At 44.2% G+C, this 61935-nt stretch overlaps 1 protein-coding gene across 1 annotated transcript; it reads right to left on the bottom strand.

Annotated features, from left to right (window-relative positions):
* Positions 1-9263: 9263 nt before the first annotated feature.
* Positions 9264-50144, bottom strand: LOC130514173 (serine/threonine-protein kinase H1-like). The gene is made up of 4 exons (XM_057013603.1): positions 49537-50144; positions 17921-18196; positions 16807-17506; positions 9264-9750 (listed from the first exon to the last, which is right to left on the bottom strand). Exons 2-4 carry the CDS (start codon positions 18178-18180, stop codon positions 9436-9438), a joined length of 1275 nt encoding a protein of 424 aa, XP_056869583.1. The 5' UTR covers positions 18181-18196; positions 49537-50144; the 3' UTR covers positions 9264-9435.
* Between the last annotated feature and the right edge of the window lie 11791 nt (positions 50145-61935).

Here is a 61935-nt window from a genome sequence, read left to right as displayed (position 1 = left end):
AGGAGCTTCCGGGTCGCTTCCCTCCCCCTACCTCTTGGCATAACTCTTGCTGCACAGCATCTGGCCGTGCTGCTTAAACTGATGCTGTGATGTTTGCACATTTGTTTTTTATGATCGCACGCCCCTGAAAGGGAAGGCAGCATCGTAGAAGCATATGGACTCCTAATGACTATATACTGGTGGAGCACTGGTATATAATCCTCCTCCCCCATCTGGGAAAGATGCAGGCGCACCTGCCCTGATTCTTCAGCAGTGCAGGAGGACTGTGATTAATATTGTTTTTGCTTACCTCTAAGGTCATCTGCAGCCATCTGCAGGCATTGAAAACCCCACGACATCCATTTAGATATGAAAAAGCTTTTGTTTTTCCGCGCTCACAATGGCGGAGTGGAAGAGTGCCTGGCACGGTTGTTCCTGCAGAGCTAGCATGCGGGGTTTAAATAACAAATCCCAAAAGTGCTCACAATAATCTGTGCTTACTGACTTGTGAAATGCAAACAGTGAAGCTGCGCCGTTTCCATCGGGGTGGCACATTCTCCTGTTCTCATCTAGAGGGCAGTGAAGCCCCGTGCAAATACAATAAACCCAAACCGGCTCGCCTGGGATTGCAACACGAAATGAGGAATTTTACTCAACTCACCCTAGTTTTGCCCCCCCCCTCCGAGACCCAAATTACACAACCGAGTCACCCGTCAGCATATCTGGGAGACTTCCTTGCGTACGCCTCACAAAATACGCAACTACCCATTTTTGTGGGTTTTAAAGATGTATTCCATGAAAAAAAAACATGAACTTGCACAAGACGTTCTAAGTTTAGAAACCAAACACAATGCGCACGGGGATAAAGAGGAATGTTTTTATAAGTCCAAGGCTGAGTATCACAGTCAGACGACAACCTTGGTTTATCATTTTCCAACATAACCCACACACAGCGGCACATCAAGGCACCGTTTGCTGTTCCTCTTTAACGATTAGGATTGGGAAAATCAGAATTCAGCAAAAATAAATTATTTTCCGTCCCGTTTCGTCTGCTTCCAGATCCAGGTTGTTGGACAGCACGTTGGTAAATGGCAGTTTTAACACGCTTTATAAATAAATCATGAACAAGGATCAATAGTCAAGTTCCAGTCGGTGCAAACAAGCGTTTAGACTTGCTAAAAAGTTGACATTGATGACTTTCGAAAGGCAGAATCGGCTCAGCCTTCACCACCAGGACTCAGCCGGGCCTCTGTGCAGACTGTTGATGCAACTGTGACACGTGCACAGACATTAATTCTCTCATTTTAGGGACAACCTTTGAAAAACTCTTCAGTTCTCCACGCGTTGCTTCCTCCGCATCAACACTCTGTCGTTTCACCGCGCAGGTTGTCAAAAAGTCCCCGCAGCAGAGCCGCCGAGACAAATTCCGACACTTATCTTCCAGCCTGTGAATGACAGCTATACTGACAGAAAGGTTTGTTTGAGTTCTGGCATCACTGCTCGCTCTCTCTCTCTCTTTCTTGCTGTCTCTCTCCCCTTTCCTCATTCTCTCTCTGGATCTTTCGATGATCTTGCAAGATGGTGTGCAGTTTCCATAGCAGCGAGGAAACCGCGCCCAACATCACAGAGGCTTGATGGCGTCTCGATAATCAGCATCACGTTGGACCTGCTGGCCGTCCTCAAGAGGAGGCGCCGATTCAGTGATGCTGTCAGAAGGAGCTACGTGTTTTGGACCCGATTAAGCATTACGAAATAGATGAATCGTTGTGACTATCCAACACTGGGAATGATACTGCTGCCGACTAAGAATGGGACTGAAGTCCTCATTTTGCTCAGGTGAGAACAGGAAGTGGGCTCTCCCGCCTGCCTCATCGATGTGATAATGCCAGGTGGCTACAGACGTGCCTGTTGGTAATAAACGTGTCTAAATCCATGCATGAATTACTTCACAAAGTGCAGTTCGCCTGCAGCGCCACCAACTGCCCTGACTCAAAATAGTGTAAGAGAAAGACACAAGATGTCCCATCGCTAAGAGGATGGACAATCGTCATGTTTAAAACAAGGTCAAGGACATTTCATGAAACACCCCAAAGGGAGCGAAACCCCTTGAAATGCTTGTTAAAAACCCATTATTCCAGAATTGGAAAGAAAACAAAAGCACCAAAATAAAAACTTTTTCACCAGGAAGGTACCTCTGCACCAGCATGGGGCACACTCTGGACTGCAGTTTCCATGGTTACCTGAAGGACCACATCCTCAAGAAACAAGTGTTCACATATAGGGCTCAGCAGGACCCCAACCTCCCTGCCTTGAGTCTTAAAACAACAGGTGAAAAATAGGAGAAAAAAAAGAAAGAACTGACACAGAGAGAAGCTGTGGTGCTTAGCTAGCCAGGCCTGGAGAAGAGGGAAGAGTTCCTTTGGCTAAATTATAATGCGCTGCCTCTGAGGTAATCACCATTAACCTTCACAGCCACACTCTAACAACAGCAATCGCAGCCACATACAGAATCAAGCGACTTGAGCCTTGTCGCTACATCGCTTTGGTTGGCCTCAGCGTCCTTACAGTGTGAAATATAGGGGACCCGGCGGCCCCCGCGGCTGCTTGCTGTTCACCGCAACCTCTGAGGTCAACACTTGCAGTCAATAGAGCAGTTAACCCTTAAAGACGAGGGGGTGTCAGCCAGCTGTACACACACCGAGCTAATGACCTTTGAGGGAAGGGATTTTCTGCATCGCTTACGCTGCAGCTTCCACCATCCTTGGATGTGGTGGGAGTTATTGGAAAGTGGTTCACGTGCACATTGCGGGAGGACAGTGGTCACGCCCGGCAGCAACGCGACAAATGAACGGAAACGTGATTATTGACAAGTTGCCGGTAATTCATTTGCCACTCTCTCTAGCAAAACCTTTCTGGGAAAATGATAGTGGAATTAAAGCCGGGGCCCAGAATGCAATATTCAGCTCTGTAAAAAAACCAAAATGAACCCCCGATATGACCATTCATACCAGGATTTAATGAGGTTATTTTGATATAACTGTAATACAAATGACAGCTCCATCTGCAATTTATAGAGTGGCATCATACAAATATTGATTAGAGAAAGCAAGAATATGTTCTCTGTAGTAGCCCAGCATGTCTAAAGAGATTAAAATATCAACTTTCGTCTTTCCTCATGTTACTTTTGAGCTCTGTCATTTATTAAACGGGAACCTGGAATTTAAATTCCACGTTTAACAACCAGCCTCTGGACGGCGGAGCCACCTTTAAAGAAGATTTATGCACCCACAAAGAAGAATTGACCAATTATTGTTGGTCTTGGCTAACATTTATGAATGATCATGTGATTTAAGGGTGTCTCTTGGCTCAGGCTTAGCGCTGTTTTAACTCTTATTAGTTCAGTAATTCCTGAGAGCACGCCAGAGTTTTACATTGATTTGTGTTTCCTTTGTTATAATCCCATTAAAAATGTATTAGCGTTTATCTCCACAGCTACACTGGGAATGTTAGCCCTGTAACCGCTCTTCTGATTCCATCAGACTTGGGAGGTAAAAACCAAAATGCGGAGCGGATGACAGATATGCCTGACGAGATGAGGATCCAAAACACACCGCCCAATAGAGAATATTAAACATTTGTCTAATCAACAACTGAGTGCGCTCTGCCTCCTGCCATCCCCCCCCCCCCCGCTCAATAGCTTTATCACTCATTTCACTCACTTGACCTGACGGACTTTCCATTTCCACTAAATAGATACAGTAAACACTTTTCAGAGCTGGAGAAAAACTCTGCATCTCCCACATCAATATCCCAGCCTGGTGTCGTCATTTATCCTGGCAGAAACAGATTCAATCCACTCCACCTGACAAGTGCCCAGACTGGGGTGAGGTCAACACACATTCACTCATGAAACTAATGAGAGCCATGGACAGTGACAAAGACGCACACCCAGCACGAAATAAACGGGCAGATAGCCGCAGCAGCTGTGAAGCTTTACCCAAGCACAGTCAAATGAAGACAGGACAGTGATGCTTCCGAGGATTCCGCAAACACTGTTTCCCATCAGGATGTGTCTGTCAGCCTCTTCTTTACCAAGAGGGACTCTTGCTGTTGATTCTGACCTTTAAATCACTGTCTCTGACTTCTGTCCACACCGACCCGGGAGTCCATTTCACTGCTGGGACTGCAGACAGGAAACAATTCAACGTACACGTCTGCGAGTGGCGGCGTCCGCGAGCGGCTGCGCGGCGGCAGCTTATTCTGTCAGAAATGCACATTTCACATATGTGTTGAATGTAGGCGTGTATTTATTTTCCGCCACTTTTGCACATTGATTATTGCACACGGCTGCGCGACCGGAGGAACTCTGGGGTCCAACCAGGAAGAACAGAGTGGGAGATGATGTGCTCGCTCGTCCCTTGTCTTCTCTCTCCTGCAGACCAAAACAACTTTTGCACATAATTACAAGTATTTACTGAACTATAATCTCACATCAATATGGCTGCCCTCCAGTAAATAGACAATATTTAAAAAGAGCTTTTCTGGTCATCTTTGACCACTCAAGTCCACATTCGCTCTTTCACCTCCGACTGAAGGCAAAGAAACCAACCAGGATTTAGGAATAACCACTAATGCACACTCAAACACCCTCAGCGGGTATTTTGGAGGTCAGCGTCTTGCCCAAGGTAGAATGCAGGTGTCTGGTGTCCAGCCAGAGTCCCGATGATACTTAACATAGAATATTAGAATCCTCATTTGCCTTGATTTGCAAACTAGAGCTCAAATGCTGCAGGCATTGGATCAACTCCAGTAGATGCCTATTATTGCCGGGACTCTCCATTTTCCCTTATTCAGAGTGAGTAAAAAACCCCAAAAGCATTCACTTCTGATGTTAAAGTAATTTTTCTGCCGCTGAAAGTTCTTGTTTAAGTTACCGAGCAAACGAAACGGGGCAAAATCGAACAAAAACCGAACGCTCGAGTCAATTTTACCGAGACAGTTCCTTGTGAGAGAGTTCCGAATTACCTGCGGCGTACGCCACTTTGTGCAAATAACACTTTCCAACATGAGGACCAGACTGTAGCTCAGCAAAGTGGAAGCCAGAAGAGAAGACCAATCATATTCCATTTCCTCCTGCCAATCCAATCCCTTCAATGAACATCTACCCGCCATTGAAACATTAACTGGGAGTGAAAAGACCTCCACGTCTGATTTGAGTATCTCTGACAGGCCGTGGAAAGAGAATTACCTTTCTGCTTTTGTACTTAATCAAATGACGGCGGATGAGTAAGGCTTTATTCCTTCATGCTCTTCAGAGTTTAAATCGGTTGGACCAGGCAGTCTGAAGCCGGAGCCCCGTTTAAAACCTTCACAACAGTGACTGGTGCGGTTCCCAGACAGAGACATTCTCGGCATTGTAATCTTCCACTCTGCTGGGTGTCTACCCGCACACACGCCGAGTGGGTTTGAGTAAAGAGCTGAGAAGCTTGGCGTCTTTACAAAAAAACAAATGAACACGGGGTTTCTGGTGCGCTGCCTTGTCCCTGAATGGAGGATCAAAAGAAGGGAACTCAGCAGCCGAATCAAGGTTCGAAAAGATTAATCACGAATGTCCTTCATCCTCTCTGAAGGTAAATGCTGCCCTTGACTGACGCGCTTAATTCCCAGCCGTTCCAGTGGTGCTGCTCAGTGGCCAGTCGCACGATTATGATCGTAGTGGGGCGTCTCCCAAGTGTGGAGCTCTATGAATGTGCCTCTGGGGTGTGCCATAAAAAGGTACACGAAGTTATTAAAAGACGACTGATGTTACCCTTCATTTCAAGTGTGAAATAATAAATATGGAGCCCCAATGACAGCTCCCCACTTTTGTATGAAGAAATCTAGGTGATGCAGATCTACGAGGCGGTCCTGCTTTTTGGAATTGTCCAGTTTCCCCCACCCTAACCTGACGTGTAGGGTCCAACGTGAACATTCCTCCTTATATTTACATCTGCTTGAGAACTGTGGATGACATGACAGCATCCCACACTAGTCTCGTGAGCCCGACCTGATGAAACTGGACATTGGGTTTAACTCCGCCCATACTGATCCCAGATCCCAGCCCAGCAAATTAATACTTGATTGCTTGGTCACACCTCTGATGATGAATTGTTTTGCCTCTAATCTCTGTACATTTGATTTTAAAAGAAGCAGTTAAATGTGCAGTGTTTTCTTTCCTTTGGTTTGATTAAGATCTGCGGTTCCAGTCTGCTGTCGCCACATCTGAATCATTGGACTCAGTACTGTGGGGGTGACGAGTGCAAATTTTAGGCGGCTAACGCTATTGGAATGCAGGCTCAGATCTAGATAAAATTTTCTCCGGTGCTAGAGTAATGAGACGATTCACTTTTATTGCATTCTCAATGAGAAAAGTATTGACCCACCTCGTGTTCCTGTGGCGTGGTGTCTACCACACAATAACATGAAAAGCAGGCTCATCCAGAAAAGCAATTTACCGACTACAATTTAGTACCAGCAATTCCCCGCAAATCATAAAAGGGGAGTGGATCTGTAATTTGTGTTTACACATGAATAATCCCTACGCCGAGCAGCCTAGAAACGGATGCGGTGCTTGATCTATTGCGCGTTTGTTTCTTCTAATAGAAGCACTTACCTTGAACGATTCACCTGCAGGAGGACAAACATGTCTTCTGGGAGAGAGACCAGATGGTTTCTTTATAATCCCCCCAACAACACCGTTGTGCCCAAACTGTTTTGGAGCAGAAGTAAAGATATCGATAGAGTCATTCATGCAAAAGCTAGTTGCAAAACAGACTGAAAGTATCAGATTGTTTTATTAGAACAACTTATTTAAGAAGGGAAGCATGTCTAGAGTGAGATGATAGCTGATATGAAAGGAAATGGATGGATGGGTTGATGCATTACTACCGTACTGAGAAGCAGTATGAACAGAAAAATAAAGAGGCTTCTTCTCCTGCACAGTAACTTAAGTTCTTAGATTCTGCAACTGAGCTGTGAGAGTCCCCCCTAATCTCTTCTTCTCTTCTTTGTAGCAGCCACAAGAGCAAACTCTGCCAGCTTTTGTTTCAGGGGTTTTGGGCAGCAAATCATCCCTTCAAGTAGGGCCAAAGATGAAGAGAAAAAGTCTGTGATTTTTGCTGAGGAAAGCGTCGTCTGAACCGCGCGGGGCCGGGACCAAAGAGCAAACACTATCTCCTCAGCTTGGCTTTCATACTTGTTTGGCCTCATTGACCGCCAGACCAAACCAAAACCTCCGTGGAAAAACTGACCCATCTCCACACACGCTGAATGAGATTTAGGGATTTTCCCCCCTTATCTGCTCTTAATCCAACCTACCCATGCAGAAATTTGGAGTCTTCCCAAGAGCTTGTGTTCTTCTTTGGACAGAGCCGGTGCCCCACAGGTCAAGGTAGAGGAGTTAAGCGATGCAAAAACTGATCCACAGATAATGGAAGATTTGTTTGCATCCACCTATTGGGAATGCAGTTTATCCCACTCAGGAACTCCTGGGGCTGCGTGGAAACCACGCAATCACACAGCCTTGCACAAGAGAATAATGGCAGGATTATCCTCAACACTGGAAGCATATGATGTGTTTCTTCGACATCAAAAACATCTCGCCGCCCACGCACGCTGAAAAAGCAGGAGACAATGGGATTAGTGTTTGCATAAATGCAACAGATGTTTATGGAAATCCATTTTGAAGATGATGGCACAATATATGTCATAGTTGCAGAACAGTTCAGGTTTACTGCCCACCAGGCCAAACGCTTCTTAGCAGTGGACAAAATGAGGAGAAAAAGGCAGATATGCTGTTGACCTGAGCGATTTATGCAGATTTGCACCTTGTCTGCTAGCATCACCGCAACATTTTCCATCTGAGCTGTAGTATTTCTGCTGGCTGACACATTTAGTCTGAAATGCACCAGCAGTCGTGTCTCCTTCCCACAGGGACATAGATCACAGGTCAGCGCATACAGGCAGTCACTAAAAACACCCACAATTCCCTGCTGAACACCCCCAAAAATGCTCGATTCTCCTCAAAATGACAGACATGTTCACAGTTTAGCAAAGTGCTAAGAACCTTGTGTAAATGTTGTAAACGGTGACTCTGAATTATTGAACAGCCATCAATAATTACTTTTACAAAATGTAAAAATATGAAATCAACCTGCAAAAAGATGGTTTATAGTTTAAAGGACTGAACTCACCTTGTTCTCCTTTGTTTAACTTGCTGTCTTCATTAGTATGCAAGCTAACGCTGCCCTAAGTGAAGTACGATCTGAGGGCTGTGAAAATGTTTGAGTCACGCTGAAAGAGCAAGTTTGTAGAACAAACCCATCTTTGTGTTTTATTCAATTAAAATTTATATATATAGAAAAACACACACAAGTGACTGAAAAATGAAACTCTCAGCAATATAACAGAATCCATCTTGAACCTATTATTTATCTTACTGCATTGTGATTAACCATATTGTGAAAGCCTTTCTGAATAAATGTTAATAAAATAAAGGTGAAACAATACGCTTATTATCAAAGAATAAATATTTATTGGTTTCTTTGCAATTACATCTGATAATCTGTTAATGTGTTGTCATTTCTTTTCTTTTTCTAACAGCTGAATGTGCTAAAGTGTTTTGAATGTTAATTTTATGTCACAGTCATTGTGTGAGGACCTCCATTTATGTTGGATTCCTTTCTAGTTTAGATGTATTCACAACATCTTCTTTCTCACTGCAAATGCGACGCATGGCAGTGGAATCTGTGACTCCTCATTTGTGTCCAACACATTAATCATTTGTGACTACAATAAAATGTGAATGATTTCCCAGTATATACTGACTGCAATCCAGCGATAATTGTGTTTTCACCTTTAAAAAAACCCTCCTTACTGGGATAAATGATTGAACACCTACATCATGTTCAGAGGAGAAGGATTCATTCTGTCATCAAATACCACGATTGTGCTTTCAACAGGATGATTGGTGCTGTGAGGTAGGAGGCTGACAACACAGCAAAATGCGACACATTCTTTTTATTCCTTTCTCAGTGTGATGAAAGCTGCAAATCCTTTGGGGCAACTCATCCAGGGGTATATGCTGCCTTCGCCCATATGCAGCTGGCTCCAGCCCCCTCCCCATGAGCCCGGAAGGGATAAAGTGGTCAAGAAACAAAAAAAGATGACAAAAGTTTGCAATTTTGAAGGCAAATTTGCATTTGGAAAGAGTTCATTAAAAAAAAATCAAACCAAATGCAACTTAGTTGTGTTAAAAAGTTTTCTTTATTTAGGTTTCCCACACCTATCACTAATGGAGGTGCCCAACATTCACAATGGGATCATTCACTCGTGCTCTGAAGTATGTGGCTGTATTCGCCTCTGAGGGGTTGAACATTCCCTCAGGACTCTTCTGAGGTGTTAGTGGGAGAAATTAAGCTACATTTTTTGCTGATGAGACTCCAGATGCTCTCCGGTGACGCTCGAGGGCGGGCGCATTAGTCCGTTCGAAACTGAGCTGCTGCGGTCAGCAGAACTCCTGGTTCTGCTTGGACACTGCGTGGAGCTGCGTGACCTCTGCTTCCTGAGGTTTTGGGATATGGATCGATGGAGGTTCCTCATGGAGGAGCTGGCAGCCATAGTTGCCACCCAGGGGTGGTGGACAGCCTGGTCAGCTGTCAGGCGGGTAGCCGGGTCCAAAAACAGCAGGCGCTGAATAAAGTCCTTGGCGAGGTTGGAAACTGAGGGCCAAGGCTGAGGAAAAGAATAAAGAGAAGCATAAAAACTAAATAAAGGAGTCAGAGCTTTTGCAACGCTGAAATACGTCATCGTAAAATCACCAGCTTTACTTTTTTTTTTTACCCTCTTACGCATTTTAGAAACCATCGATTTATAACTTGCGTGTATTCATCATATGAAGATGATGCAGTGTTCCAGTCGAAACAGCTGACAGATGGCGAGTGATGTTCAGCAGTTCAGGAGAGACCGGTAGAGGGGAAATATTGAGTGTCTGAGGGAAATCAAGGGAATGCAGCCTTACTTCCAGTAAGATAAGCAGTTCTTGGCTAATGTCAGTGGAAATGAAAAATTGCTCTATTATTATTTGCCCCACGTTCGCAGTGATTGTGTGATAAATGTGACAAATGTAACACTAAGCCCCTTTTATTTATCATTGCATATATTTTTAAAGCACCAGTAAGTGGAACGTTTCGAAATAAGCCTGGAAAAAGACGGAGAAAAGATGTAAAGACCCGCGCGTTCGCCTGCTGTAGGCCCGTAAATGGCGACTGGTCCACAGACGCCCACTTCAACGTTTGAGTGCATTCATGTCTCCCACAGACCACGCTTGCCTGCGCAAGAATCTGGCCTGGGGCCACCTCCGGCACCTGCGTCAGTGTGCTCCAAAATATCGGCATTGCAGAAGTCAACGTTGACTGGCACCGTGTCCGCTTGACGATGCCAGTCGAGTCTGCTGGCTCGTCCGAGGCCATTTTGATGAGGCTTCGGCACAGCTTTGGAAGCACGTGCAGAAGAAAAACAGAGGATTTTGTTCTAAACCTGTGATTCCAGAGTCAACCAGCAGAAATAATCTCCAAAGAAATGCTAAATGTCAGTGGGCAAAGGCAGCAGCAGGGTAGAAGAATAGGAAGCTGGGGAGGTAAAGGATGGCCTGGTGGTGTGTGTGGGATTTAGGCTCACATTTTCTTTGGGTCCTGCATTAAATTCATGATAAAGACGCCACAGATTAGCCCCGCATGGATCTTCTTGCTCTTTTGTTAATTTAAATAGCAAATAATTTGCCCTGCCACAGCCCGAGCTGACATTTAAAGATGCTTTGAAATCTGCCATGCCATCTTTCCAAAGGAAGAGAAGACATGAGAGACATTATCATGATTCAGAATCACTAAATTATTCACGATGGCTTTTTTTCCCCCCACATGGACGACATTGTTGGAGCCTGCCACGGGAAATTGATGACCTTTGTATGTTGTATTTTACATTAAGATATCACCGATACAGACACTGAGCGAGAGTGATGCTGAATAGCTGACAGGAAATAAGTGGGTTCGGAGACGGGGCCATAATCATTATCGGCGGCAGACAGCGAGACATGTCTTTTTCAGCTTCGCCTTTAGTTGTTAGAATACACAGTCAGGTTTCGCAATCAAAGGCCAATTAGCTTAAATCTCCTCTACCATGACTGGCTGAGGAGAATAAAAGTTAAATACAGTCAAATATATGAATTCAAAACTCAGTCAAGCACACACAGGCTAAAGCTCGCTCCGTTCAGCGTTCTATTTTAATCCTGAAATGCATTTCTTTCATTTTTGTCTATCACCGAGTAATGACAATTAATCAAGCATGAAATTGACAATCGGTGAGACGGCAGCTGGTGAGAGGAATCCAAAGGCGCGACACTGACTCATTGGTGCCTGTGTGCTGACTGGAGTGATGCATGTAGTGTTTAACAAGTCAGGAAAAGGTTTGTCAGTCAAAGAGTTCCAGTCCTCCTGTTCCCATCTCTCACCTGAGGAGCAGCATGATGCGTGCTGACACCCGGGACTGAGGAAATAAGCGTGAGACGAGATGTTGTGGAGCTTTCCAGGAAAACACTCTAACAGCAGTTATCAATCGGCTTGTGTCCCTGAGCGTTTTGAACCTGATTTCTGCGCTCGAGCTTGTATGAGAGTAATTAGAGTGATCCTTTTTAAAAATATGATTTATTATTACAAAAGGAAACCAATTATTAAAGTAGCAGGTTTAAAAGAATTCCCTTGTAAATATCTAAATACAGTAACAGGCCACAAGATCTGAAAAGCAACCCAGAAAATAACCTTTGTGAAATTCTTTCTATTGTATCTTAGAATAGATATAATAAAGGGAAAGGACTTTCACCTCAAACAGTAGTGGGCACTCTAAAGGGCACTTTACCACGTTCTACCTACCGCAGGGTAACTTCCCCAGTGTTATTTTTTATCTTGGAAAGACTCCACTGATCTCTTTTTGTCTTGTCAGATCACTAAAAATGCAAGTTGGACTTTACTGTTTGGGTCCAACAGATGTGGACTCAGAGGGCACTTTGAGACAGGCACTAAGTGGGCACTTTATTGGATTAAACCAACCAAGTGTTCATTCACACTTTAGAGCGCTCTCCCCAGATGGGCATTCTAGATGATGTTTATCACGAGTCTCTGTGGGCATTTTATGACTTTAAGGACACCTAGAGGACATCTTGTCACTGTGTGTGTCTCTGTGTGTCTCTGTGTTAAAAGGGAATCTTTCTTTGAAAAAATAAAAAATAAATTAAAAAGAAAACTTTGGGTGCCAGGATCAATGATGGTGTTACTTCTCAATCATCCAGGTCATAGAAGCTTTGTTCCGATCCAGAGCAACTGGACTTTGAAGAAGCCCTTTGGAGAAGGGACCAAAAAGAAAGTAATAAAAGTCCATCTTGGGACTGAGGCGCTAAGCCAAGAGTCAGGATCCTGGAGCTCGTCACAATCAAAAACTAATGCCAGTTTGAAGGTGGACCTATTCTGGGGCTGGTAAAGTTTGTTTCTTCTGCTGTCAACAACTACCCAAGATGTGGCAGAACCGCCAAAGCTTTCAATCCATACACCTCTTGGATGGAAGATGAAGGGAAAGTGAGCTGCATGTATAGCGTGTAAAGTAGAAAGCACCTTACTAGATTGAAAAAGAAGCTTTGGTTCAGGCCCAACAAACCATGACAAAGTAGTAACTGCAACAAATGAAGAGAGTACATGAAGGCTGGATGATGCTTATATGATAGTGGGTAATGCACAGGTGAGTAATAAACTGCACCACAGTCTGCCTCACATACAGTGACATACAGTCAAGTTTAAATATGTGTAAGAACTCCTATGTAAGGGGGGTGGTCTCTTGCTAATAGTCACACTAAAGAGATCAAAATATCAATCCTGGGATGCAGGAGGGATGGTGCCATCATGCACAAACCTTTGAGCCAAAGGAGAGGCTGGAGTTGTTCTCTTGTTGTTCTTTAGGGGGCAGGCTTGTGCCAGTTGTTACTCTGACTGCCCTGTTGCCAATGCAGATGTTTGGGCTGGGTCGAGGGAAACGTGTGTGCAGGAACACAGCGGCAGAATGCAGAGGAAGCTGTGGCGGCGTGCTGAACTGAACAGATTTGTGCTTTACATACAAAAGGCCACCGAGACACACGGAGCACAATTCTATCCAGACTTTCCTCAGATGAGATGCCCTGATTCGGTGGAAGGGAAGTGCTTCTGCCCTTTGCGTGGCAAAAGGATTGTGTGATAAGCGATAAGGTGCGAAAAGCCCCAGAGGCCACCTCCCCCCGTCTCTCCTCTCCCTTCGATTTCCTCAATATTTCCTTCCCACCCAACCTCTGCCCACCTGTCACCTCTGCTGTTGGGTAAACACGGTGTGTCTGCTCTACAGGGCCACAGGCTGTTGCACCTGTCGTGCCAGTGGCGGCGGTGCTGGGGAGGGATGTTATGCACGGTGTGTTTGTGTGGTGCTAAGGGGGGGGTGTTGCAGAGACCTGGTATGTGGGCAGGTGCTGGAGGCCATTTGCATTTCTCAGTGAGTTTCACACCTCTGTCTTACTGCTGAAATCCTCTTCCCCAACACACTCTTGCCCCCTTCCCTCTCTGACACACACCCACAAAATATCACGCCGACAAACACAGAAAGGTTATGATACTTTGGCATTTCCATTGTCACCCCTGAGTCTTTGTTTACGTCTGTAAAGAACATTTCAACATGTCTCTTCTTTAAAAAGGAAAAGGATGTTGTTTCAATCACAACAGTCCTCATTCCCCCTTTAATTAACACAAAACAACACAAACCCATGACCTGTCCTTTTGCATAGAGCAATTACAAGTTCCGGATTACAGGAACCAGCCACTACTCCTCGGAGACATTCTTGTAGCTGCATTTAAACCCCCGCTGGTATCTGTATTTTGTTACATATTATGCAGCTGCATTCGGCAGCCGGTTGCCTAACAAAATCCACCATCTATGCAGAGAAGCAGCACATTTTATAGTTTGCTCGCTGCCTTCTTTAATAGAATAAGGTTTTTTTCACATAATATTGCTCCTATTATTTTCAATTTCCATGCTCACTCGGGACCGTGAGTCTTAAAAATGGTGGGTTCTGGTTGAACGGACGTGCCTGGTCGTTCCAGTGGTAGCGATTTAGGCCGGCCGATGATAAATGAGCTACATTAGTCTTCCCAAAATGAGGTCCGAATGCAGGGCGGCAAATTGCTACTTCAACAACGAGAGACTGGACTCCAAGGAAGTCCTGGGTTAGCACCAGTGGTAATATAGCACCTTTCTAACTGTGTCGAGATGTCTCTCTCTGCAATTTGCAGGTTAAGACCACAAGTGAGCAGGAAGTGTCACCCAAAGCTGAGCTGTCAATCAATTCTAAAATGGCACTGAAGCTGATTAGGGCACATGAGAGGCGTTGGTGAGACTTTTTAACTGTGTAGATCCACAGAACAGGATGGGGAGGATTCTTGCACCATTTCCTGTGAGAAGCACTTGTCTGTTATACTTTTCCACAATTTCTTGTTCCAGGAAAAGGTAAAAATGAGTTATTATCACGTATTCTGTGCCCTGCTGGCAGAGCAGAACCGCCGGCATGTCAGGGTGCTAGATTTTTTTTGATTCAGTGGTTGGCAGTTATCTCAGGGCAGAAAGGTCTTTCGTTTGTGTCCAGCAGCTGGTTAGGGTTTTTCCCCCCTACAGAAGGCATTTTTGCTATTTTCCACACTTTTACAAAAGGACACAGGTTGGAGGTCCGTTCCCAGAAGCATTAGGTCCATTACCCATGGTCGGAAATAATCAGATAAATGTTGCAGAAGAATACAGTTTGCATGGGCAGCATTTAATTGCCATTTTGTTGTGGAACTACAGCTCACAATCCTGACCTGCCTCCGAATTAATGCAGCAATAGTCACTTTCTGCAATTTTTGCCGTGAGAAATGTCATTTTAGTTTGGGTCCCATGCATTTTTCTTGACTGCAGAGCTATCAAGCTGACACTTTTCTTAACTGACAATTAAAATGCTGTGTCAAAGGCCTGTTCTTTAGAAAGGAAACAACAGCCCCGTTAGTAAAGAGACAATCTCCATGAAGACACAGCAAAGTGACACCAATCAATGTGTTTTCTATCAAGGACATGAAGAGAACCAAACTAATTGATTCTCAATCATAGTGTGAGGTAAAATATAACCTCGACAGGTCCTGATATGCCAGTGGTGCTACAGTGTCTATATTAAAACATGGTTCAATATTTGAGCCTTGTTTCGTTGTTACACCTGTATTTTTCCCTTTAGCGTCAACAGATAACTGGTTGCATGTGCTTCACTCCGTAATTTGCTGGCCTCTGTGATTGAATGGCAGATTATTTCAAACAAAGCTCATCAAGTCGAGACACAACGTGTGCTGGGACAAATGTGAGCACATGTTAAGCATGTGTGAGCCTGTCTTTTACAGAGCGGGCCTATTTTCACACTGCAACGTCTCTTGTCAAAATTGGAAATGTGATTGACGGCGGATCCATCGAGCCCTCGACGGTGGATGATATCTTCATATGCCCATCATCGAGATGCATAGATCAATGTCTTTGCTGTGGACTGCGGGGGCTGGGAGGCCTTCTCCCAGGGTTCAGCCACATATGAGATGCGAAACATTAATGTTCCAGCGTGAAATCCACAGGAGTTTATGCAGTATTGCAGTGTCAGGTCAGCTCAGTGATGAAAAGAGTCTCGGCACTAACTAAAGAAGTCTCTTCTATACCAGACTAAAATGTCAGAGTCATCCTGGAAAATAAGACCAGGCTTTGAACACCGTGAGTAATCCAGCATTGGGTATAATCAGCGTGAACGAACAAGGCCAACATCACCACTGTGCTTGACAGAGTCGGCTGGTAAAAATATTTACTTTGGTTATATGACGGTAGAAATAGGGAGCGCTGCGCAATTCCTCTAAGAGCTGTAGTGAGAAGAATCTCAACACAACTTTCCAGATACCTGAGCTGAGGTAGGCGCTCCGCTGCATGGCTAAAGCATTCTGGGTAAAGATGGAGGACTGTAACTATTTCTGATACTTCCAACAGCATAATAATTAAGGTGTGAATCACTCTTTTTAAGTGAGAAAAACACATATGTACGTCAACATGATGCCACAGTTGGATGATTGCGCACAGCATGCAAACATCACATAAGACACCAGCTTGTGTTGTAGGGAAAATGGAGAACGTTAAAATGGAAACAGCAGATGGTGGGTTTTTTATTTGAAGCTGTTGTTTGTGTTGCGAAGCTGTGAAGAATGGCAAGCACGGCCAGTTTGCTCTTTAGGTCCCGCCGCTTTCAGCTTCTCTTCTCGAACACCTCGTCCTGAGCTTCCCAATGCGTTGGCATTCGACCGCATGTGACAGGTGTGGAAGCAAATACAAAAGGCTCGAAACACTGTCAAAACAGCAGTGAAATGAGACGCGGGGATTCATTCTATGAAAATGGGAGCATTAGCGTGATGATAGCCACCACCGCCAAGGTGGAGACAATCCAGATCAAACTAGATTTTCACCTGATTTAATGGTACTATAAATACAGAGTACTTGCCTTTTTATTGTTATTGTATTAGTAATTTGCACATATTGGAAATAAATTCTTTTTTTTGTGTCTGTCTGTATTGGTGCCTTGTTGTTTTGCATCATAAATGTCATGTTAATTTGACAAGAGACATGAGACGCTGTCCGTGTGTTAGGGCGTAATTAAATATGCATTAAAAATACACTCACCTCTCCGTGGAATCTGTACTTCCCCCTCATGATGGATCTGTACAGCCGTGTGCGACTGTCGTCCTCAAAAGGCAGGGATCCACTCAGCACAACGTAGGCGATCGCTCCCAGCGCCCACATGTCCACCGAAGATGAATAAGGTTTCCTTAGCAACACCTCAGGGGCCATGTACTCAAGAGTCCCACAGGTGGTCCTGAGAGGCCAACCACTGTCCGATTCTTTATCCCCAGGTCCAATTCCCGCTGTCACGCCCCCAAAAGTGGCCAATCCAAAGTCGGTAACGAGCAGTCTGGAATCTGCTCCAGGATGGTAGTACAAGAGGTTGTCAGGCTTCAGGTCTCTGTGTGTGATCCCCAAGCTGTGCAGGTACCCCACCCCCGCCAAAACCATCCGTAGGGCCCGAGTGGCGTCCCTCTCAGTGAAGTGGCCCCTACTGATGACACGATCCAGAAGCTCCCCACCTGTGGCCAGTTCCAGCACCATGTAAACCCTCTGTGGGAACTGGAAGACCTCAATCATCTGAATCACATTTGAGTGGTTCACCCGCTGCAGCACGGCAAGCTCAGATGCACACACCTCACGGGCCTCTGGAGCCAGTACCTCCATCATTTTTATGGCAAAAGGCCGGCGTGTTGCTCGGTGCTCCACACGTACGACTCGGCTAAAGCTCCCACGGCCGACCAGAGCTTTGATGTCGTATCTGGCAGGAAAGATGTGGCGACAGACAACATCAGTATTTGTGTTACACCATTGCAAAGCATTTCCCGTCATGCTCCACAGCTGTGGGATGTACGGGCAGATATAAACCACACGACAGAAGAAGAATTCACCCAGGAATAGAAAGCTAGTTTTCACATTAAAAGTCTTGTATTAGAAAAAATAAATTGCTGTGCAAGAATTTAGCAGAAAGCTCTTGGAATTAAAAAGCTCCATGAATGTATTTAATAAGCAATTTCTCCATGTGTCACGTTCCAAATTATCCGAGAGAGACTAAATAGCAGTTTTCAGTGGTGTGATGATATCACCTGTGTTACTCAGTGGTTCCATTATTCCCTCTCTCAACAGTAAAATAGCTTAAATTAAAACACCTTTCACATGACCAAATTTTTCTTACCTTGCTGTCACGCGTGAGTCAAACCTGTCCTTGTACCGGTCAGATTTGACCCGATGTCGTCCATCTCTCACCGGTCGCTCCCTGCCGTTTGATTCCAGCTGCAGAGCGGTACGAAACCAGCAGCCGCTCTGCACCTCTGGATGCTTCCTCGGCTCATTGTCATCACTGCGCGCTTTGGTAAAGGCCACAAGCGACTGCACCACGCTCACGTAGCCCTTCATGGAAACTTCCGACTGCACCTTACTGCTCCCGCAGCCCATTCCTCAGCATAGAATCCTATAAAACAAATGTAGTCTGTTACCCAACAGGCACATCAGGAAGATCCCATGTGAGGTGTAAAAAGAGCTGGCTCCTCCTATCAACAGGGTGGAGGTTGGATCACCTTTAGATTCAATTGGGTGATAAAAGTGTCAGGTAAATAACGAATGTTTGAAGCTATTGTTGCTTCTGAACAGTGGTTACAGCCAGAACAAGTAATGATCTTGTCTACGCAAGATCATTTTAAACAGCTATTTATCCTGTATTGGTGGTAACAACAACAAAAAAAGCTACTTGTTTGATATTTAACTGCCTTTCACATTGGATTTCTATATAAGGTATATTAGAATCGCAATTATAAGTGTTCATTACATCAAATAAAGAGTATCCACTTCCTCTTTCCTCTTAATAGTTTTCTTTTTTTCAGCAAATATAGCCCCAAACATAAGATGTATCATGATGTTAAACATCTCAACAATACTATAACTGTGACTGCAAGATATTCCACTGCTGAAATAAGTAATCGATTCCAAATTTTACTCGACACAGACTTACGACAGAGGAATGGTTTTGACTATGGCGCTCCTACTGGTAGCGATTGGAATTGCATGCTCGGAAGTTACTTTTGGAGCCTGGGATTTCAACTACACCCAGGAGTGCTATTTATATATTGTAAGAACTTAACTACAGGCATCTTCCTCTTTTAAGAAACTTTAACCCTGATATCAGATGCGATCAAACTGTTTTCACAGTTTCATGCATCCTGTAAACAAACCTTCATGTGTAAAACTGAGGCTCTCTCAAGTGATGGTGTTTAAATATTCTTTCATGGATGATAAAAAATAAATAAATAAAAGAGCAGCACGCACTTTATCTTTGAGACAATCTGTGAGACAAAATCACAAAGCTTATCCACAGACAACGCCGCCGCTTTAGTCATTGTAGCAAATCCACTTCCTCTGCCGATAATGTAAATAAGATATAGCACAACTGGTGTTGTAATTGAACGTGCCGTCCAATGCCTTTCACATTTATGGAGTGCGTTACCAGTGAATGCACAACACGTGTATTGTTTTGTCTGCGCTGTTGAACACAATGTGTCAACCGGTTCTTGTAAAGCCTGAGACTTTCTTTTTTTGTCCATTTTTCTCTTATTATGTTGTGCTGCTGTCATCATGCGTCTGTAATCTTCTGAAAACAGAGGCGGAGGAAAAAAAAAGATTAAAAAAAATAATACACAAACCGCCACAACAACAGCCTCCTCTGTCTGCCCGCCTCCATCCTGCATGCTGTTTGAAAGCGCTAAAGCTTGCAGAAAGAGAAGATGCGGCATGCATTTGCACATATTTATTCATGATGGGACCTCAGAGACGAGCAGATCAAAACAGGGGAGGGAGCACCTTTTTAACACGAGGGCCTTAAATTCGTGCAGCAACGGTGCCGTCGAGTAATGAGGTTGGTATAATGAGCTCATGTTTATGTTTATGAGCACTTGCAGCATTGAATGGGACCTACGCGAGTATCATCCTACTACACAAACAAAAAACAAATTTATTTTTGTTTCCACTTTTAAAGCGAGGTTCTGTTTCCCGCACCGCCCTTGTCAATCAGCCCTTTTGCCGTGGCAGTGCGGCTCTCGGTGCCTCTTTGGCTAATTGAAATGGTTGTAGGGGCATATTTATATATTATATATATGATATTTAGCAGCAAAAGCTGGCTTTAGAGTATTAGCAAAGGTTTGATGCGTCCATCGGAGAGGTTCACTAACAATAAAATGCAACAGTGTCTTTTTCAGAAGCAGAAATGATGTCGTCCCTGAGTGGAGAGGCTGGCTGAATCCTGTCTGACCGCAGCTCCCCGCAGAGCCGCCGGTCTCTCCTGATGTGATGCTTTGTCTCTGGACTGCTCAAATGAATGCAAACACACTCTCTCACACAAGGAGACAGACAGAGAACCGACCCACATGCCCCCCATGTGCAAGCACAAGGAGCCAGCAGAGGATAAACATCACATCAGCAGTGAGGTGGTAAATCGCCCTTCAGAAGCCTCCCTCAAGGGACTCAGCAGCTCAGCGTTTATCGAACCACTATCTGATTACTAAAAGGCTGTCCTCAGTTATAAATGAACCCACAACATGTGTGTGGTGTTGGTAATGCCCCGCCTTGGGAGCAAAAGCCATTATGGGCTGCTGTGAATCCGTTTAGGCCGGAGGAGCGGTCAGAGCGCAGCTGCCACTTGTCAGTCCGTTCATTACCTTTCTTATTGTTGTCAGAGGATGTGATATCTGTGTGAGAGGGCCGGACGGAGCGGCGGCGAGCCAAGCGCTCTGGATTGACGTGGCGCACAAGTGCAGCTCAGGGCAAAGTAATCAAAGGAGCTGCCGTTCGTGTATTCAATGATAAACACAGTAAAAAGCTTTTGAAGGAACACTTGAACGGTGAGGACGTGCTGTGGTCGGTGAGACGGTCCTCTAATGAAAATACCCCTCAGCTGCAAAGACAGGATCTAGTGCTGACAACAGATGAGGGGAAATTTAGCAAAAATAGAAGCAAGCACACGTGAGCTGCAGGAGCATCACTTCGTCATGGGGACGGATGTAAGATTTAATCTTAGTCATTCGAAGTTTAAAGAAAAGGTGAGACGCTTTTCGAAGAGGATATGGATTAAGTGTCTCGCGTTGTGATAGATACTAGCAGTAAAGTCATCAGATCCCATTTCCGCTCACATTACGAGCCTTTCTGTCCTGTATTTGTGAGTCCTACACTCGTCATTTTACACTAAAATCACTTTCACAGCTCTGACATCTCGCAGTGTGCTGCTGTCATAGCAACAAGCGACACCGCTGATCAACAGTTCTTAATAATAAAAAATAGATTCCCGGGTCAATTACCTGTGCTCCTGTGCAACTAGCATGCATAGAGTTTGTTTTTGTTGCTTGTTAGTGTGCCGCACAATGGTTTAAGTGCTTTAATATAAGACTCCACGCACACAGGCTTTATCTTTAATGCCATGGCCGGAGACAAACACTGTCTGGTTCCACCAAAGCCTGGCTTCACCTGTGCAGAGCACGGCAGCACGTATAGCTATTCTGGTCGCTCTCGGTTCTGTGTTTTTGTTGGACTTATTGAAATGATAATAATAATAATAATAAGGAAGTACACGTCTGCACGCCTCGGCAGCACTATCACAGATAGCTGTTGTGCTTCCTGTGAATATCCCGAATAGCCTGATAAGACCACAATGCTGCTCTTGATTAAATTCCAAGATTTTTCTCCCCTCCATTCCCCCCTGACCATTGTCATTCGAGCCCACGTGCCGCATCATCCTGCTGATTAATTAAAGCCATCCACCATTCATCACCGGAACACTGGCCCGTAATTGTTGTTTCGTGAAGTGGAGACCGGGACACAAGAAATATGTTTGCTTATTACAAGCTGTTGGGAGCAGGAGAAATCAATTGTTGGGGAGAACGCTCGTGTTTCTCATGTCAGGGCCTTTGAAGGCAGCTGGCTTTAATACGCTGCTGTGGAAGGTGTGTCTGTGCAGCAATAAAGCTGGGCTGCTCAGCACAATGGCAGAAAAACAGAACTAATTATGCTAGCAAGTAATACAAGCACCCGGTCTGTCAACCCTGGGAGTGGGGGGGTGGGTTGAGATGCTACATCCAAAGGCGAGACCCTTTGGGAAGGTTGACGGATACTCTAATTTTCTTTTCCGCTCAGGGCGTAGAGGTGGTCGTGGAACGAGGTGCAACAGACAAATTGCCTCTGACGTCCTAATTGAACAAATCATGAACATTGCATGTGTTGGCAAAATTGGATTGAGTTGATGGATACAGTCACCTGCCCGCGCCGGGCTCCGATGTCTGCACTCATTTGTAATTAATGAGCAGCGCTCCTAATGACTCTTTAGCCAGACACACAAACAACGGCGGAAGGGTTAGCAGATCTCATAGGTCTGACGTGACGAGAGCGCTCGCCGTGATACCCCTGCAGAGAGGATTCATTTGGCCTTGGAATTAAAACAATAACTGCGTTTAAACATGGCTTCAAACAAGCACGTCACATTTTATGAATATCTGTCGGACGTCCTTGCGACCCCCAAAAAGCCGCCTGATGGAGACTCGGCAGATAAATCCTCTGCTTATCAGAGTCGACCTTTAAACTCGCTTGCAGTGAAATGGGAAAACGTCCCTCAAATAGAGGACATTAGAATAGCTTTAAAGTTCCCTTCCAGATGGCTGAAAAGGAAAAGGTACTGCTATGTCTTGTGGCATGTTATAACAAAGCTACACTTAGCAGAGAGTTGACGTGAAGCTCTGGCTGCCACAAAGAAACGTTGTGAGATTGCGTAATGATTCCACCCTTCCTAGCGGTGTTCAAATACTATCAAATACTAATGATGATGCCAGGGTATAAAAAATTCAGCCCTGCAGTGACGATTAAATTCATTTTGACGTCAATGTTGGCGCTGGGGTGAGATATTTAAAGGCCTCTGCTGCAGGGAGGCGGCCTCCTCCAAGCTCCCCATATATTGACTGGTAAATGTGAGGAAGCAACAGTTTCTTTCTTGCGCAGATACATTATGTTTTTATGGCGGGAGCCTTCAATTATTTAGTGACCCACTGGCAGAAACTTTGAAGTGATGGAAATCTAATATCTGTATCACATCCATCACGCCTTAAGGGAAGTTATTCAGACGAGCACGTGCGCCCGGCTCGCCATCAACAAAATTTAATTTAAAAGTGGGCAGAGGGATTATTCCCATTACCGTGGTCTCAGACGCTCATTTTTAAATGACAGACAGAAATGCGTAATTATGCCGTGAGCGGAGACGTTTTTCCTCGCACGCTTTGATTGCAGCAGTGGCAATAATTAGACAGTAGCACTCGTCGTCGTGGAGGGGGTTCAATCAAGCAGGCGGCCTGTAGACGAGCGGAATCGCGACTTTGTGTCTATTGCTGCATTTATCAATTTGTTTAAAAAGACCGATGTGTCTGTTTGAGGGCAGATGCTGGTTCAAAGCGAGGGGAGGTTTCAGTTTTAGTTTTAGCCGATGTGAGCAGATTTAGACAGACAGAGGAGTGAATGTTCTTCACTGTGAGCAGCAGAGCGATCTAGATGGTCTGCAGCGATGCTGATAATTCCTGTTAAGCCCACAGAAGGCTTGTTGTCATGCCAACACTAACTGGAAAGCAATTCAGTAAACGTTCTTACTCTCCCAGGTCCAGCATGTTCAAATCTGCGTGTCCCTGTTAGGTCGTGTTAAATAAATGGGGTTTTTTTTGTAGCGGGGTGGTGGGACGGGATATTGTGAGGGTTGACTCGGGATTCTTGGGTTCTTCCCACAATCCCAGACAGTTTTGCAAACACACAGGAACAATTAAGCTTCAGAACAGTTGAGCTCTTAAACTTTAAAGTCTTTTCAGTTGCATTTCTGCTGTTATTTATTCCTGCAGTCACATTGTCAAGGTTACACACGAGGTAGAAATGGAGCAGAAAGTCTGCAGGGAATCAGCAAAGCAGCAGCGGCATTCTTTCCCTCGCTTTACAAAGATTGTACAAGGACAATCTCTGGTGGACGTTGTTGCCTCCCTGGTTAGAAACGCCATGGGAAAAGAAAATCAAACCATAAAACAAGGAAACACCTCTGGGTGTTCCCTTTATTTAAAGTTTTGGGGCTGTGGGAGGGAAAAATGCTACTGGATTTATGGAGATGAGTCATCCAGTGTAAAAGGTGTTGCTCTCACCTTTCATTACTGCTGTCAAATAAATAATCACGGTAATAAACACCCTCCTGGGTGCTATAACACATCACAAGTTAAGCCCACACGCTGTCTCCCAGCAGCTCTACCGTGGAATATATGCACCAGGGAAGGAGGGGGGGGGAGCTGGACTCATACAGTCAAAGGGCTGATTATGGTCTGACATCAGTACCACCCACTCGGTAAATGTACGGCGTCAATACAGCATCTGGAGGAAACATCTGTCTTGATGGAGGCGGGGGGGGGGGGGGGGGGCGTTGGGGCAGGGGGTACTGCAAGTGCTGTCCTGCTCATGTCTCAATCCATCATCATATGTAAAATAGTGCTGAGCACAGCCATTCTGCAGCCCAGTCAGGATTCCACCGCCAAGGGCCGACCAGAGTGGTCTGAAGAGTGAGGATAAAAAGTGACTCTGGAAAACCACCGAATGCTAGAATGTTTGACCACTACATTTCTGGATTGTTCCAGCTTGATTATAAGAGTTTTATTTCTGTATCTAGAAACCAATTTTGTTCCTTTCTAAATAAGCTTTAATCCACTGGCTTATCACAGATTTTTTTTAAACTTTTACAAGTGAAGAAAATTTCTATTCATCACGATACATTGGTAAAAGAGCGTTACAAATTACACAAGGATCTCTGATTCCCTTGAATGCTGCTCAAATCCTGGGTCTAATCTGTATTTATACATAAAATTAAGATCAAGTCAAGGTGACTCAGGGTCATAATCGAATATGTGAGTGAGAAATCTTATTTTTAGTTGTTTTAATAAGAATTTTTGTTAAAATATCAAGAAGGATCAGATATTCATCAGGATTATATAAATACTGTATTTGAAATTGAGCTGATTTGTGGTAGATGGGCTCCTTATTGGGGATTGAAATCTCCAAAAAGGAGCCCATCTGTTTGTTTTAGTCATCTAGGATCAATAATTTATCGTTAAATCTTTTCCAAAACTGCTGTCACATTCTCTGTTGTACATCGCATTCAAGGCCGATTCATTGTCAACAAGGGTAATTAAATCTTTAGCTGTAATTGTGTCCCTCTGACTGATAATAGTTTTGACTGACGTGTGCGAGGCGCTAATTGGGCTCTTCTGGCGTTATCTGAGGAATTAGAGGTTGTCATTGCCTTCCCGTTCCATCCCAATATGATCAGTATTTTGCACAGAAGCTTGACTGACAGACAGCTGAACAGGGAGCCTGTAAAAGAATTCAGTCACATCCGAGCACACACTGTGCACGTGATGGCCTGTCAAGCCAGATCATTATTACCGTACTCCTTTATTTTATATTTACCCATCTCTTGCATGTCAGAGTCACACAGCAGTTTGCGCATCAAGCTAGGGCTCTGTTATGTAAATCAATCCGTTAAACGGTGCCCCCTGGAGGCCAGTTGTGCAGCAGGTTAGCCAATGTTTATTTTTCTATTTAGACATAATTATTTGTCTGAAACATACCTGACCAACATGAAGCGCTGCTTACAATATTTTCTACAGTGTGATGGTGATGTTAATAATCAGAAGCAAGGTTCATTTTAAATGGCAACAGCCAGGGGTATGATCATTTTTACGTTAGGTATTTATATATGAAACACACACTGCAGAGCAGAATAAAACAGGACCCAATGAGCTGCAGATCAGGCCACAACCTTTGCAAAGCCATTTGATCCATCATGCAGTGCGCCGAAAGGGCGAATGCTAACCTTTCACAGTGGCGGGACCAGGGCGGGACTGTGACATAGACGGAGGATCATCTCCTGCTACCGAGGCAGAACAATCACCCCCTCAGGCCGAACACTTCTTTGATCAATTCATTAACACCAATGAAAGGATTCGGTCTGGAGGAGAGATAAGTGCCTTCCAAATATTCAGTGATGTCAGCTCTGTTTACACAAATGCTTGTTTGTAAAAGAGAAACTAGGCTTTTTATTTGCAATGCTGTGAAATTAAAATGTGGAAAAAAGTTTGAAATGTTGATTTCACTTCAACCCACAGCTGAATGTCTATTGACTAACCCAAAATCAGTTTTGATATCCCAAAATGATGTTCAAGCCCTTTTTACTCAACGAATGACTAAAACCACTGTAAATGTTCAATGGTGAAGGACAGAATTTCACAAAGTTGCACTAATACGTGCAGATAACGACGTTACTCTATTTGCGCATTCAGCCCTTAACTGGGAAAGGATTTCAGCAAGATACCAGTGCCAAAAGGAAAGAAGATCCAGTTCACGTTGTGCCATCCCGCCTTCAGTTCCACAACAAAACACGTTGGTCGCGTTTGACCAATATCTATGACAAGATGGGTCAAACAGAATCTCCCAGCCGGTAATCAGTTGGAGGGATCGCCCCTAATGGTCACTCTTCATCAACGACCCGTGGATGTATTTGGACAATGGAAGACCTGTTGAGTGGGTGGTGGTGGCTTGGTCTGATGGGAGCTGGGATGAGAAGTGGAGGGTTCTCAGTTCGAACCCCAGTGCAGACAAAACATGAAAGGTGTTCTGGTTGTAGGGGAAGGGGACAGAACACCTTCAGAGCACTGATGAGGTACCCTGGAGCAAGGTACCAAACCTACAAATGCTCATATAGGATGAGCTGGTGACTCATTAAGGGGTGAACCTGCCTTCGCCCATTATGTACCCACCCCATGACCCCTAGAAGGATCCCTTTGAGATGCTCAAATTTAAGGACACAGACAGAACCGGGACTAAAAATTCCAAGGAAGGACATTTCACACGCATTTAAGATATTCTATCTTCCCCTGCGATATTTTGATGTTTTTCTTGTGTGCAGGTCGTTGAATCAGCAGTAAATGTTAAAAGAGCAGCAAACACAACTCCACAGGGACGAATCTCAAAGTCGCAAAGAGGAAAATGGCACACAGGCCCAAAAAAATATGAGCAAAAACAATTGGAAATCTTAACAAATATCTGCAACCTTCCTGGCCTGAAGGATGGTTTCCCCACTGATCACAACTCACCCACCTTTCTGCTTGGCAGCAGAAGCCAGTCCATTCTGGACGCACGGGGCCCGAATGATTCCAGGCCTTACCTTACCTTACGAGACGCAAATTCATCTCTGTCTGTGATCAAATCAAAGCCGTTGTCTGGGCTGACAATGGAGAGCAACAAAGCAGCGGAGAAGATGGAGTGTTGAAAAATTTGGAGATGAATTGAGATTCCTGGTTGAAGGTCACAGACCCGCGGGATTTAATACACACCGTCTTGTGTCTGTTGATTGATTTGTGGTTGTGGCTATTTTTCTTTTTGAGGGCAGGCGTATTGTGAATTACCAACAGAGAGAGCAAAAGAAGAGAAAAAAAATGGTATAAATGGTATATATTGGTATATTAAAGATGCACCTGCTTTGCAGCGGATTCCAGGAGTCACTGAAACCTTTCTACTCATCCCCACTTCACAAATAGCCATAAACAAGATGTGAAAATTTGCTCTGGAACTATATTTACACAAAAGACGTGTTGCACAACCCATTTACATCAAATATTACCTGTGGGGGAGATCTATCACAAGAGTTCAGATCAGATTTGAGCGCCTTTGCAAGGAAATAGAAGCCAGAGCACTAGTCAACATTGTAGGCTGGGCCTGACACATTCTGGTGCCTGTCTGATGACAGATAATACTTCATCTAGATCAAAGGTGGCCAATTCATTTTCCCACAGTGGCTACATCTCATGATTGCACACTTACTCGGGTTTGAGTGGGAATTTAACATCACGTGGGCTGGTGGAGGGGTGCCAAAGGGCTAAATGTGGCATCGTGGCTGAAACGATACCCAGAGTGAGTCATGGTGGAGCATTGGTGGAATAATTTATAAAGCATGAGATATTTCCCCTAAATCTAAAAAAGAAACCAACCTCAGCAGCCCCGGAGTTTGTGGATGTTGATGGATCCGGCGGGTATGAGCACATGTCAGTGATTTATTTGCACAATATCGTTCTCCGAGACTCCATTTTCATCATACGTTAACATAAATTATCATAGATTTGAATGATTATTATTTACATCCGACAACTGTGCTCAGCATGCGTTGATCACATGTGGTCACCACTGCTCCTGATCCGATTAGTCTCCCCCCCCACCAGAACTAAAGGCCAGAGGCATTACATGCATAGCAGCCTCAATAGAACAGAGGAGAACATATCCATCCTTAACATATCCTCGCGTCGCCTCTCTCAGGATGCAGATATGGGACACGGCCTGACCCCTCCGGCAAAGTGTCTCTAACCAAAAGGCCAGTCTGGACTAATTCGATGGCTTATTTGATTCATCTGATGGCGTCATGGTTTGATGTTAACACCTGTTTTTTCTGTTTTTTTTAAATCTACATCTTTAACTCCTCTGGCAAGGTTGATTGAAGGTTAATGAATTTGCACTCAATAAGTCACAGAGATAATTCTCATAAACTGCTTTATTAGTTCCAACGCGAACTCTGCCAATAAGTCTGTTAGTTACTGCTCACTTTTCACAGAATGTTACATCACAGTCGTCAGTCGCCACCACTGGAGCGGGGCGCACGGCAAGATTAAGAGTGAATTAGAAAGAGCTAATCAATCCAGACTCCTCGGAAGCAGAAGGAAACTGGAAACAATGAGCAAAAAGGGAGAAAATGCGAAAAAATGGAGCATTGTGGCAATGGAAGTTGTTGTGATTGATCATATGTGATGTAGAGCAATTAAAAGAAATTAACAATTTGCATTTTAATAACATTATTATCATCAGTTAGATGAATTCATTAGTCTTGATTAGTTTCGAATCAGCGTGACAAGTGCAGCTCAACGGAGCGTGATGTATTTAATAGGAGGCCGGGGGTTCCGACAGAATGGAGGCAGTCGGAAGGCAAGATGGACTTAAGCGGAGACATGAGTGCGCAGGGAGGGAAACTAATCTGTAAAGATCTAATAGCAAACATACACACAGGAAGTGGGCTTGGTTGACCCACAAATTAAACCACTGCACATTTCCCCAGTCTAATCTGATACACTCAGTCATATTCCCAGAATAATCAGATTTAATGTCAGATCTGAACCTCATAATATCTAAATTGTGCACGATCACCACTTAAATAACATGTTGGCTGTTGTAGCTGGCTGACTTTTGGAACGTGGTTTTGATCAAGACTGGACACTTCTGTCCTTTCGACCATGGCCATGGTGAGATAGCAGATTTGAGAATGGTCATGGCCGTCGGCCCGTTCATTTGAAACCAGCCCATCTGTCAACTTTTAACACTTTCAAGGCAGATTTCCTTTTTATTCCAGACTTCTTTGGGTAAAGGTGGTGCGATTATCGACATTGCAATCGCAACGCCAACTGGAACTAAGATTCTGAGGAATATTATTTCTCATTTCAGATAATTGGTGCCGGACAAAAGCATCCCCTTTTTGATGGGATTCTGTGCAGCAACCTTTTGCTTAAACGTTTATGTCATCAGTCTAGTTGCGTTTCTATTAAGAATCAACAAAATTACAAGTCATGGACTTTGCTGAATATTAATGGGAAACAAAACCTCTGAGTGAATTAGTTTCAAAGGTTTAAGAAAATAATATAAAGACAACGACCTCAGCAGCATGTCTAAAAGTGTCATATCAAAACCAACAAAAGGAGCCCGAGTGTTTTCTTCAATCCCAAATCTTAACTTTCATATTTAAAAAAACCTCTTAATTTATTTTGGAGTTTCCCAGATGTTTAGGAGACCTAAAAGCCATTTAAGGATTGATATCAAGCTCTAGGTGGAAGAACATTCTCGACGACAAGCACGAAAACATCCCATCTCCACTTCATGAGTTACACAATTGCTTCATCTCCTTCTGTTGTCCCTCCACCAATGCTTTCCGTATGTGAGAAGACACCTGAACATCACGAGTTCCTTCTGGATCTCGAAGATTTCTATCGCAGCTGTAGACAAAGGTTTCTCATTTTTGGCTTCAGGTTTGAGTGTAGCTTAGGTTTATCCCAAGTGCCCGGGTTTATAGCTAATTAATTATGATGTGAAGATGGCTATGTTAATTCTCTTCCCTGATTACTATTAATTAATTGTTACATGCTGAGGTAAGGGCAGAGTCTGGCTGGATTAATAACACTCCTCAATGTAAATCAGCAGGACCAGTCAAGTCTGCAGCAGCATTGCAGCTGCCCCAGAGCGCATGCAGATCTGTTTGCCTTCCAGTCTAGTCTGTTTTGTCAAATATATCTGGGTGAAATGTTTGCCTTTTTGTTAGATTGATAAAGAAGAAATAACATATCCCATAGTGATTTGTGCACTTTTAGACATGTTGTTTTGACAGTAAGCTAGTAGAATAGACTAAACGCTAACAACCAACAATGCTACAAAAAGCAGAGAATAAATAAGAAATATAAGAGAGCAAGGTAAAACAGAAAAGAAAGATTTTTTTTTAGTGTCAATCTTGTCTACACAATGGGGGAGAAATTTTCACAGCAAAAGATTGGATTTAATCTTATTTTTTCAGCCAGAGGAACAACCCGATGCTGCAAAAGCTGTTCATATGCGAAGGGAATAATCCAAGAGGAGATTAATCACCTACTACTGACAGCTTGCACAAAGGAACTGATTTTGAGCTGAATGAAGAGAAACGTTATGTGGCAACTGTGCAAGACGGTGATTATGTAAGCCAGAGGTGTTTAAAATGCATGTTTTCAGTGTTATCAAGGAAAGCTGGACTCTTCCATGATGAGAGATACTGAAAAAGGTGGATTTGGTTCAATACAGCCACTTTGTATGGTCGCTGTTTAACTTTTTTTTTTTTTTTTTTTTAAAGGAGAACCAAGCAGCTTGTCTAACAGGGAAGGCAGGTGGAAAAACAGGACGGTTTGTTGGACAGGTAGAGCTGGGAGAGGAGGATGGGCTAAATGTTAAATTAAAATCATTTAAGTCATTGCCGTGTGAAGGTAGCTAAAACTGGGACTCCAAATTCCATCCTTTTCCCCAGGTACATCCTACAACCAGTCTTAGAAATATTCAGACTTTCCAGGTCTGGAAGGGAGATGCGGTTCCTTCAGTGTGTCCTGGGTCTGCCTTAAGGGTCTCTGTACAAACCCTTAAAAGGCAGAAGAACGACAGGATACTGAACCCACAATGCAGACCACGAATCCAGGAAACCTGGATCCAGGAGACGAGGCCGAGTGTGGCAGGTGAGACTGGAAGCAAAAACAAAAGGCAACCAGAGAAACAGAAATCCAAACTCCTCCAAAGCTTCTCTCAATAAGAACAATCACAAGAGCCTGTATAAAATTGGTGTTTAAGCAACAAACTGGCAGCGCATGAGAGGAAGAGCTGCAGAAAAATACAGCTGCTCCTGATGAGCTGACGAGCAGCAGGTGAGAAACTCCCCAGGAGGGGTTGGAGAACTCTGCCTGCCACACCCAGCCTGCACAGATGAGGGAAACCAGTACACAAAAACAGGGCAGGAACAAGGCAAAAACAAATCTGACGCCCCCATCCTAACATGAACATTCCAGGGAAACATCCTGACCGGACCTGAATAATCCTACTAAAATTTTCTGCAATGTTTTCTGAAAAAATTGACCACGTGCATCTTCCGCATTGGCGGAGTGTTTGGAAGAATTGGAAAACGGCCGCGTTCGGACACACATCCCTCCAACTATTCTATTTTTCTCTTGTTAATATGAGAGCCAGCAAGACTGTAATATTGTAGAGGCTGAAGATAATGGACAGACCCCATCTTGCTATCTGTTTTAGATCATTTACGATACACCGCACATGCTGTGTGTTGTGCGTAGGTGCACGTTATGACAGTGGTGGTTGGAAGAATATGCTGCATGTATCAGCACTGACTGCCTGTGTAGTGGAGAGAGTTTATGTGGTCTAGAAGGCACACCAGCATGGGATGAGCGCAACACTGGGAATACCTTTCGTCCATGATCAATAAAGAGCTTAACCAGCTTTTCACAGCCGACTCCTTTGGGAGCCTTGGCCAATATGTGCATTTGAGAAATCACTATTCCAGGAAGTGCGTCCCTGTTGAATCCCCTCCCAACTTCAGCTCCAGCAGAAGAGAGGATACATCAACCACATCTCCATTCATTTGCGGGGTCGTTTCTGTCATTATTGCCATTCTGGTGCTTGGAAGGAGTGAAGCAGCCACTAGAAAATAAATAGGCTTCCCCAGCATGAGGGAAATTAACGGATATAGTGAGCGAAACATTTGTGACAGGAGGAAATTTCGGAATAAATCAGACCGAAATTTCCTCAGGGACTAAAAACTGTGGTGCCAAAGGCGATGACAAACAGTGAAAAATGTTTCACCTGCAATAGAATCAAGTTCATTTGCATTTGATATGTTGCAGTTATGTGACAGGTCGGTTTGCTAATATGTCACGTCCTAGCCAAAACACACGCCTCAGCACTGATCGCAGACTCTTCATTCAATATTTGGGTAAGTGAATTGGACCCAAGAGCTCACAGGTGCTCTTAATGCACCACTAATGTGATCCAGAATGCCAGTTTGCAATTTTCCCCAGCTGATTGATGACGAGGTTCCTCTCCATGGCTGAATGTCCTTAGGTAGTTCCTGTGATGACTCCCCCCCCCCTTTTTCTTTCCCTGGATAAACAAACTTGCGGAGGAGTGGGAGGACCGAGCTTCTGTTATGAGACACGATGGAATCAGCGAAGTCTAAATGCTCCTTTAATGAGGTCTGGTTGTCTTCCCGCCTCAACAGAACACCACGGATAAAGGTTATTTCAGACTCATCCTCCAAACCAGACTTGCTGCAAATTAAAGAGCCTGTCCCCCCCCTTCCCGCTTTAATCATCTGATTGCCTAAATTTTCTCAAATCCACCTTTTTTTTTAATTAGTGAACCATTTTATTATCAATGCACCTTTTTTCAGTGTTTCCTGAAAAGGCTGCGGTGTGGGACATAAATGGCTTTTAATATTACAATATCGAGTGTGTTATCATTGCTGCCACATTTTTGGAGAAGCTGTGGATTTAATAGCAGAACCAGAGGAGCGTCGGTAGAAAGTTTATGAATCCAGAAACGAGTCTCGCATTTACCGCGCAGTGGAGGGAAAAGCACCAAAGCTCGGGGGATTGTTGTGCTAAATATTCAAGATATTTTCGCGAAGGCGAAAGGTAGAGGACAGCGTTCACCCTTTGGTTATCTTTGGGTTTGAAGTGTTTTTAATACCGCCCCAGTCTGCCATCTCCTTTAAGCCATTTCCCAGAAAGACCCATGCAGTGTGCAATGATGTTGATGAATGGAAAGCTGATTGCATTTGGCCTGATTTGGTCACCCGCAGACGGAGGCTAAGTGACTGGAGTAGGCGGTAAAAACACTGAAGCAGTGAAGAAACAGAGCGCTGAAGTCTTCTTACATGCAAAGGGATTCTTTTGGTTTTCGAAATCCATAAATACCCAGCTCGACCAATAGGGCAGCTGTCTAAAGGGGAGACCTCTCGACCCTGGAGAAGGTTCATGCTCAGCAAAATCATTAAAGCGCGTTAAACAAAGCCGATACCTCACAACTTGGGATTCTTCTAGCAGGGCTGGCTGCTGTCTCAGAAGTAGCCTCACAACACCAGTTGCTATAGACTTTAAGAGGCCAAAGGTGACTTTCAACCCAGCTAAGCCTCCGTCTTTACATGCAGGGGAGCTCTCCTTTCGGGTCTTGCACCAAAAGTGCAATTTATAATCCGTCTGACGTCTCCAAAGCTGGAGAAAAAAAAGAGAAAAAAAAAGGCATCACTCAGAGTGTCCGCTCTCTGCATATTACGAGTCAAAAGCGTTTAATGGTGAGATGTAACTTCGCTCTTTTCCCATTGATCATGTGGCAGGCTGCAACTCCCATGAGCTGTGCACATTAAGGCCACTGACAAGCGGAAAACATTACAAATGAGCTTCAGGAAATTTGCAAGGCAGCATCACCTCTTTGATGTATAGATAAGTGGATACCAGCCCTCTTGGTTCATCCTCGCTCTCCAGTCCGCTCTCCTTTCTCCCATCCATCCAGCCTCTTCTCGCCTCCTCGCTTTTGGCTTAAACAAAAGTGATGCCGGTGAAAAGTCACTGTGATGAACACGTCGCAGGTCTGATGAGGCTCAGGGCGAAGTGCCGTGAATCATGCCCTCGATAGCAAGGCCATGGGGTGGAGGGGTACATTCTCCGCGCTATGATAAATATTGAGGGCTGGAATGAGCAATGGTTTCGCCGTGATGTGGAGGCGCACGTCCTCCCGTCAGCGTGAAATGTGCTTTTGCGATTGGGGCTGTGAAGCTGTAATTCTGGCAGCTCCAGCTCGAGAAGCTTTTTGAAACCACACGCGGTGCAGACGCTAGTGATAAATTGTGATCCCAGCCGAGGCTTTTGGAGTTCCACTGCTTTTCCTTTCTTGGGGAAATGTTTAATTAAGAGTGAACCAGCAAACACAGCTAATTGTTTCACTCTCACTTTGCATTTTCTTCCCAAGGTCCTCACCTCCAAAGCTGAACTGGTGCGTCTGTCGACAAGAACGACTGCAGTCAGCTGGATGTAATCATTACAATTCCCAGATCATCACAGGAGGATTAGAACACTAATATTATAGCAGAAACCCGATCACTTGTAATTTTAGATATTTGGACAATCAGTAGGTGACAAGGGCATGTTTAATGATACTGATTTGGAGATGAGCTCTCAAAATATTAATTAACTGGTGCCTCTTTGCTTGGAGATCCTGGCTAGTTCACCTACCATTGCCGTGGCACACAAAAGCCTGAGATACAAAAACAACCTTTTTTTCATCCATTGCATAAAATACTGGAATAACAGTGGCAGTTTTGTTTTCACACTCAGCTCTGTCTATCTGGTGAGGACCATCTGTACGAGGACAGGATGTACCGGTACTCGAGGACCTGATAATGCACCTGTCCGCAATTAAGAGCAGATGAGCTCCGCCAAAGAACAACCACAGGGTTGAAAAAAAAGAACAAAAAAAGAATGAACTGAAACAGCGAAATGAAAAACAGGCTTGGTTATATAACAAACACAACCAACAACTCAGACCTCCCAAAGAGACGAAAACCCAGAAAGAAAACCCTCACAGCTTGTGTACTGTCAATAAGGTTATATAAGTGTTGTCTAAGTGTTTTTAGTTGTTTGTAATGAGCTGCAAATCAGTTGCAAGTAGGACAGTGAAGTCATGCATTAACCACAACCAGTCTCCTCCAAATGTTGCTTCATTATCGGGGCTCAGTGAATAGCAATGTCCTCCCAGGACTGATCCACTTTGACGCTGAATATTTCTGGACTGTATTTTTCCGCGGCGGCGGCGGGGTGTAAGGGAAGCTGCTTCATATGCAGAGTGTGACATGTTTGTTTCCACGCAAACAGCCACAAACACCACGGCGGCTGTCAAAAGTGTCTGGGGCGGAGGGGACTGAGCTCAGAACAGTTTGCGCTCATCGCTGAAAGTCGCCCCGCGGAATCCTTGCAAACAGAAAATTTGTCGGAGCAGGATGGATGTTAAAAAAAAACACAAACAACAACAACAAAAACGCTGTTACAAGAAACACCAGCCACATCTCCGCCTCTTGAAGCGTCATCTGCGAGCTCATCGGCACCTTTGTTGGCTTTCTGCTGAGCGTGTTCGGCGTTTTGGAGCCTTGAATAAAGAACCCTTTCCCAGACGAGGCTCGACTTTCTTGTGCTTGTTGTGCTGCGCCAGAAATTCGTCTGAACCTGTGTGCAGGTGCTGCCACGCAGTTAATCAGGGGAAACGCACCGTAAACTGCCGCTTATGGTTTATCAGACATTGGCCATATGGAGTCTATACATTATGACTCTGTGGGTAAATACAGGCTTCGTGCATTTTCTTTCCAGTTTTCATTGGCTAGTAATTTATATAGCAGACAGATTTCTGTTTATTGTGCTGGACTATACAGATAATTCATCACCGTCTTGGGTACTTTGTGGGAACATTTTAACGCTCCCGCCTTGCCATAACAGCCTTCACGGAACCCAGGTTGGCCTGATCCGACCAAACCGCCCGCTTTTGGTGCACCAGATCACAAGCGCTCGCCAGCCTCCATTGATGCCTCTTAGCGAGCAGTTGAACGCATATCGTTGAGTGCGTTTCATCATCACCGTAAAGCCGCTTGATTGCTCAGGACACACAATTTCCATATTTAAGAGGAAGCTGATTTACACTATAATGACCTCTGAGACAAATGAGGACACTGCAAGAAAACCTCAAATAAAGACTTAACAAGCCGGCCCGCCAGGAAGGGCCGTAGTTTGTCTTGTTCACACAGTTCCACATGTCAACGTTGTCCCGTGAGTACAACGCTAATGCTGCTGTTGCACTTACCGCCCAGCAATCATGCAAGCTATACGCACCGCATTTGACCTGACAGAGGAGTCTTATTACCCCTCAGTAATTGGAAACGCCTCGCCCGGATGGGGGGGCAACATCAAGATTCCATTTACAATATTTACAACTCAATAAACATTTCGTTTCATCCTCTGTCCTTCATGCCTGTGGATTCCAGATAACACAGAGGTTAAAGAGAACACTCTAGCTGAAATGGTTCAAGGCAGAGCATATGGAAGTGAGGACTGAAGGATCCCTCCTGCGTTACCTTCACACTACTGCCAGATGGTATTGGGTGTAATGCTTGAATTGGCACTCAAATCAGGCGTGGGATACAATCAGGCTTGTAAGGGAGCCGCGGTGAACTTGTTTCAATATCTGCAAAGGGCTGACTGACTCGGAGAGGAGTTGAACAGGGACCACGTGCTAATGCGCGTTATCCTGCGAGGACTGATACAGCAGCAGCGCTCTGATGTGGCTAAAGCAAGTTGTACTGCAAGGCTGTGAGGATTTAAGGGGGAATCTAACTCAAAACACTCTTGGGGCTTAAGGGTTGAGCGCCATGGATGAATGTAGGGGGCATAATATGGAAAATGTGTTTGCTTTTGTGCCGTTTTCCTCCCTCACGCTCCAGTTTCCGGAGTTCTACATCAGAGGAACTGGCACAAATACTTGCTGCTTTAGTGATTTTGTTGCGTCCTTTTTACAAGTGGGCACTTTAATGAATTAATTATGTGATTACTTGTTTCTGAACAGATTTAGTGTTCTGACAAACGATCGGAGTATAATGCCGTCTGCCTGGGATGGAGAGCACAGAACGAGTGCAAGGAAAGAAAAAGAAAAAAGAAGGAACTTTCCACACGAGAACCCCGGACTCGATTTCTTTTGCTTTCTATGTGATCTTTCTGTTGTTTTGTTGTTAAATATCATGCAGGAGTTTTGGGGAGCACATGCAGAAAAGACTGTGCTTGTTTCCCCTTCAGAAATTTCAAAGAACTCTTGCTTAAAAATATATATACATACTATATATGTGCCTTCTTCTCCATGGGACCTTCCCTGTCCCTTCCGATGGGAAATTTGGCCCTTTGCATATGAGCCGAATGTAAAACGACACCACCGGGCTGTGAAGCAGCCAGATGAAACGCTCCAGCAAAAATGGAAACCTGGCTATTGTGCTCAGACTCTGGACTGGAGACTGTACCCAGTTCGGCGGCGGCAAGATCTGCTGCTGTGAATGTCAATGAACAGCAGCAGAACAGAGCAGAATGCAATTAGTTACAGTGCATCCCGATGTCCTGCGTGCCGCTTTGGCTATCATCACTTCAAATTGTCACTTATTGATTTACACAGGCCTTCGTATCAGCTTTATTTATGTATTGTTGATTCGCAATCTCTTTGCATTAATGCAATTTCAGTCGCTCAAAGAACTCATCATTCTGCCCCTTCGGCCGTCGGTCCTCATCTCAAAGCCACCGAGGTTTCTCTTGCATAATATAGGAATGGAATGTATTTTAAAAGTTACTCTCGGAAGATTGAACAACAGAAAATTTCAAACCGCTGCGTCGCTGAACGTCAAAACTTGAGTTCCCGCCCGTGACCGTTTAGTCGTTTACGCGCAACATGAAAAGGCTGGAATTGTGAACACATTTGCATTTAAAACCTGCTCTGTTTGCGAATAAAGATCCAACAACGGGAACGTCATCTTCACGTACCCCTGGGAAGCTCTTGTCAGTTTTCACTCTGGCGTACAACACGCTGCTGATGGAACGTGGAAAAACTCGGAGGATAAGGGTTACTGAAGTGTTCTAAAAGATTTAAAAAATACCATCTGCTGTTAAAGCCGCATCAGACAAAAAAGGGACGCGCACACTTGGTTGGAAGCGTGCGTCTTCAGCAAATGGTGAGCAGGGGGGTCTTGAAGTTAGTAAGCAGGACTCCTGCTGTTGGGGACTCACAGTGTTTGATGAGCAGTGTGCAGAAATTGGGGTGGGGGTTCTGCTGTGGAGGATGTACACCGCATTAGCATCTGCTAGGCCATATGATAGAAGATAAATCCGCAACAGGCGCGATGCATCTTCATTAACGCCACCGATTACCACCTTTCACCTAAAGTGCCAAACTGTCTCTGCAGCCAGATGCCGCGTTTAAGCTTTGTACTCAGGATAAAAGTATTTTCGAGAGAGTTTGGTGTCACTGCCAGGGACATTTAGACATCACTCTCTGTCGTGCAGCAATGCTGGCTGTCTGTACCGAGCGGTCTGGACAGAACTTTACGCTATTGAATTGCCGTATTCAACTTAGATTCTTTTCAAATACGTTTGGGAGGTGAACCAGCTACCTTTTTGTAACAGAAAAATGCAAAGTAAAGCTTTAGGATAAAAGAACACACCAAGGATGAATTGTGGGTAGCCTCCAGCTTCTTTAAAAGTTTAATACCGTGAATATTTAGAACACCGGCGTCTGGATAATATGTGTCTGCGCTCTCTTCAAGTCTCGATGTTGATGGAACAGAAACTGCCTTTGAACGGCCTCTTTGTTTTCCGACAGGAGGCAAATGCGCCTCGTTTAGGGCCGCCGTTATTTTCCTTCCGCAGCTCATCACATTCAGGGTGCTGTGGTGATTTAGAAAGTGACAAGGCAGACGGCAGCTTGAAGCAGCTTTGTTCTGAGACGGCGGCTGATGGATGCCGGTTTGGGATTGTGAGACGCAGCATTGAGTGGTCTCTTGCTTTTGAATCCTCAACGCTGCCATCACAGAATGTGGTCATCTTTGTGGCGACAACGGAAAAAACACTCCGTCCCACGGATGTGCTCCAGAAGAGGCTTCCCTGAGCATCTGATCCCTCCAGAAGACATGCAGGCCGCTTCGTCTACGCATGATTCGTGTGCCCTGACCGATATTTGTTCTTGACGATTAGCAAAACGCAGCGGACGGCGTCTGCAGACAAAGACAGAGTCCGTGATCGCATTCTCTGCTGCTGATGATCCGAGCTAATCTGCAGCGCGAGATTTTACTCCGCCGTATCGTCATATATTTGCTTCATCATGATGGCTTACGCCCCGCGCATGCTACCTACGCAGCGAGACAGAAACGGCGTCATCGCATGAAAGTGTAGAATTACATAAATAGTTGCTGGAGGGAGACTCGTCTCGTCACAAATCCCCCAATTTAAAAGCAGGAATTTTGGGATTCGAGTGAATGAATAAAACAGATGATGAAGACGTGTGCCCACGGATGCATTATGCACGGAATATATTTTTTATTTGTTTAACACAGGCATATCTAATGGTAATTGCTGCCTTTCATTTAGGTCTAACCCCCATAGAGAGGCCTGGCACGGACTCATTCAAGCCCAGAAAAATAATATTTTATGCCATTAGTTACACTTCTTGCTGTTCTGGGAGAGAAAAAACCCCAAAGCAAACTGTGAGGAAACCTTAAAATACGTGTAATGTGTAATTTTGTCTCAGCATTCCCTCCTTAGCATGGAAGAGCTCAGGGTGAGTCAATCAAATCAAATCAAAATTAATTTTGCCATCAGGAGGAACTTGAACAATGCAATGACATCCACGCATCCCTGAAAACAGTAACACAGACACAGACAAATTCCCATAAAATAGTAGTTATGGCTGGAGTTAGCTGTTGAGAAGCTGAATCAAGGTGAAAGGGAAGCCAGTTGATGTCCCTTTCTTTCTGTGGTGAGAGCGATCTGTATCTGCATGCTGATGGTCAAAGACTAGACTACTCACGCTTATGTACTTCAGATTGTGTTCAACAATTTCACAAATCAATAACCTTTACAACACGTACACCCGAGTGTGAAATCAAGCATCTCACACAGACAAGGTCGTTTGCAGAGCGGTACACGCTAACTCCAGATCCCCTCCAATTAAATTGTTTTTTTCTTCTTTTTTTTTTGCAATTTAGAGGTATTCTCAAAGGAGGTTCTGAGCAGACCTGCAAAAAAGGAGTCCACCCACATGCCTTTGTTAAAACCACTTGTAATCCAGCTAACAGAAAAATAAAAGCAGATATTTCCTTATATATAGGTTAAACTATTAGCACATTCAAAGATAATAAAAAAGAATTGTTCTTAAAGAAGCAAAGTGCGAGAAAATGACGTGAAAACAACAGCAGGTCCTAAAATAGTTGAAGTTGGATTTTAAGGTGCACTTTAACATGTTTTTTTTACATGTGCCTGGAAAACCTGGATTTGGCCACTGAACTCCTACACCAGCACTTTGTTAAAATTAATGTATTTCCATGATCTCTGCCTATTGCTTCTCAAGGTTTCTTCCTGTTAAAGGGGAGTTTTTCCTTGCCACTGTTCCTTGTTGGGGGTCAGGCCCTGGGATTCTGTAAAGCGCCTTGATACAATATGGACTGTAACAGATAAATAAATAAATAAATAAATAAAGATTGGCCAGGCCCTGGGATTCTGGAAAGCGCCTCAATACAATATGGACTGTAACAGATAAATAAATAAATAAATAAATAAAGATTGATTTGATTTTATTAGATTGATTTGCATTTGGAAAAATTTGGTTTTCAAAATTTGCAAAAGTAGTTAACCCCCCCCCCCCACCCGAACTTTCTGTTTGAGGTTCTTTTTAAGAAACCAAAGAAATAAATGTCTTCGGGTGCTGAGGGGACAAATTGTTTGTTGTTGACAGATAAGAAGAATCAAAGAGACGCTGACATTTACAGGACAGAAAGGTGGCCTCCTGCTGGCTGTAACGTTGACATCTTCGACTTTGAGAGCAGAGGGGACTCGTTTCCATGAGGATTAGCAGGGTTCAGGCTCGAGAACTGAGGTGGCGGCAAACGTTTGGATCGCTTTGCAGCAAGTAGAATCTATTTGCGTTTATTGTGTTTTCATTTTCATTTGAAGCAACTGGCTCATGAAATGCCAGCAACCCCCCCCCCCCCCCCCCAAACAAGCGAAAAAACCTATCTGTGTGCAATTAGGAGGATTTCTGTGCAACAGTTAACGAGACTTCAACAGTCAGTGGGGCGGGGCAGGGAGCCTGCATTCATTACAAACACAACCTCGGCTTGGAATTTATTCAATTTGAGATTCCAGATAATGATAAAAAAGTAACCTGCAAATTGAGGATGCCGCATTTCAGATCAAGTGTTGTTAGTAGCTCGTGCCATTAAAATGCAGAGGATGCACCAAAACAATCTCCCAGAAACAGCGCTGTTATCGGGAGAAGCACTACTCAAGTAGCAATCACAGCGATTCTCTTGCTTTGTCAACATATTTTGTGAAAATAAGGGACGTGTGGTAGTTATTCCGCACCCTCCACTGTGATTACCTGCCAGTCAAATCATCTGCAGTGCTTTTGCTCCTGTTTCATCGATTGTTATGCAGACCGACGTCCTTTCCCCCGAATGATTGCGCTTGTTTTGTGCGAGCAGAACTGAATTCAACAATCCGTTGATGCGGTTTAGCGAAAAAAACAATCCTGGGCGTGACTTAATGTTGCTGGCAAGGGTTGTTACATAGCAGCAGCACGTTTAATGGCATCGACGGCGGCGTTCCCAAAAATCGGATTCCCTGGAAATGTTCCATGTCTGCAGCGTCAAAATCACCTCTGACGGATCCAATAGAAAGTAGCTAAGTTAACCAGCTAGCACAGTTCCTGTACATTCTGCATTATCTAGAATGATGTTTTGTCTGACTTCTGGCAAGAGTCTCCATTCTTTAAAAGTGGGAACAGAGCAAGTTCGACACTCAAACCCGGCCAAACAGAGCTTCTTGTCGAATGACTGTTTATTCTTCCTTTCATTTGAATGTTCAAGGCGATCTAGGTTGTTCCACGGATGAACTTCAAAAGTCAATTTTTATTAAGTCGACGCGCAAAAGTGAGCTAAAAGGCTTTAGGCTATGAAAAAAGATTTAATTGCAAAGAGAAAGAGAGAAGAAAGAAGTCAGCTCCATTTCCCCCGTGTAATCCATTATTTTGGGCCTACTGAGGAACCTCATTTCACAGCTCAACTAGATGAAAATGTTTACAAATGGATCATGCACAATCTTTGACCTTAGCTAGTCAATAGCGGGATGTGGTCTCTCCAGGAAGCAATTAGTTGAAATATCATCTAATTGTAAGGTGTTTCTGAAAAACGCTAATCAATCAGGAGAAACCGCCAGATGTGTCTCCCGCTGTGAGATTATTAGACGTACCCGTTGTAATTAGCCAATCGGAAACATTTAGCACTCTTCACACTTCCATTGCTTTGGTTTTATTTGATTTTATGGCGGTGAGTGATTGGAAGCTGAGCGCCAAGCCGGTTTGCCTCGAGACCACAGCCAGAACATCCCCAGACTGAGAGATGGTGTCACATGACAACAGCAGGATGACAACAGTCGTATCCAGGATATACTGACTTCATTTGTTGTACAGTTGGAGGAAATGGGAAAACGGAGGCATCGCAGTCAGTTCGCTTTTCTTTTAAAAAAATAACTCTTTTGTTTTTTAACGTTGACACAATGATTGAAGACATGTTTGTAATAGAAAGTGTCTGGTTTTATAAAAGTGGAATGCTAGAGTAAAATACGAAAGCAGATAAAGCAAACAAATAAAAAACCCAAAAAACTTTCCTATCTGAAGGGACATGATTGTGTATGCTAAACCTGTCCTTTGCTTGCTTGTTGCGGTTTTATTAAACCGCCCTGCGGTCAGACTTATCTTTACTTCCATATTGTCCTCGCTCAATGAAGTTGAGCCTTTACAACATTATAAAACCAGAAGACCTTATAAATATAACCATCCATGCATATATTGGACTTTTTGACTGCCGTCTGCAGAGGGAATTAGCTGATACCGCACTCTGGGAGCAATACTTTGCCTTTCTAACACATGTTCTTACAAGCAAATATTAGGATAAAGAATGTGTTCCTGCATGCCGGCTGGTGGTGAGCGTGGTTCTCTGCAAGTGTGCATGTGTATCAGGATTTCTAATTTGCACATGCCCGTGATTGCACACATTGAATGTGCCTCTTCATGGCTGGATGCACCCTCCTTGGGTTTATACACAGGAAGACAGGACAGGAAACGGCTGAAGGGCTGCCGTACGTGCAGAGACGCCTCATAACATCCTCAGGGTGCAGGCCTGCAAACGTGTGACACGTCTCTGCCTGGCTGGGTGAGTGCCAGTCCCACTGAAATGAAAAGAGATGGGAGGCCAGGACCGAACAGTGAAAACCGCATCCGAGGGGAAAACAAGACGGCAGCGTTTTATATGTCAGGCCAGGCCATTTCGTACAATAGCAATCTCAATCCCTCAAAGGAAGAGCAGAGGAAGGAGAGAGAAGTAATCCTCCAGTGGCCGCGAAACGATTGATTTCACCAAAAACAAGCTTGCTGGTAGCTTCCTGGAGGCGTCTTAACGTTCAGAAGAACTTGAAGCCGACATCGGACGTCCTGCCCTCCGTTAGACTTATGCAAATCTGTGTGTTACAGCGTCGTTGAGGTTGATCAACGACGTCCACCGTCAGGGGACACGTCAGCCTTGTATACGCGGTGATTGATATGTAGATCGTCTGGCGTGCTGTGTGTGACATCATTTCTGTCTCCTGTCATGATTGATGGATCTGGGTGACCAAGGTCCGCATCGTGATGTTTGACCTCCGCTGAGAGGGCGCGAGGAAAGGAGATTAATGCGCCTTGATAAACCAGTCCTGGCGCCACTGTTATGGAGGCCAATGCACAGTTTCACAAATGGCAGAGGTTAACATGCATCTTTGCAAAGCGTCGCCCCGCGGTGTTTATCAAGGATCACCGTCGGAAAAAAAACGCAGCCCGAAGGCCAAAGGACACGTTCATTCCCAATCACACCCCCAGTCCTTCTTGCACCGCAAAAATTTGCCGACAATCCCCCGGGCGATTCACGCCGTCACCACTGCCTCCTTAACATGGAGACTGTTGGCCTTTTTCAGCAGAGTGTGACACGCAGCACAGCTCTACAAACCCAGGATAGACAAAGGTCATCGGCTGACAGTGCTAAGACATATTGCGCCCTGAGGAGATCTTCCGAGGAGTGAGCAACTTACTGATTTCACCCTGCCTGGTTTCAGGGAAATTCCAATTATTATTCAAGGACAACAGCCATGCTTCATAAGTCATTTAAATTCTTTTTTCTTTTGGCTTTGCTAAAGAAGACTGCAGGCAAAGCCTGACCTTATTGCCACGTGCCAATAGACAAACTGTTGCGGCACACAAGAGCACTTCAGAGAAATCAATGAACGGTTTGATTTCTCAGGTCAATTTTCAAAACATGTTGCGTTGATTGCAAGGACATGAATGTATAAGCACGACAAACCTTTGAAAAATGAGGAAACCACCGGAGCGCCGGCCTGGCCGAGACCATGGCGGGACCACGCAAATTGGGTCTGTTAAGACATTCGGGGCCGTATGGGATGTTTGTTAAAAACACATTTCTTTCTCAAGACCTTCGAATGGATTTTATAAATATATACAGTATACATATAGAGGACCTTGACGATCATGAATGCTTTGTTTTCCTCCACTCCCTTTCTTGTTACTTATCTAATATTCATGTCCCGGCAAACACAAGGTAAGCCGCTCAGCTGTGAATGGTTTCATAAAGCAGAGATGGAACCTGTGATCTCTGCAGCGAGCAGAGCAAAGCTCACAAAAACACCTCACATTATGTCCGGATGATTAATAATAAGAAGCTCCATGCTTCAGCTCCCACGATGAAAAAGGATTAACAAACGCTCCCACACCACCGTGACCCTGTTTTCCACGGGGACGCCTCATTCCCCGGGGGTGCTGTTAGTGAGGGGATGGGAAGAAATAGGGATGGTTAACTGGGCGTAATCGGGTGACAGAGGGGGAAGACGGGAGGGATACTCAAGAACGACGGAAGGCATTAATCGGCCCCAGACGCTCCATTTTGAGTTTTAAATGAAGATCACTGATCTGCCTTTGCGAAAAGACTAATTCCATTTTTCGTGGGAAGTTGAGCTTCATTGCTCCTGTGAACAATCGTCTCTGCTCGCAGATTATTACAGATGATACCTGGATCTACTGGGGCAAGAAGCAGGACAAGTCTTCTCGTCTCAGTACCCGCGGCCTTTAATCCAGTATGGCCGGTGATCTTTGTGTGCTCACCAAAGCCGACTGTGTCGGACACGTGAGTGACACGGAAACCGATTGAGTCACCGCAAGTCAAGATTATCCTTGTGCTTTAAAGCGATGGCTCACCCCATTGCAGCACTACCATAGACGTGGTTGTTTCAGTTTGGTTATCCTGAACGGCCGTATCCTTCCGCACTAACTCATTTGTTAGGGAGGTTTAAAAAAAAAAAAAAAACATCACGTGGACAAGCGACCAACACAATGAGCATTAAATCTGCACCATTGCGAGAGAGTCAGGGGCGACGCTCCTACCAGAGCGCTGAGGTCAACAAAGCAATTTCTTTTCGAAATTCCTGGGTCGGGATTCAAAAGCAGAGCTGATGGAACTTTTTCAGTGGCAGCCACCCAACTCCTCCAACTCCAGAACAGCCCCGACCCTTGATCATTTTTCTTTTGAAAAAAATGGCTGTCATGCAACCCTGACTTCGATTCTGCACGAACATGTCATTTCCTCTCGCATTTTTAAAAAAGGTGAAACCAGATCTGGACCACTGGGGTCGCTACTGGACTCCCATATGGGAAATCCTGCAGCTCGCACGGCTGTTTTCCGTGTTTTAACACACATGTAGACAGACTGCCTCAACAGACAAGATCTTATTCGCAGATGTTTCAATGCTTCTGTCTGTCCCCTCTTCACCTCGTTGTGTTTTAGGTGGTCTTGGCCTTGAACAGGTGGGTTTTTGAGCTGCCTTGTTTAGCTGGAGCTTGTAGAATCAAGCATATCTGTTAAGAGCACATTTCAGATTGGACCCAAAAGCAGACAAACAATAGCTGATGAAATTTTAACTCGACTTTAATTCAACAACAAAAGATAATCGTGGTCAGAGTGGAGAAAAGGCGGGGACCGAGAAGTGCTGGTTGTCTCTCCTGAGGTAAGTGAGAAACTGAGAGAATTATTATCAAGTACCAGTCAAGAAAGAACTCAACCGAACCAATAAGGAGACAAGACAATCAGAGGCTGGTGAACCGGAGGCAGCGGGCCGTTTGGTGGTAACCAGCTGCAGGTGGAACGTCACCATGCAGCAAAAGCAGCACTAAAGTGAATCCACCGGCCCCCTGGAGAGAGAGACGAGCAAGACAGTGAAACAAAGAAGTAAGACAAAACACATAGGGCCCTGACATGATCTGATTTTTAAATGGCCTGTACGATCGAAAGGATTCAAAGGACGATTGGAATGAAAATGAAGAGGCGCACCAATATGTTCTCATCTCACAGTGCAGTTATTGCACAAGAGACGAGAAACATTTGGATCACAGTGCTGGCGAGTTATTCATGCTGGAAATGCTGCAGCCAGTGCTCTAAATTAAAAACGAGGAGAGACGCGTATCAGTGTTTTGTCAACATGACAAAGGTCAGACACTTTTATGAAGGCAAGCTTCTGTCGAGCTGCACCGGATATTCTTTCATAATGGACAGAATTGTTGCAATTGTTCTCGTTTAAGTGGACAGCCTGCAGGGATGGACAACAGCCACACCCCAGGACATCAGGGCAAGAGGGGTCTGAGCTCGAACACAAACTAAAGGACCAATGGGGACAAATGGGTTCAGTCTGCTACAAACAATCTCTCCAAACATCAATGAATGGAAAAATATCGTTATCCAGCCTAAAAAAAGCACAAGTGGAGATCTCCAGCATCAGGAGGGACTGGCTCGGTATGACTTAAACTTATCCTTGGTGACTTGTAGTGACTCAGCTCTGACTCCATAAATTCCCTAGACTCATGAATGTATGTTGGGTCTTTGAAGATTCAGGCTCCAAAGTGGGAATTTTGGCCTGAATTTGACTTGATAACAGACAGCTTGGCTAAATAAGAGCCCGAAAACCTACAAAAGCTCATACATTTACACTTAAAAGGAGAATTAGCCCCTCAGGTTGGGCAGCTCTAGTGCGTTTGCAACATATCTCAACAATGAAGCAGTTGGTGTCCTTAATAGCACTCAAGTGTAGCTGTCCATCCTCGGTGAAACCTCAGCGATCTGAGACGTTTACCGACTCGGTGCTGCTGATTGTGTCCTCATTCAGGCACTCTCTTCCTGTCACAACAGTTTTCACTCACGCTGTGCGAGCCTGGCCCTGCTGCGACACTGATTTCCTGAATAGTGCTGGTGTCACAGTAGCTGGGATGCTTGTCTCGCCAAGCAAACTGACACGTTTCTTTTCCCCCAACCTAAAGCTCCCCTTTATTCTCGGATCCAATGTAGATGTTGCTTCATTTGGTAATCATCACCACTGATTCACAGTTCATTTTCACCTGAATTTACCTACAACAGATTCCTCCTGAGGCTGATCTGTGCATCAGGCAGGACAGAATACATTTTATTTATATAGAGGTGTTTAATCAGGAAGCTGCTTGCGTAGTTTTACGTCACAAAGCAGTTGAAATGTTGCTCTCACTGTTTTAAATAACTTCCTTTGTGAACACGACAGTTGTTCGAGTGCCTGATGTCAGCAGGTCAGTTGGACGGTTTTTAATGCCTTCAATGTAGAGAGAGAATGGTTTGACCTTCAGTCATTAAACACAGCTCACCTGCTTGGCTGCGACTGAAATCAGCTGTCCCCTGCACCAAATGGAGTCCTGCGATCCGACCTTCGACAAACAGGCAGGTTAAAAGGATTGTTGTATCAGAGTCAACATGAACGAAGTGCTGCTTCGTAGTACCTTCTTGTTTTTTTTTTTGCAAGATGTCAGTGAAAATATAAGAAAATATATGGAATATATAAAATATATGGAGCTCCAACAGTCGTGAAGGGGGGAGCGGTGAATATTCCCATTGTATCAGAGAAGCTGTTGACTATTAACTGTCTATTTAAACCGCTGTTTCCCTCCAATCCCAGAGAAGGCCTACCTGTCCAATCATTCCATATCCACAACAGGCTCTACAGAACATTGGAGAACACCCTGATGAAGTTGTCAGTCTACACCACTTCACACTTGATGAGGCTGGAATGCAGATGAGCAGTTGACAAATTGCTTTTTGCCCAGAGGTTCACCCAGAGGTAGAAAAAAAACACACCAAAAAAAGGAAAAAAAAAATCTGGGTTCACTCCACAGCATCAGCGACGGAGTGATTTATAAAGAGGCCCATCTTTGTCAGGCCTCTGGCGTTGACAGACGCTTCATCAGCGTCCAGATTGGGTTTCATGGTCAACTAGAAGGCACTGATGCAGCAAGAAGAGATTGGCATCCTCCATATTTTCTGCATATGCATCTTGGCTCGCATACTGATTCTCTTTTGGCACCACAAGGGTAACAAAGACAAAAAAACAAAACAAAAGCAAGAGTTATTCTGCTTCTCACCATCTTATTGTAAAGTTTTTGTCAATTTCTAGATAAGCAAAAGCTACATTGCTTTTTTAAATTACAAAAACAGTCCCATTTTTTTTATCTTTTTCCACACATACACATAGTAATGGTGTCACAAACCATGAGGGCTAGTGGCAAGAAAGCAAGCCCACACTCAAGATAACCAAGCAAAATACATTTATTAGTGATAGACAGATTAACCCCAACCATAAATTCCAAACAAACCACAAGAAATCAATACTTTTTTGCCCAGAGAAGGAGACCTGCACACACAAGGCACAGTAAGGAAACAGCAAAAAAGAGTGAGCAAACACCTGGACAGCTAAATGCCCTGTTCGAAGTTCACCCACAGTTGAGACTCACCCTGATGACAAGCTCCACTCAGAGAACACACAACCAGTGTGCAGATGGAGTGGGCAGGTCATCACAATGGCAAATGAATGTGGTTTTCTAATATTTAATTGATGCACATTTTAAGGAAACTTTAAAGGGCTTTATTGTCATAATTATCTGCAGTCATTTTACTAAACACTTCGAGCCAGATAAAGTGGTGAAGAGCTAGGGAGTTGGTGGAATCCAGTGATGTGCAGTGAGGTTTGAGGTTGGGGAGGCACTGACCCACAGTCAGATTTACAAACATACAGTATGCTGCGACATGACATGATGATGCTATGGCACTGGCTCAAAATCACACTAGAATAAAACATTTTATCACACTTTGCACACAATTAACACAGCACTGGAGCAGAAACACTCAACAGTTTATCTTACCTTTACTTGTAAATGAAGCCTTTCCTTCTGGGTGAAGATCTCTATGACTTTGTTGTAGAAGTCTCCCTTTTACTCTTTTTCTTTGAGTTTTAAAAGTCTCTCTTTCTCTGGAGGAGCTTGCACTCACATCCTTACCACGAAATACAAGCTCCTGTTTCCCCAAAAAGCAAGTGTCTCCATTAGTCTCCATCGTTCATTCAGAGCCAGATCAATACGTGATATTCCAAACATTTTTAAAGAAATCTGACTTTGATGTGGGCAGATGAGCTTTCATGTTTTTCAAGGCTTCTTGGCTGTATTTTCAGATCAGTTAGTCCAAACACGGTCACTCGTTGAGAATAAAAGGCAGGGAAAGCAACAAAGATGTTGTTTTTGTAGCACAAGCACAAAACCAGTCTTTTCGAGTATACAAATCCTTTTGAAATGAACGCATTATTTTCTGTCCTCAGACCACACACGTTTGAATCAAATCTGGCAGCTCTGCTGTTCAGTGTCTCCCAGTATGAATGACTTCTTGCTTTTATTGAAAGTCCAGTCTTGTTAAATTCCTTATTTTAGAAATCCAAGGCTTCATTTTCAGGGTGAAAAGCACCACAGGAAGTGTAGCATTTGTTTGTTCTTTTTCTTTTTCTACTTCTTAAAATTTGAACTGCAAGTTCACAATATATCGCCCCCTTCTTTGAGGCAGCAGTACTTGCTGCCTCATGACCTGCTTTTTCCCCGTGGCAACATGCCGCACACGCTCAATACACTTTGTATGCAGCTGTGGAGGCACGACCTGTGGCTGCCTATCTTCAAGTCTGCTTGTTATTTTGATCAAGAATTTCTGCGATTTTGACCGTGAAAATGATCAAAATATACAGGAACCACACCAAAATCAGGTAGAAAGCATAGACCAAAGGACAAATATTAAAACTTATTTTATTTGTCTACTTTGCTTGTGAACATCTCATGGTTAAGCCTTTTAACCCCCCTGGTAGCAAGGTGAGTCACTGCCTCTCTTGCCTCCCTGACAGCACTTCACTGGTCGAATCTTGAATCTTGAATTCAAACAAAAGAGTAGAAACAAGAAAAAAAGGAATTTTAACACAATGAAGAGAAACAGGACAAACCTATGTAGAAATCAGAGAAATGTGGCGATCGTTCACATGGAAAATGGATTGTATTGTATATGTCTTTTTTATTTTTTTTAATCTTTGAGCACAACTGTCATAACGTTGACGTGACCAGAGCAACAGCCGCCTGGTGGAAGCTGGTATTCAGAGTTTCCCAGTTTAGCAACCAGAACCAGCAGTGCTTTATTTCCTCAAATCAGGTCAGATCAGCAGTTTTCAGGGCAGTTTGCAGATCTGGAATTTTAGTCAAGCTAATGTCTCTAATTTCCATGATACCCACTTTAAAAAGTTCATGAATGAGAGTTCATGAATAAATGAAGCATGAAGGAAGTATTGGCAGGCGAATGCGCGCTGAGATCAGCCCAACTCTTCGGATGGTTTCATTTTAAAAAGCTCAGCTGGGAAAAAAAAGCTTTCAATAATAAAATTGAAAAAAACCAATAATACAAAGATGAATACAATGGAAAATTGCTGCCTATGGTGGTTGGATGGATGGATGGATGGATGGATGGATGGATGGATGGATGATGGATGGATGGATGGATGGATGGATGGGTGGATGGATGGGTGGGTGGATGGATGGATGGGTAGGTGGATGGGTGGATGGGTGGGTGGATGGGTGGGTGGCTGGGGCTGGGTGACGGACAGGTCTGGGGCTGAACTGGTTGTAAGATCACACAAACAGATCCTGACAACCGTGATGAAAGCGGGCGCTCATTCGTCTCTTATTATGTTTGCCCCCTGCTGTGAGCCTCAAGGTGGCGTGGTGAGGGAGACTCCACAAGAAACACAGTGGAAGTGCGTATTAGAGACCTTCTTAATGGAGGAGTGCGGATCATAATGAACAAAGGGAAAATAATGATTATCATTAATAGGCTTGAGGGAGGAGGGCAAGTCAATGAGAATGCTTTTCATTCGCCTCCGTAGAGCCACCGAAGAGTGATGCGTCTCTCAGTAGACTGTTGTTAATGTGCCATCAAGGGCTTCAGGCTCACGGCTGCGATGAATAATAAGTTTAATGATGTTTGTTCTCCATGATGACACAGCTACAGTCCTAGATAACCACATATTAAACCAGCACTCAAATGCAGGCCCCACTTAGACAGCACTCAGGAGTTTGTTATTCAGAGTAGCATGTCCAAATACATTCCATGCCATAATATTTCTGTCAGAAATTGATTTTTTTTCCCCCACCAAAATTATTAATGATTATGAACATTTTTAGCCTCTTGGCTATCTCATAACTGAAAGGCACCCGGCAAGAATGAGAATAAATGGCTTCACGGTTCATTCAAATTGCCCCGAATCTCAAATAATGTGACCTTTTTAATATTTCTTCTCATTCCCTGCAAGCTGGGTGGAAGTCCAGCAGGTTTGTGAATAGTGCAATAGACAGGTGAGTGCTATATGTCTCAGCTGGAGAGATATTTTTATGGAAATGGTAATTGAAATGTAAATGAGGGTGATGATCCAATATATAAATGTATATCTGTGAAATAAAGACTCATTAACCACACTTTAGCCACTAAAATATAGATAGGAAATCTTTTTTCTTTCAGGATGAGACGTTCGATGCAAGATAAAACTCATAACGATAACTGGCACTGTCAGAAATAGGAGGTAAACTTTTAATAGCGTGCTTGTATTCAAGCCTGCTCAGAGTAATTATAACAACCTGGAGAATTGCTCATTTTCACTTCTCATGACTCATTTTCACCTTTTTCGTTGCTTTGCGCGTAGCAGCGCGAGCAGAAACCATGACGTGATGCAAGCTGGCAGACGGTGACCTTTTGTCTCAGTAAAGTTAAACAGATGTGGCTCCATTATATGGCGCTAAATGTAGAGTTTAGAGGAAAGGTTCACCTTCACTCTTGCTATGAGCGGCTTACTGAGGCGCCCAATGTCACATGTGATCGTCTATAGGGGCCCGACAGACGAATCCTGCAGAAGTGTGAAGAGCGAGGTTAACTCATACACTGACACAGGAGCTAAATTAGTCGCCCCGTAGGGTACGTCTTTTAAAATGCATTAAAACAAACATGATACGTTTAAATGTGGAGTACTTCATTGCGTGAAAGCACTATATTAATACATTTTTTTACATTTAGCAGGCAGATACTCCTGCTAAAATCAGCTGTTATTGCAGATCAGGATCATGGGAGCATACATGTATGTCAGACCACAGTGTAATCTTAGCATTATACATAAGCGCTTCATTAGAATGACTTGCCACAGAATTATGTTCACATTAACCCTCTGTCTGTTACTCTCTGGAAAGAAGTTTTTTTTTTTTTTTTACGAAACTTAAAAAACCCAAACAAACCAAGACACGTAACTTGATGTAGCTGGATGCAAAAGACCTGTAGACATTTTCTTATGGATGACTTGCTGTCCACATGAGCCATGGCAAGTCCAGAATATAATGAGCTGTCGGAGCCGTCTTTCTGACAATCAAAGCCTCTTTGCAGACTCCGATGTCGCTGATGAAAGGCTAAAGCCAAATCAAGTACACTCCCCAGTTATGACTATCGTCATGGTGACTGCTCACTCGGGTGCCTGTGGTTAGTTAAAGGAAGGCAATAACAACAGGAGTGAAAATGAAGGGTCAGCTCCATTAACCTCGGCGATGTGCTTACCATGCTGGCTACAGACTCCACAATGGATGCTGGCTTTAATTGGTCATGGCAAGAGGTTGCATAAGTAATAGAATGATTCTATGAAGCTTTGAGGGTCATTGTGGAAGGGCTGTACCAACATGGATTACATGTTTGGTAATTGATACTTTAATTAACTTGTCCAGGGAAACTGGATACAGATGGCTGGAAGAATAATGTCACATTCACACATACCTTTTTCTTTTTTAAATGCTTTGAATTTCATCCTGTACACGAGGGAAAACCTATTAAACATGCTGAGCAATCATTTGGTGTCCAGGATATTATTTACTTTTTTCTAAAAACCATATTTTTAAGGAAAAAGAAAATTGTCCACCTTGGTGTGACGCTAGTTTGGAAGACTTTTGAATTACAGAACCAAGGAAAACAATGCGGGAGCAAAGAAGGATTTGCTTTCGCAACGTTCAGCCTTCTTTATAGTCCAACGTTCATTCGTTCATTTTGAGTTTGTATAAATTGGATCATTTGGAAAATCAGATTGAGCTTTAAGAAAAAGAATTCTAGAGCCATTATTGCCCATGAAACTCCTGTAGAACAAAATAAGCTGCAGTACAGATTACTGTATTGTTATTTTAAAGACGTTCTTCAGGTCTACAACATTTGCATCTGCTCCCACCAGCAACCATTAAGCCGCAGACGTGCATGGGTGCAGATGCGGTGACCTACCGCAGGCGCAGCGTGTTTATGGCAGAGCCATGGCCAGTTCTTCCAGCCAGTGGTGGCTCATCCAGCACATTTCCTCCTGAGTTCGTCTGAGGCTGCATTTAATTTCTGGAGTCTAACTAACAGTTTACAGCACCAGCACAGTAAATACTACCAGAGGGTGAGGCCCAAGAAAATACATCAATCTTAAGCCCCCTTGTTTTAGATAGGAAATGGTGGTTTTATTCAAAAGAAAATGAGCAAACTTATTTGATCCTTCAAAAATGGGTTGAAAAGTCATGAGGCATCTGAGCTTTGGCTCAGCAGGATTAACCTTAAAGTTGATGCTGTGGATTCAATTTGTGCCCGATAATGCTTACGAAATGAATGAATATGGGTTCTCCACTTCCTCCTTTTGAGCAGGGGAGACAAAAGTCTCTAAAGAAACATTAAGATTCCATTGAAATAAACAAAAACACTACCTGAAAGGTGGCAAAGATGACAGGAAGCATGCACCAAAGACAATGAAATCCTTTAAAGTGATGCAAAGAAGTAGTTAAACTGTTACCCAAAGCCAGGACTCTGAATCACACGTCGACTTTGATCTTGTATTAAATGCAAAGTTTAGCCTGAAGGGATCTTTGCAGATATCAAAAATAAACTCCAACACGCACGAGCGCTTTTGATCACATTTTAACGTTTACACTAAATATAAGAGGCGTTCCACCAGCGAGTGATTCTGTTCACATCAACATATGTCCAGTTGGCACCCTGTTTGCTTCCGCCTAATCTCCCAGAGACTGATAAGGGAAGCAGTGTGATTTTAGCGGGAAAGAGATTAGTCAGGTTTGATATTCATCTGCACTGTTCCATCATCTAAAGCAAAGCCAGTCCGAGCTGTCACGTGCGCGGGCCGCGTGCCGACCCCGGCTTCTTTCAGTCTTCCCTTGATGGCGGCGGGTTCAAGTGAGCTCTCAACAGGCTCATCCAAATGCATTTCATAATATTTCAAACAGATGCATGTACATGTTTGGCTTTTCGAGGCCGCCCGGAGGCCGTCCTCGGAGCTGGCTCGGCCGCTGCGCCGATGGCGAGACGGCGCATGTTAAATGCATGATCAGTTAAATCAAAGTGGACTTATCTCTGGAATGAGAATGTCCATCAAAAGAAACAGCCAAGCAAAAACAGTCAGAGAAGTCAGATCCCAATGGAAACAATTTTGTCCATTTTGACCATTTACCTACCTATCCCCCCCAACTTCACACCCACTCTCTGAACCACTCTGAGCGTCTCATGCATACTCAAAAATGTCAAGCATTTACTTGTTTTGTTGCTGCGCATCAGCTGTCAAAGTTCAAAGCTGGTGAAATGTGTCCTGGAGTCTCTTTGAAGAAATGTAAATTCCACACACCTCTTTTGATTTGAATGCAATCAGACATGACTGTGGCTGAGTTTGCACAACAAAGGGGAAACCGTTATCAGGTAAATACAGTATATGTCCATACAGACAGGAGAAGGGAGGAAGCAGCGGCCTGAATTATTCATTATGAAACACCATGCACGTCTCTTATGGCCGGCGATGAGGAATCCTCGTGGAGCCGTTCCCTTCTCTGTGAGGGCTGTTCCCTATTTTGAGATGAAAAGTCTGTTTGCCAACAGCTCGAGCGCGATCCTTATTTCCAGAATTGGCACGCCAGCATTTAGTCTCCCACATCACCCCCCCCCCCCTTCCCATTTGTCAAAAGTTATTACTGCCACCCACCCCACCCCCCCTGCTTCCTATACATGAACTAGGGCCTGAAGGCTGCTTGTACGCTCCTCAGTGAAAATGTTTGCCATCAAATCGTGTTGCAGCTACATGTACCGATGGCTCCAGATGGAGCGTGAACCATGAATGCCCCCGGCAACTGTGTCCAAACTCATAATAAAGTGTAAGAAAACATACACTCACTTTCACACACAGGCACAGACACATATCAAAGCTCTGCACACAACCTTCAAACAGATCACCACACACTCAGGCTGCGTTCCCCACCCGCTGCCACTGTTGTTTCTCCTGTTTTCTTGGGGTATAAATGTTTGGGACCATCTCAGAAGCAGATGGGAGTGAGGTGGAACAGCTGGCGTTCCCTGTGCTCCTTGTGTAACTGCAGTGAGGATGGATGTTGAACCTTAATGGAAGCAGGCCCAGCGACTGGAATCACAGTCGTGCTGAGACGAAGGCAGAGCTGCATGGATTTTCTGGCTCCAGGTGATTCCGGCTTGCCCGGGTAGGTCTTGCGTGCTCTACTTTATATCTTCAAGGACACTCCCCATTAATTGACTGTAGCAAAAACACTAAATCGGGGATTCTTAGCCAAGGAGGCTAGTTTCCAGCTATAGTTCCTGGCCAGGGAATGACAGGCAACCTAGAATATGAATACAACAGTTATGGCAACAGTAGAGAAATACAACAGCAGTGTGGTACAAAGAAAAAAAAAGGAAAAGCAGCATGAATGCACTCATTAAAACACAATGTGTACAGGTGGCATGCCCAAGCATGGAGCATTACCAGCAACATCAACAGCACATCCAGTCACAGGCAATACCTCACCATGGTCGCAACACAGAAACGGGCAGCAACTATCACTATGATCATGTCACATTCAACACAGATGTCATATCCAATTAAGTCCAGTGCGTGCAGCAGCAATTGTCAGCCAAATGGGTTTTTAAGTGTGCAGTGAGGGTAGAATGTGCGTCGTTGATTTGGGAGGGTCGAGCTCCAATTCTGAGTAGCTCCAACAGAGAGACAGTTGAGCAAAAGCACTTTTCCTGAAATGGACTAAAAGGCATCACATGTGTCGTGTAACGCTACTGGTAGTTTGGCTGCAGAGTTATGAGTTAATTAGTTTACGCTGGTTGTTGTCTAATCTAGGAATTATGTGATGATCTTAGCATTCACGTATAACACGGTGGCATCATGTCACGTATGCATCTGGTGGGGACTGTGCGGCTCCTCAAGGCTTCCTGTGATCTCTCCAATTGACACGGATGTGGTGGGATCCACTTGCAACATGACAGTTCTGGACTGTTTTAACAAACGGTTTTATTGCAAACTTGAAGCTAACAGCAGACAAGTAACCACAGGCCTCTGTGGAATGGAGAAAACACTCCACAGTTTCAGGCAGGCAACGGTCCGAATAAACACACAGCAAAACTCTTAGTCGGGAACAGAAGGTTGTCAGATTTACCAGGGCAGAGATGCCGAGGAAAGGTCCAAGGCAGGCAGGGTCAAAACCAATAAGTTCAATCAAACTATATGCTGGAAAGTCAGGCATGGAGCAAAAACAATATGGCAAGGCATGAATGTCCAACAGTGGCTTAAATAGGCATAAGAGGGAGCAACAGGTGAAAATGATGAAGGCTGATCAGGTGGGTGTGGGGAAGGGGCGTGGCAGAGTGAGTGGAATTTTCCACCTCAGCAGGAGAGCAGAAGAGCAGGCAGTGACACCAAGACTCAACTCTTGGGCTCTATAGAGCGTTACAATCACCATAAAGGTAAATGCAGAGCTGTGCGGGTGCCTCAAATGAACCTTGCATCCCACTTTCCCTTTCAGCTCCACTTCAGACCTCCAAAACAGTTATAATGAGTGAAAGTACAAATAAGCCATGGGGGGTTTGTTAAAGTTCGTTGAACATCAGAAAGCCACTCCATGGAGGCAATCCATTGCACAAAGTCTTGCTTTACGACTTTACAGAAGTTTCTCAGACGGTATTATGAAAAGCTCTAAAAAAAACCCCACTTTTATTCCCCTCTAAGTACAATATATTTTATAGGATTTGAAACTCCAGGCTACAGACGCTCCTACTGTGCATAAAAGGAGTCACTGCGCTGTTTCCATCAGAGAGAAACACAGTGACAGCATATCCGGCACTTCAGTGCATTCAAATGCTCTGACGGCTGGGAGCAGTTGGACAAGTGTAGGTTTGAATAGATCGTGGCTGGAGAATTCTGGCCATAAAATGCACAGGGTGTGATTTTAGGGAGGTAATTTTGCAGCCAGAGACAGGGAGGTTAAAAAAATTGGTATGCTTATCATTTGGCATTATAAAACGGCCCAGTTTGGACTGGAAATATAACGGGAGTGCCTAAAATCACGACACCAAAACAAACCAAAAAAACCCCCCACATGACCTGAGTGCATCTGTTTGGATTCATCTCCTGCCAGGATGGCAGATTTAAACATGCCTAATCAGGGATGGCTGATGAAATGCCTGCATGTGGTAAGTAGCCAGGTGAAATAACGCTCTTCACTTGCGTGTGACGCAAACAGCTGCTGCTCTGCCATGCTGCCATCGCCCCTGGCCCCTTTCCCAGCCTCTTCGACCAGTATGAGATCTGTGAGGTGCAGCCACAAGGTCTCCTTATTGCAGCTGATGAGGCAAAACATCTCCTTCCCCCTGCGCGATGCAGTCAGAGCCCAGCTGCCTCTCCTCCACTCAAAGCACCAGTTGATGCAAATCAGTTAATCTTCCCTACAAGCAGACGGGGCGGGCTGATGGAGATTCAGTGTGACAAGATGTAAATAGAGGGGAATAAACGATTAAACACAAGATACGCAGGGTGAAACTAGCGGCATCGGCATTTGTAAGAGGATGTTCAAAGGTTGCTGTTGAAAGCACAAATTGGATCCTTCCCCACACAATGCTGGACTTTAAAGCAGCATTCATCTTTTAGGAAGTCCCCTCGACGAATATTTATTGCAGGTTTAAATATGAAGAAATCCGCATTGGCTGTACCTCTGGCAAAGGCACCGATTCAAGGTTACAGATACGAACAGAATACGACCATTTCAACACGAGATGAGACCAAATAAATGATGAAATGAACAATTTAAAACATCTGATTAGCATCCTCCTGTTCTGAAACCTTGTGTTGTGTTGACATTCCCGGGAAGACGTCCCAGAGACATCCAGATGGCAGAGCCACTTTCTGGTGGTGGGGCAGCAGCTTTACTCCGAGCTCCTCTCATTCACCTCTTATTGTCCACAACTTTTATACTGACAGCTTGATCTAATTAATATATTTGAATGGTTTATGTCCATTCTCTCTTCTACCTGTCCTCCCCTTCTCCTCCCTGTCTGCCCAAACTGCCATCAATAGCATGCTCCCCTCCTGGTCCTGGAGCCTGCTCCTGGAGCCTGGTCTTGCTCAAGGTTTCTTCCTGTTAAAGGGGAGTTTTTCTTGCCACTGTTCCTTGTTGGGGGTCAGGCCCTGGGATTCTGAAAAGTGCCAAGAGACAATTTTGATTATAACAGATGCTATTTAAATAAAGATTGATTTATTTGGCAAAATTGGAGTTTAAGTGTTTGAAACAGCAAAAGAAAAAGAAAAAGAAGACAGATTAAAGAGTTTGTGCTGTAAAACAAAAACCCAAATACTCTTAAAGAGGGGTGTGCAAGGGGCTGGAGTGCACACGAATGGGGTTAATCAATAAACGAGTCAATACTGAAGTTAGAGACAATTAACTGCCTTGAACTTGAACCTGATTCTCTCACATCATTTTTCAGGCATCTGAAGGAGACTTTTTCCCGTCCTGACATGATTTTTTTTTTAACCAACAAAGTGCGTCAACTTTTAAAATCAATAATAAATGAAGTTCCTGCTGCAAAAACTCGCAAAGTGAAGCCAGCTTATGAGCATCTTTGTGCTATTATAGTCATATCCCCCCCCAACCCCCTTGCTCACTTTGAAGTCAACTCTGTGAAAACCACCCTAATCTGTTCTGATTTCGGCAGAGCATGGTTTACTGGGAGAAATAGCTACAATAAAAAGGGGATCTGGAACCCTTTGAAGCCTTGCTGACATTCTTGGATACAGACCTAAATAAAAGACCCTTCTCTTTTTGGCAAATATTTGAAATGGCAATCTGTTTCTCATGTCTGGACGCCGCCGAAGCTCAGCAACAAAGAAGGGACAGTTGTGCATTTAGGCACCTCTCAGTGGACTAAAAACTGCACCTGGAAACAGCTCTGTTCTCAAAACATTACGCCAACTGTAAATGCCTCCAACGTTTCCAGGCTGTTTGGAGCAGCAGGAGAATCAAACTCATTAAAATACAACCTGTGGCTTTTGTTGTTTCCATTTTCTCCATTTCTGACGACCGAGCCGTGGTAGCGACAGGGCTCAGAAGCGGAGGGTTTCCGGTTCAAGCCCTGGTGGGCACAAACTTGAAAGGTGGTAGTAGCGGTAGGTACCAGGACACCTTCAAAGCACTGCTGATGTGCCCTTAAGCAAGGTAACAAACCTCCAAATCCTCACATAAGGCGAGTTAAGGGTGCTTTGCCTTCACCCTTATGTAGCTGGGATAGGCTCCAGCACCCTTCCCGTGACCCCAAAAGAGATAAAGCAGTCAAGAAAAAGAAGAAAGAGCTAATTTATTACACTGTGAAAGAGTCAAAAAACACCTTTGGTACTGACCTGATCCTTCTTCAAGCAGGTATCAACATAAAATGCAATTTAACCGCTCAGAAAATAACATCTCGATATATTAACGTTGTCTTGGAGTGCCCCCGGTCTCACAGTTTTTTTCATCGTCCTGCAGCTCGTTGACTCCTCTCTCAACACTTTTATTTTCATCCGTCTGTTCGTGGTTCAGCGCCCTGCAGATGTTTGACTCTCAGTCGCTGTGTTTTTCTGTCAGGTTCTCCAGCTGTCTTTGGTCTCAGACTGTTCAAAGATCCTGGCTATTCCATGTGGCTTGACCTGCAGCTGTTTGAGTTTGTGTGTGAACTTTGGTGTTCCTCAGCCACTCCTGCCCCAGTTTTGGTTGAATTCCCCCCCCCCCCCCTCCCCCCGTTTTTTCCCAGCAGATCAGCTCTGGTTCTACAGTCATTGCCACTTAATTTCTCTTGCTTGTCTTATGAATCCATAAATTTGAGATTGTTGTTTCTTGTGGCAAGCTAGTTTCGCATTCAGCTAATTAATCAAGAGGATGTTCTTAAGCTCAATCATCCATCCCTGAACATCTGTACTGTTGTGCAAAAATAATTATATTTATGAGATTAGGCGATGCTAATTTCATTGAGAGGAATAAGGCTGAATGCACAAATAAGCTTAGCACAGCAGACTGACAAAGGAGGCAGATTAAAGATGCTGCAGGAGGGAAAAAAACCCCAAACAATAAAGACCATTGATTTATTGTTGTGGCGAGCTCAAGGTAAAATCGTTTTCTTGACTTCCCAGATTGAATTCCTCTGCCAGTAACACCGAGTTCATTAACGAAAAGGATGCACTGCAGAAAAACACCCATTTTAACCCACTATTTAATATCGCATCTCGAGTCCCCAAATCGAATGCTTTTGATGAAGTGGAAGACCTATCCCTCGCTAGTGCTGAGCGGCATCCCGCACGGCTCTGACAGCTTCCATTTTTCATAATTTTGCCGTTTTGATTACAGCTGCGTCAAGATTGATGAAGCCCACCGGTGGCGCATCAGACTGGGCTTGGCGGTGGTGTGGCAGGCTGACGTGAGGAAGTGGCGTGGAGCTGGGCCGAAGTGCTGTGCTGAATGACAATAAAGCGCCCGAGCCTTTTTACATATGTCGCCCTGCTTTCCCAGTTTCAATTTCAGAGTCAGATGACTGGGTCGTCATCAAGATTCATCTTCCTTCTACTTCAAATACAAAAAGCCCATTCTCATTTGGAAACTGATGGCGGCAGCACTTTTCCCAGCTTTTATCTTTAAACTCATTCTCCCAAACTGCACCTTCATTTTTAACGGGCAGTGAGGTCAAAGCAGCTACCTTGTCCTCTATAATAGGCAGGGCAATTCTTGAAAACATTCAACATCCATTATTAATTCACTGTTAATAACTTATTTCTTTCTTTAAATTCTATTTAGGATGAAGGTTAACAGTTTTAAAATGGGCCATGCTCAGCAGATGTCTCTACACTAAGCTAGGAAAATATTAGCATTTTTTTT

The sequence above is a fragment of the Takifugu flavidus genome, chromosome 17 (genome assembly GCF_003711565.1).
Source record: "Takifugu flavidus isolate HTHZ2018 chromosome 17, ASM371156v2, whole genome shotgun sequence".
In the NCBI taxonomy this organism is placed as follows: Eukaryota; Metazoa; Chordata; class Actinopteri; order Tetraodontiformes; family Tetraodontidae; genus Takifugu; species Takifugu flavidus.
This window is presented reverse-complemented; position numbering and strand designations above follow the sequence as displayed.

Bases quoted from the DNA above. Each gene is read 5' to 3' on its own strand.
- LOC130514173 (XM_057013603.1), bottom strand. From the start codon at position 18,180: ATGGGCTGCGGGAGCAGTAAGGTGCAGTCGGAAGTTTCCATGAAGGGC. The intron at 17,507-17,920 runs GTAAGAAAAATT...CTTTCCTGCCAG, and splicing joins GACTCACGCGTGACAGCAAG to ATACGACATCAAAGCTCTGG. The intron at 9,751-16,806 runs GTGAGTGTATTT...TCTTTTCCTCAG, and splicing joins AGTACAGATTCCACGGAGAG to CCTTGGCCCTCAGTTTCCAA.